Source organism: Larus michahellis, chromosome W, assembly GCF_964199755.1.
Source record: "Larus michahellis chromosome W, bLarMic1.1, whole genome shotgun sequence".
Lineage (NCBI taxonomy): Eukaryota > Metazoa > Chordata > Aves > Charadriiformes > Laridae > Larus > Larus michahellis.
In genome coordinates this window covers 10,029,348-10,100,154 of record NC_133929.1, presented here as the reverse complement: position 1 = coordinate 10,100,154, position 70,807 = coordinate 10,029,348, and the positions used below count along the sequence as shown (strand labels likewise).

General features: G+C 48.3%; 2 protein-coding genes and 1 long non-coding RNA gene across 3 annotated transcripts; all 3 read left to right on the top strand.

Annotated features, from left to right (window-relative positions):
- Positions 1-11,547: 11,547 nt before the first annotated feature.
- Positions 11,548-13,969, top strand: LOC141735534 (adenosine 5'-monophosphoramidase HINT1-like). Its single transcript, XM_074568492.1, has 3 exons — positions 11,548-11,644; positions 12,705-12,809; positions 13,631-13,969. Exons 2-3 carry the CDS (start codon positions 12,741-12,743, stop codon positions 13,793-13,795), a joined length of 234 nt encoding a protein of 77 aa, XP_074424593.1. The 5' UTR covers positions 11,548-11,644; positions 12,705-12,740; the 3' UTR covers positions 13,796-13,969.
- Positions 13,970-32,759: 18,790 nt separating this feature from the next.
- Positions 32,760-35,173, top strand: LOC141735529 (adenosine 5'-monophosphoramidase HINT1-like). The gene is made up of 3 exons (XM_074568488.1): positions 32,760-32,856; positions 33,910-34,014; positions 34,835-35,173. The coding sequence occupies exons 2-3, from the start codon at positions 33,946-33,948 to the stop codon at positions 34,997-34,999; spliced, it is 234 nt and encodes a 77-aa protein (XP_074424589.1). The 5' UTR covers positions 32,760-32,856; positions 33,910-33,945; the 3' UTR covers positions 35,000-35,173.
- Positions 35,174-53,606: 18,433 nt separating this feature from the next.
- Positions 53,607-56,377, top strand: LOC141735580 (uncharacterized). Its single transcript, XR_012584789.1, has 3 exons — positions 53,607-54,097; positions 55,114-55,218; positions 56,039-56,377. It is a non-coding gene; the product is annotated as an uncharacterized LOC141735580 (long non-coding RNA).
- Positions 56,378-70,807: the final 14,430 nt, after the last annotated feature.

The window sequence follows — 70,807 nt, the reverse complement described above, 5'->3', positions numbered from 1 at the left end:
GGACAGCCTCATAGGGAGAGATTCACAATTCCTGTCTGTTACTACTGTAACAAGAGGGGACGTGTTCAGAGGAACTGTCGTAAGCGAGAACAAGATGAGAAAATGTTCAAAGAAGAATAGGGGTGTCAGGGGCTATATCTTTTGGGGACTTCAACATCAACAGAGCCCTTGATAAAATTATTAATAGGTCCCCATAAGGAGGAGGTTTTATTTTTAGTGGATACAGGAGCTGAAAAATCAACCATTCAGAAACTTCCAAAAGGAATAGAGATAGGGAAGAATTATATGTCAGTAGTCGGGGCAAAAGGAGAACCTTTTAAAGTCCCTATCTTGAAAGATGTAGAAGTAGAAACAGAAAAGAAAATTTGTCTTAACGACTTACTTTTGCTCCCTGAAGCGGAATACAATTTACTAGGAAGGGATCTGATTTTGAAGTTAAACTTGAGCATTCAGAGTCAGGGGAACAAACTGCAGATCAAATTATATACTTTAACACAGGAGGATGAAGAAGCTATTAACCCCTCGGTGTGGTATAAAGAAGGGGAAACTGGAAAAATAAAAATGAACCCCATAAGCGTTCAAATAATAGATCCACATCGTTCGATTAGAATCAAGCAATACCCTATACCCATGGAGGGTCGAAAAGGATTAAAACCTGTAGTTGACAGACTTTTGGAAAAAGGAACCTTGGAACCATGTATGTCACCTCATAATACACCCATCCTCCCTGTAAAGAAACCGGACGGGTCATACAGAATGGTACAGGATTTAAGAGCTGTAAATCAGCGAACGATTACTAAATTCCCTGTAGTGGCAAATCCCTATACTTTATTAAGTTATATTTCTCCCAGACATACTTGGTATAGTGTGATAGATTTGAAAGACGCTTTTGGGGCCTGTCCTCTGGACGAGGGATCTAGAGATTATTTTGCTTTCGAGTGGGAGGACCCCGAAACGGGACGGAAACAGCAATTAAGATGGACGGTATTACCACAGGGGTTTACGGAGTCACCAAATTTATTTGGGCAAACTTTAGAGAAAATCTTACAGGATTTTGCATTACCCCAGGAGATAAAATTATTGCAATATGTAGATGATTTATTAGTAGCAGGAGAAACTGAAGAGGGGACCCGAGAAGCTACTATTAAATTGTTAAATTTTCTAGGGGAGAAGGGATTGAAGGTGTCCCGATCAAAACCACAGTTTGTAGAACAGGAAGTAAAATACTTAGGACATTGGCTAAGTAAGGGAAAGAAGAAACTAGATTCTGATAGGATATCTGGGATTCTATCTTTAAGACCCCCACAAACTAAAAAGGAGGTTCGGCAAATATTGGGATTATTAGGATATTGTAGATCATGGCTTGAAAATTATAGTGACAAGGTAAAATTTCTATATGAAAAATTAACTAGTAACCAACTTAAGTGGTTTACAGAAGATGACCAGAAATTCGAGGAAATAAAAAAGGCATTAATACAAGCACCTGTATTGAGCCTCCCAGATCTAGAAAAACCTTTCCATCTTTTTGTGAATACATCAAATCAGACAGCATATGGAGTTCTTACTCAAGACTGGGCAGGAATAAAAAAACCTGTGGGGTACTGTTCTAAATTACTTGATCCAGTAAGTAGAGGATGGCCTGCTTGTCTCCAAGCTTTGGTAGCTACCGCATTATTAATAGAGGAAGTTCGGAAAATTACCTTTAGTGCTCCTTTAAAAGTGTATACCCCACACAATGTCAGGAGTGTTTTACAACAAAAGGCAGAAAAATGGTTAACGGACAGCCGGATCTTGGAATATGAAGCAATATTAATAGACTCCCCCGATTTAGAACTGAGGGTGACTTCTGCTCAGAGTCCAGCACAGTTTTTGTTTGGAGAGCCATCAAAGGAAGTACAACATAATTGTTTAGAGGTAATTGAGACCCAGACTAAGGTGAGGCCAGACTTAAGAGATACTGAGTTAGAAAATGCAGAAGTGTTATTTGTAGATGGCTCCTCCCGTGTGGTGGAAGGGAGGAGAAAATCAGGATATGCCATAATTAATAAAAATTTAGAACTTATAGAATCAGGACCTCTGAGTCCATCATGGTCAGCTCAAGCTTGTGAGCTGTATGCCCTTTGTAGAGCCCTGGAATTATTACAAGGAAAAAGCGGGACCATATTTACGGATTCTAAATATGCGTATGGAGTAGTTCACACTTTTGGAAAAATTTGGGAGGAAAGAGGTTTAATTAATACCCAAGGAAGGAATCTAATACATCAAGAACTAATAGTGAAAATTTTAAAGGCGTTAAGAAAACCAAAGGAGATAGCAGTGGTACATGTGAGAGGACACCAAAAGGGATTAGATTATCGAACCAGAGGGAATAACCTAGCCGATAGAGAGGCCCAGGAAGCAGCCCTGAGGACTCAGGTCGCTAAAATTAATGTAGTACAAGTACAAGGAGACATTAGTGAAAAAGAACTAGAGGAGAAAGAGAAGAAATTTACCCCTGAGGAACAGGCAAAATTAGAGAAAATAGGAGCTAAGTTAGAACAGGGAAAATGGATGCTGCCCGACGGGCGAGAGATGTTGCCAAAAGCTTATGCCAGGCAAATGTTAGAACGATTACACACACAAACACATTGGGGTACAAAGGCGATAAGTGATCATTTCCTTAAACAATTTGGCTGTATTGGGATTTTTGAAATAGCAAAGCAAATCACGCGAGGATGTTTAACTTGTCAAAAAGTAAACAAGGAAGTGTTTCGACAAGCAGCCACGGGAGGAAGGAAAACAGCTTATAGACCTTTTGAAAGAATACAAGTCGATTTTACTGAATTGCCTAAGGTAGGGAGAATAAAATATTTACTAGTAATAGTAGATCATTTAACACAATGGGTAGAAGCTTACCCTGTAGCACGAGCTACGGCACAGATGGTAGTAAAAATCTTATTAGAACACTTAATACCTAGATATGGGATAATCCAGTATATTGATTCTGATCAGGGCACACATTTTACTTCTAAAATAATAAAATTATTATGTCAATCATTAGGTATTCAATGGGAATACCACACTCCGTGGCACCCACAAAGCTCAGGGAAAGTAGAAAGAATGAATCAAACAATAAAACAGCAATTGGCTAAATTAATGATTGAGACACAGATGTCCTGGACGAAATGCCTACCATTGGCACTATTAAACATAAGAACTAAGCCACACAGTGAGACTGGATTATCGCCATATGAAATGTTATATGGAATGCCTTACTCCCAAGGGATGCCCCTGGGGAATAATGTAGTTGAAGATTATAGTATCCAAAAATATATAATAACCATTGGAAAAAGGTTAAAAGAACTACGAGAGATTGGGATGATGGCTCAAACACCACCATTAGGATTTGCAATTCATCAATTAAAACCGGGAGATAAGGTTCTGATAAAAACATGGAAAGAAGAAACCCTATCTCCCCTCTGGGAAGGGCCTTTTCTTGTTTTATTAACTACAGAAACGGCTGTGAGAACTGCTGAAAAAGGATGGACACATGTGTCGCGAGTGAAAGGTCCAGTGAAGGAGTGGAGAGTCACATCTGAGCCCGGAGAAGCCAAGCTAACCATCAGACAAACTTAAAGAGACCTTCATCAAGAAGCATAAGCTAAGTTGCTGTGGGAATTTCATTGTAACTACTCCTGTAGAATTAGTGGACAGGGATAAATACCTATTAGGAAAGGTAATTTAGTCCATTGTGTAAACGGTGTTGTTTATTTTTAAGGGCAAAGTGTTCTACATGTTTTAAAATATATCATTTTCCAAAAAAGAAGTCAAGGATCTAGGAAACAGTTTAGAATTTTTGTGCATTCGCTGTGGGGCCACCACTCCCCTATATAACCTACCATGGGTTAGGCTTTATTGTTGTCAATTTAATCAAAGAGTGTTTCTTGATTAAAGGTTACCCCTTAAAAGATTAAGGAAGAGGGCAAGACCGGAGGGGAACGAGTGGTGCGGCTTGAAAGGTCTGCCAAGGGCTGCAACCCCTTCGGGCTGTGACCGCCGATCACTATGGCCCTGACCGGACCTCTTCTGGTCCTATTTGGGGTAAGCTCCTTGACTCTGGTTATGGCAAACAACTGCAGCCAGTGCGTAGTAACTACTAGGAGGGGACGGGTAAGTTCCCAGACTTTGGTTTATCATACTATTTATGACTGTAAAGGCCAGAAAATAGGAAGCTGCATTTATAATCTAACCCAATATACTTTATGCAAAGACGAAGAGAGGATTGTGTGCTATGATCCAAAGGAACTCCCCTATCAATATTGGGTAGAAATGAAGACAAATTCGGAAGTAGGAAGACTAATAGGAACAAGTGAGGTTATAACCAATTTAAGTACATCGGTGTCGGTAATTTTTGATGCGTGCGACATTATAGATGATGATCTAGACACTAATTGCGGGAGTTTAGAGTGGAGACGGTACTATAGTAATCAACCAAAATATATTTGCCCAGGGGGACACCAATGTGACATAAATCCTGATTATACACCTAGTCAAACAGTGAGATATCAATCAGCACACCTGTGTGGAAGAAGAGGGTGGTCTTGTGTATGTTGGGACACTGCAGGCTGGGGATATGATAGACAGTGTGGGAATTTACAAGCTTCAATCACAAAGATACAAACAGATAGTAATTGTACAACCCGTACCTGCAATCTAATAAATTTAACCCTAATAAATTTAGAAATTTGGAAGCAAAAGAAAGTAAATAAAATTGGACTTAAGATATATGGACCCGGAGAAGATCCGGGTGTAATTATTAATATCGAAATAAAAGAAAGAATAAGGGAATCGGTACAGCACAGACTACTATTTAACTCATTTTATCATGAAATAGAAACAGGAGTGGAATATGAAATTCCCACAGTTGCTAAAAATCTATTTGTAAATCTTGCTGAAAACATTGCTAAGTCATTAAATGTAACTAATTGTTATGTTTGTGGTGGAACAAACCAAGGTGAACGATGGCCATGGGAGGCCATGGAGAGCAACATTAGTAATCCTCAAATATGGAAAGCAATGGGAAAGGGTAACAGGAAACAACAGTGGGTACTTCAAACGAGTATAATTGGAAGGAGTTGTTGGCAAAATTTAAAAGAGAATGGAAAACAAGTAGGTAATCTAGAGTGTGAAGGAGGTTACCTATGGAACGAAACTCAGAATAAATGGGATAAGTGGGGGAGTCCATGGGAAATGAGTGATCAGTTTAAAAATTGGACCAATGGAACAAACATACCAAATGGATGGCCCACTCCTGAAGGACATTATTGGATTTGTGGTAAACTAGCTTATGCGTTTTTGCCACAAAATTGGACGGGATCCTGTGTATTGGGAATTATAAGGCCCAGTTTTTTCCTGTTACCTATAAATCGAGGAGAGCGATTGGGAGTCCAAGTGTATGCTGAAGCTGGTGAATTAAGAAAAAGGCACTATAAACGGAGTCTACAAATTGGACATTGGAAAGATAAAGATTGGCCTCCCGAAAGAGTCATTGCCTACTATGGTCCAGCCACATGGGCAGAAGATGGATCCTGGGGCTATAGAACTCCAATATATATGCTAAATAGAATAATTAGATTACAAGCTGTATTAGAAATAATTGTAAATACAACTGGAGATGCCCTTGGACGAATTGCGAGACAAAATACCAAGATGAGAACTGCTTTGTATCAAAATCGCTTAGCCCTGGATTATTTGCTAGCACAAGAGGGAGGTGTTTGTGGGAAGTTTAACCTTAGTAATTGTTGTTTAGAAATTGATGATGAAGGGGAAGCTGTAAATGAACTTGTAAAAGAAATGAAGAAAATTGCACATGTCCCAGTTCAGACTTGGACTGGAGTCGACCTAGAAGGATTCTGGGAAAACTTTACGGGAGGTGATTGGCTTACTAAAATCGGGATTGTTATATTGGGGGCATTTGCAGGATTGTTAATAATTCCATGTTTTATACCTTGTTTTATTAGACTAATACACTCAGTTATACAAGGAATGCAGATAGCTACAGTACCTGTTGATTCAGAACCAGGGAAAGAGAAAACTCTTTCCCTGATGATACTAAAGACAAAAGAAGATTCGAAACTAATACCAATTCGGCAAGTATTAACTCGGTTGGAAAGAAAAACACGAATCAATGCCGTAGAAAAAGAAAATGGGGGATTGTGAAATGTGCTTAACTGATTCGTGTCAGTGTGGAACAGTGTTAGGGCCACAGGGTGAAGTGTGACCTTTGATTGTTTTGTCTGTATGGCCGCAGACGAGACGGTGTGTCTATCGTGTCTGTGTTTTGCAGGAGCCACCTGGCGAACATTCTAGAATACCAACTTAAACCGGTCCTGTTGTTATCTGCATAGTGACCTGTAAGAGGGGGGATACACCCATTTTTGGCAAGGGCCAACCATTTTAGAGACAGTTATGAATATGTATTAGTATAGGAGATATAAACCAAAAATGGGGTCTGTAAGGTGTGTGTCTTGGTTGGGCAGAGACTCCCGGCACACCCAGCGCTGTTTGCTTGCCTTTATTCCTTTAATAAATTATAAATTCTAATTGGAATCCTGTTTGCGATTAAATCATTTATCACAAACACGTATTCTGGGTGGCCGTCAGTTGGGCTGGCCGCCTGGCTGAGATTTTTGCACCGCAAGAGCTGCTGCACGTGTACAAATCGCCGCTGAATGGATTTCGTCTGTTGCCCGTCGATCTAGGCACTGTTGATGTCGAATGTTTTGTGCCGCGTGTCTGTGGAAGGTAATAAAAGCTGTGAGCAGCAGTTGCACAATAAAGATTTAGCATGGGGATCTCACCTCCGTCTTGTGCGTCTTACTGAGGGAAATAGTTCCGCAAGTTAAAACGGCGTCTCCCCGGAGTGTAAGTACGTGGACTGGGTCGGTCTGTTAACAGTGTTCTATAGATAGATAGTGATTTGGCCAGTCATTTGAAGCGTGACGCTGGGACGGCTTAGCAGTCTCCTGCGTCCTGTAGGAAGCAGACTCTTGGCTCTTTGGAAGCGGTACGCAAATGTACGTAAAGCCAGTGTAGGCGGCTGCTGCTGCAACACCTTTAGAAAATACTGTATGCGACGCTACAGGCATGCCATACAAGGGTGCTTTTGTGGGAAAGCCTCCATCCTCTTCTTTGTAGCCGCCCTTTAAGTACTGGCAGACTGCGATGAGGTTCCCTCCCCCGCGAGCCTTCTCTTCTGCAAGGGAGAAGAGACCCAACTCCTTCAGCCTTTCCTCCTAGGGCAGGTTCTCCAGCCCTTTGGTCATCTTTGCGGCCCTCCTTGGGACCTTCCCCAGTCGGTCTGCGTCTCTTTTTTGAATTGTGGGGACCAGAACTGGACACGGCGCTCCAGGTGCGGCCTGCGGGGGTAGCCTGTGTGAGAAGAGGCCAGGGTCTGCCCTGTGCTGGACGCAGCTGGTGCCAGCCAGCTAGGCACTGGACTTGCCGCAGGCCAAAGCTGAGCGGCTCAGCGAAGCCGGGGGCGCCCCTGGGAAAACCTATTGAAGAAAGGGCAAAGCGCTGTCCGGGGCAGGTATTTCCCTGCTGCCTGTGGGTCCGGCCGGTGGATGTTTCCTGAAGGAACTTTTTCATCCTATTTTCTCCCCCTGTCCTGTTGAGGAGGGGCAGTGAGAGAGCGGCTGGGCGGGCCCCTGACAGCCGGCCGAGGTCAATCCATCACAAAGCCTAAAGGGCAGATTCCTCCATGTAGAAGTGTTGAAGGGGGTTGGTGCTTTAAGGAACGATAGTGACTGGGGTTTTGGAGACAGGACGTTTTGGAGACAGGAAAGTCGGGAAATCGCTGGGGATCCAGTTGCTTCGAGGGGGGGAAATTCCAAGAGACAAAGCCTTCTTTCTGAGCAATAAGAGGCTCTTGTGAGCAGAGGGCTCTAGTCTCCCTTTGTTCTCACTTGGTAATGAAAGAGACAAGGCACCGGAACTCCTGCGTGCGAAGGGATGAAAATGTGCGGAGCCTGTTGGATGCTCTTTGTGTGCGCGTGTTGGAAACCCAGGAACAGCTATAAGGAGGTGGGTGTGAGCTTGGTTAACTTGGCCAAGCCAACCACGCAAAGCTGACCCAACCTCCCGCCCGCATCAGAACCAGTGCCACCAGAAAAGCACGTAAGGTGTTAGCAATTGGAGATCCCCTACTGAGAGGCACCGACGCACCCGTTTGCCGTCCAGGCGATTTCTCTCGAGAAGTCTGCTGCCTACCAGGGGCTCGCATCCGTGGCGTCGCCGAGAGGCTGCCGAGCCTGGTGATCCCTGCAGGTTATCATGCGCTCCTACTATTCCGCGTAGGGTCTGACGAGGCAACTTAGAACCCTCCAAAGAGACTTTATGTCCCTCGGAGCAATGTTAAAAGGATCAGGAGCACAGGTGGTGGTCTCCTCTCTCCTCCCAGTCAGAGGGAGGGGTCCAGGAAGGAGGAGACGAATTGAACAGGTGAATGCCTGGCTGCGTAGCTGGTGCCATACGCGAGGTTTTGGCTTCTGTGATCACGGGTGTACCTTTGAGAAGCCGGGTCTGTTGGGAGCTGATGGGATTCGCCTGACCAAGCGGGGCAAGAGGGTCTTTGCCAACAAGCTGGCCGGACTTACAAGGAGGGCTTTAAACTAGGCTCAGCGGGGGAAGGGGATGGAGTTCTGAGCAACAGAGAAGAGCCAGGGGCTGCTGATGCGTTAGGAACCAACAGGGGAACCCCTGAGAAATGCCGCAAAGGACTTGGGGCTTGATCCTCCAGAAAGGCGACACGGTCGGCAGCCCAACTGAAGTGCCTCTATACCACTGCGCGCAGCACAGGTAACAAACAGGAGGAGTTGGAAGCCCCTGTGCAGAAGGAGCAGAAGGGAGCTGGCAGCTCTTTCAGGACGTTTTTTCTTCGAGCACAAGAGCTCTCGATTCCCACGCGTAAGAAATGGGAAAATAGAAATTCGTCTACCTAGACTTTAGTAAAGCCTTTGACACCGTTTCCCACAGCGTTCTCCTGGAGAAACTGGCTGCTCGTGGCTTGGACGGGCGTACTCTTTGCTGGGTAAAGAACTGGCTGGAGGGCCGGGCCCAGAGAGTTGTGGTGAATGGAGTTAAATCCAGTTGGCGGCCGGTCACAAGTGGTGTTCCCCAGGGCTCAGTACCGGGGCCGGTTCTGTTTAATATCTTTCTCAACGACCTGGACGAGGGGATCGAGTGCACCCTCACTCAGTAAGTTTGCAGCCGACACCAAGTTGGGCGGGAGCGTCGATCTGCTTGAGGGTAGGATGGCTCTACAGAGGGATCTGGACAGGCTGGATCGATGGGCCGAGGCCGATGGTATGAGGTTCAACAAGGCCAAGTGCCGGGTCCTGCACTTGGGTCACAACAACCCCGTGCAACGCTACAGGCTTGGGGAAGAGTGGCTGGAAAGCTGCCCGGCAGAAAAGAGCCTGGGGGTATTGGTAGACAGCCGTCTGAATGTGAGCCAGCAGTGTGCCCAGGTGGCCAAGGCGGCCAACAGCATCCTGGCCTGTATCAGGAATAGCGTGGCGAGCAGGACTGGGGAAGCGACTGTCCCCCTGTACTCAGCACCGCTGAGGCCGCACCTCGAATACTGTGTTCAGTTTTGGGCCTCTCACTACAAGAAAGACACGGAGGTGCTGGAGCGTGTCCGGAGAAGGGCAACGGAGCTGGTGAGGGGTCTGGAGCACAAGGCTTATGAGGAGCGGCTGAGGGAACTGGGGTGGCTTAGCCTGGAGTAAAGGAGGCTGAGGGGAGACCTTATCGCTCTCTACAACTACCGGAAAGGAGGTTGTAGCGAGGCGGGGGTTGGTCTCTTCTCCCAAGTAACAGGCGATAGGACGAGAGGAAACGGCCTCGAGTTGCGCCAGGGGAGGTTTAGGACGGATATTAGGAAAAATTTCTTCGCGGAAAGGGTTATCGAACGTTGGACCAGGCTGCCCAGGGAAGTGGTTGAATCACCATCCCTGGAGGTATTTAAAAGACGGGTAGACGCGGCGCTTAGGGACGTGGTTTGGTGGTGGTTTTGGCAGCGTTAGGTTAATGGTTGGACTCGATGATCTTAAAGGTCCCTTCCGACCTAGACGATTCTATGAAATCAGGCAAGGAAGGCAGGAGCCCAGCATGGCTGAGTAAGGACCTTCTGGTCGAGCTGAAGCGCAAGGAGGAAATGCGTAGGCGGTGGAAGCAGAGACACGCATCCTGGGAAGAATATAGGGATGGGGTCGGGAAAGCTAAGGCACAGCTGGAGCTGAATTTGGCAAGGGATGTGAAGAAGAATCATAAGAAGGGCTTCTACAGGTGCGTTGGTCAGAAAAGGAAGACTAAAGAAAACGCACACCACCCCCACCCCCACCCCCCTCCGATAGGTAAGACAGGAGAGCTAGCGCCAACCGACATGGAGAAGGCCGAGGCACTCAAGGATTTTTCTCCTCCGTTGTCGCCGGCAATCACTGTTCCCGCATCTCTCAAGTCCCTGAACCTCAAGGCAGGGACTGGGGGAACAAAGTCCCTCCCATCGTAGGAAAGGATCCGGTTCGAGACCACCTGAGGAACCTGAACATACGCAAGTCCTGCACTGGGGAGGAACAACCCCATGCACCAGTAGATGCTGGAGGCCGACTGGCTGGAGAGCAGCTTTGCTGACGTGGGGGGCTCCTGGTGGACATCAAGTTGAACGTGAGCCGACAACGTGCCCTTGCCGCAAAGGCGGCTAAGGATATCCTTAGCCCGCTACAGAGGAAAGCAGGGTTTATACATGTTACAATACAGTTGTGTAGACCAATCAAATTGCTCACTATCCCCGGGGGTGCAGGGCACCAGAGACCACCCTTGGGCAGCTTTGGGGGCACTGCCTGTTTTTCTACGAGCCTCCTACCCAGCTTAGCGCAAATCCTATCTCGATCTGCGCCCCCCACACACACCCACACCCACAGCCCTCGAGCCACCAGTGCTGAAGACACGCTTTGTATTGTATTTTCTCCCAGGAGGCGCGCAGCTTAGAAACGTCTGCAATCCAAGCGGGGCTTGCAGGGAACAATTGAGAGCAACTTCTGTCGGTTCTGGGGAGTGTTCTGAAAAGTTAAGGCCTGCCCTGCCCTGGCAAAAGCAGTCCTTTGACTGGAGGGAGCAGCACCAAAAAGCCACAAGCACGTTTGGGGTGGAGTTGACGCGGTAATAAATAACAGTCAATAGTACTTGTAGCTACAACAGCCTCTTCTGAGACCTCGTCGCCCGCCCACAGGGTCGCAGCACTACACGGCACGGATCCCTCCGCGGACTGGCCCAACGTCTTCTCCCTCCGCCCCCAGGTCGGATCCCTCCGCGCCCCCAGGGCACGCAAACTCCCTGAGCCCCGCTAAGCACCAGGTCGACGAGGGCGGACCCGCCGGGGGGCCGGGGACAAGCGAAAACGACAGACGAGACAGCCAATCGAGACGCGGGATCGGCCGGCGGCCATCTGGCGGCCCAATGGGCGCCGCGGAGGGCCTGGCCGAGTGGAGGAAGCGCGGGGGCGACAAGGGGCGTTGTCGTGGCCGACGAGCTTATTGGGGCGCGGGCCGCCCGGCCTAGTGCCGCCGCCACCCGCAGTGTTTTCGGGAAGATCATCGGCAAGGTGCTTCCCCGCCAACGTCGCCTACGAGGACGAGGAGGTAGCCGCGGCTTTGCTCTGAGCGCGGTTCCTCCTCCCTCCCCCCGTCCCCCCCTCCCCCCGCGCTCGCAGGCACCCTGAGCCGAGGACCCGTTGCGCGGTGCCCGGGAGCGCGGCAGGGCGGGTGGCGGCCTTGCTGCGGGCGGGCGGTGGAGGGACGGGGCCTCTCTGGGTTGTGGCGCTCTCTACTGCGCGATCCCTATAACATCGCGCTTCTTCGGTGCGGCCCCCCCGCCCCCGGCTGCCGCGGCGCGTACTGGGTTGCTGGTGCTGGCCGGCTCGCCTCGGTTCCCAGCCCCGCCGTGTCGCGTGCGTGCGTGCGTAGAGGAGGGCCTCTGACGGTAAGGCACTTGGTGGCAGCCGCAGACGTTTGCCGCGTGATATCCCTTTGGCACTGCAAGTCGTGCAAAGTTTGCTGCCGAGGGATGCGAGTGGTCCTACCTCGTGTAGGACGACAGTCTTGAAACCTTAGATTAAGCGCACGCAGTCAGTCTCCTCGGGGATTCCAGGCGTATGTATGTAAACGGTGAACGTCTGAGTGGTGACCGTAATGAGTTAGTTCTGCGTAGGAGAAACGCAGGTCTTGATGTGCCTCCTAATAGCACTGTAGAGATTTCGCAGCTCTGCTGTGCTAGGCTTTGGTTCTGCGCCCCCAAACTGGATTGTTACAGCTTTTCTTATTTTTCTTTACCAAAAAAGTAAATCCAGAAACTCGTCATCCTTAGGAAACGATCGACCCGAATTAAAACGTACTGGAGGTCGCTAGTCTGAAGTACTGGCCCGCCTCCTTGCCCCCATCACCTTGCATGCTGAATCCCACTTCTGGAGGGGGCTCTGTAAAGACGTTGTATTTTTTTGTACAGAAAGCATTAATATCGCGTAAGAAAAATCAACGTTTCGGCTTGCGTTTGGGGTATCCGGTAGTCTGCTTCTGTAGGAGTTCAGTGGGGCATATTGATTTGCTTAAGCTATTATTACCTTTCTCTGAAGCCAATGACGTTTTAACTGTTTACTCTTCCTCCAGCGCCTTGCGTTCCGTGATCTTTCACCCCAAGCTCCGATGCTTTTCCTAGCCATGCCTAAGGAGGCAATTATGAGGTTATGCGAAGCAGAAGATCCTGGTGAATGTGTAAGTACTGTGGAAGCTTTCTGTACGCTAAACTGTACCTGTCGTTAGTTCCTAATTTAGTAGACTCTTTCCCATCCCCCCTTTTCCTCTTGATAGGGCACGGTAGGCTGGTTTGGGTTTTCTGGCGCTATAATCTTTTCTCTCTGGCTTGTAATGGAGCTGAGCTTTTTGACCGAAAGTAGCGATATAAAGCAATGCTCATCCCTGGGTACGTACTCCTGGTGCAAAATGCAGTGTTGTTTTGGAGCGCAGGGTGATGCCTACTGTCACGGTTTAGAGCAAGAGGAGGAGTAGTACTTCTTCTAATACGGAGAAGAGGGCTTGGGGTTTTTGGCAGGTCGGGGGTGAGGAAGGGCAAAGCTGGTCGAGAGGTGCTGGATGCTTCGCTTTTGGCTATAAAAGTCAAGTTCAGAGACTTTGTAAACCCACGCAAAAGGCAGCCTGAAGCTTATTTTCCACCCGAGTTGCGTATGTTGCCTGAAGAGATAACGGGGGGCTTTAACCCGGAGACAAACTTAGCTTCTGTGGCTGTTTTGTAGTCTGTTACTGTCTAGCTTGAAAACAATTGCGTAGCCCTCTTTCTTCCCCCCCCCCCCCCCCCCCCTACAGTGTGCGTAATCGGTCTTTGTAGCTTTGCTTGGGAAATGCCGGTTGCAGGCGGACAGACAGTAATTTGAAGCGCAGTGGTTGAATTGCTAGGAGTTGGCTAACTGGTTTCTCTGGGTGCTTCTCTGCTCTCATTCCTCCCCTCCCTGCCCTCTCCCCTTCTTGTGTGTGGCTTTTTATTTTACTTATTTATGGTTTTGTACTTCCTTCTCCAGCTTCTTGGGCATTTAATGATTGTTGGCAAGCAGCGTGCTGCTCACCTGGGCCTGACCGATGGATTCCGGATGGTTGCGGATGAAGGGCCCGAGGGTGGGCAGCCTGTCTGTCACGTACATCTACGTATTCTGGGTGGCCGTCGGTTGGGCTGGCCGCCTGGCTGAGATTTTTGCACCGCAAGAGCTGCTGCACGTGTACAAATCGCCGCTGAATGGATTTCGTCTGTTGCCCGTCGATCTAGGCACTGTTGATGTCGAATGTTTTGTGCCGCGTGTCTGTGGAAGGTAATAAAAGCTGTGAGCAGCAGTTGCACAATAAAGATTTAGCATGGGGATCTCACCTCTGTCTTGTGCGTCTTACTGAGGGAAATAGTTCCGCAAGTTAAAACGGCGTCTCCCCGGAGTGTAAGTACGTGGACTGTGTCGGTCTGTTAACAGTGTTCTATAGATAGATAGTGATTTGGCCAGTCATTTGAAGCGTGACGCTGGGACGGCTTAGCAGTCTCCTGCGTCCTGTAGGAAGCAGACTCTTGGCTCTTTGGAAGCGGTACGCAAATGTACGTAAAGCCAGTGTAGGCGGTTGCTGCTGCAACACCTTTAGAAAATACTGTATGCGACGCTACAGGCATGCCATACAAGGGTGCTTTCGGCACAGTGCAATGCGTTGGAAGCATCCAACTCCTGTTGGAGCACTTCATCAAGGGCTGCGTGATAAGGCCCCGTTGATAATCCCTTTTCTGCTGAGGAGGGACGTGGTAGGAGAAAACAATTGGTCTGAATGGCAGCTGTGGTGCTTCCATAGCACGGTGGAATATCTCTCTTGGTCCATTTGGGTCAGCTGTCCTGGCTGTGTCCCCTGCCAGCCTCTTGCCCACCCCCAGCTTACTGGACTGTGGGGGTGGGGGTGGCTGGAGAGACAGCCTCCGTGCTGTGGGAGCACTGCTCGGCAGTAGCCAGAACACTGGTGTGTTATCAACACCCTTCCAGCTACAGCTACGAAGCACAGCACTATGAGGGCTGCTGTGGGGAAAGTTACCTTCCATCCCAGCCAGACCCAAACCAAAGCTACGTCGCAGGGAGACAGCCAACTTCATCTTTCTTTAACAGCTATTAAAAAAGGGAGACGGGCATGGGAAAGCAGGGCCATCCTTCGTTGCCCTTGAACGCTGCGTCCGACCTTTTGTGGGAAAGCCTCCGTCCTCTTCTTTGTAGCCGCCCTTTAAGTACTGGCAGACTGCGATGAGGTTCCCTCCCCCGCGAGCCTTCTCTTCTGCAAGGGAGAAGAGACCCAACTCCTTCAGCCTTTCCTCCTAGGGCAGGTTCTCCAGCCCTTTGGTCATCTTTGCGGCCCTCCTTGGGACCTTCCCCAGTCGGTCTGCGTCTCTTTTTTGAATTGTGGGGACCAGAACTGGACACGGCGCTCCAGGTGCGGCCTACGGGGGTAGCCTGTGTGAGAAGAGGCCAGGGTCTGCCCTGTGCTGGACGCAGCTGGTGCCAGCCAGCTAGGCACTGGACTTGCCGCAGGCCAAAGCTGAGCGGCTCAGCGAAGCCGGGGGCGCCCCTGGGAAAACCTATTGAAGAAAGGGCAAAGCGCTGTCCGGGGCAGGTATTTCCCTGCTGCCTGTGGGTCCGGCCGGTGGATGTTTCCTGAAGGAACTTTTTCATCCTATTTTCTCCCCCTGTCCTGTTGAGGAGGGGCAGTGAGAGAGCGGCTGGGCGGGCCCCTGACAGCCGGCCGAGGTCAATCCATCACAAAGCCTAAAGGGCAGATTCCTCCATGTAGAAGTGTTGAAGGGGGTTGGTGCTTTAAGGAACGATAGTGACTGGGGTTTTGGAGACAGGACGTTTTGGAGACAGGAAAGTCGGGAAATCGCTGGGGATCCAGTTGCTTCGAGGGGGGGAAATTTCAAGAGACAAAGCCTTCTTTCTGAGCAATAAGAGGCTCTTGTGAGCAGAGGGCTCTAGTCTCCCTTTGTTCTCACTTGGTAATGAAAGAGACAAGGCACCGGAACTCCTGCGTGCGAAGGGATGAAAATGTGCGGAGCCTGTTGGATGCTCTTTGTGTGCGCGTGTTGGAAACCCAGGAACAGCTATAAGGAGGTGGGTGTGAGCTTGGTTAACTTGGCCAAGCCAACCACGCAAAGCTGACCCAACCTCCCGCCCGCATCAGAACCAGTGCCACCAGAAAAGCACGTAAGGTGTTAGCAATTGGAGATCCCCTACTGAGAGGCACCGACGCACCCGTTTGCCGTCCAGGCGATTTCTCTCGAGAAGTCTGCTGCCTACCAGGGGCTCGCATCCGTGGCGTCGCCGAGAGGCTGCCGAGCCTGGTGATCCCTGCAGGTTATCATGCGCTCCTACTATTCCGCGTAGGGTCTGACGAGGCAACTTAGAACCCTCCAAAGAGACTTTATGTCCCTCGGAGCAATGTTAAAAGGATCAGGAGCACAGGTGGTGGTCTCCTCTCTCCTCCCAGTCAGAGGGAGGGGTCCAGGAAGGAGGAGACGAATTGAACAGGTGAATGCCTGGCTGCGTAGCTGGTGCCATACGCGAGGTTTTGGCTTCTGTGATCACGGGTGTACCTTTGAGAAGCCGGGTCTGTTGGGAGCTGATGGGATTCGCCTGACCAAGCGGGGCAAGAGGGTCTTTGCCAACAAGCTGGCCGGACTTACAAGGAGGGCTTTAAACTAGGCTCAGCGGGGGAAGGGGATGGAGTTCTGAGCAACGGAGAAGAGCCAGGGGCTGCTGATGCGTTAGGAACCAACAGGGGAACCCCTGAGAAATGCCGCAAAGGACTTGGGGCTTGATCCTTCAGAAAGGCGACACGGTCGGCAGCCCAACTGAAGTGCCTCTATACCACTGCGCGCAGCACAGGTAACAAACAGGAGGAGTTGGAAGCCCCTGTGCAGAAGGAGCAGAAGGGAGCTGGCAGCTCTTTCAGGACATTTTTTCTTCGAGCACAAGAGCTCTCGATTCCCACGTGTAAGAAATGGGAAAATAGAAATTCGTCTACCTAGACTTTAGTAAAGCCTTTGACACCGTTTCCCACAGCGTTCTCCTGGAGAAACTGGCTGCTCATGGCTTGGACGGGCGTACTCTTTGCTGGGTAAAGAACTGGCTGGAGGGCCGGGCCCAGAGAGTTGTGGTGAACGGAGTTAAATCCAGTTGGCGGCCGGTCACAAGTGGTGTTCCCCAGGGCTCAGTACCGGGGCCGGTTCTGTTTAATATCTTTCTCAACGACCTGGACGAGGGGATCGAGTGCACCCTCACTCAGTAAGTTTGCAGCCGACACCAAGTTGGGCGGGAGCGTCGATCTGCTTGAGGGTAGGATGGCTCTACAGAGGGATCTGGACAGGCTGGATCGATGGGCCGAGGCCGATGGTATGAGGTTCAACAAGGCCAAGTGCCGGGTCCTGCACTTGGGTCACAACAACCCCGTGCAACGCTACAGGCTTGGGGAAGAGTGGCTGGAAAGCTGCCCGGCAGAAAAGAGCCTGGGGGTATTGGTAGACAGCCGTCTGAATGTGAGCCAGCAGTGTGCCCAGGTGGCCAAGGCGGCCAACAGCATCCTGGCCTGTATCAGGAATAGCGTGGCGAGCAGGACTGGGGAAGCGACTGTCCCCCTGTACTCAGCACCGCTGAGGCCGCACCTCGAATACTGTGTTCAGTTTTGGGCCTCTCACTACAAGAAAGACACGGAGGTGCTGGAGCGTGTCCGGAGAAGGGCAACGGAGCTGGTGAGGGGTCTGGAGCACAAGGCTTATGAGGAGCGGCTGAGGGAACTGGGGTGGCTTAGCCTGGAGTAAAGGAGGCTGAGGGGAGACCTTATCGCTCTCTACAACTACCGGAAAGGAGGCTGTAGCGAGGCGGGGGTTGGTCTCTTCTCCCAAGTAACAGGCGATAGGACGAGAGGAAATGGCCTCGAGTTGCGCCAGGGGAGGTTTAGGACGGATATTAGGAAAAATTTCTTCGCGGAAAGGGTTATCGAACGTTGGACCAGGCTGCCCAGGGAAGTGGTTGAATCACCATCCCTGGAGGTATTTAAAAGACGGGTAGACGCGGCGCTTAGGGACGTGGTTTGGTGGTGGTTTTGGCAGCGTTAGGTTAATGGTTGGACTCGATGATCTTAAAGGTCCCTTCCGACCTAGACGATTCTATGAAATCAGGCAAGGAAGGCAGGAGCCCAGCATGGCTGAGTAAGGACCTTCTGGTCGAGCTGAAGCGCAAGGAGGAAATGCGTAGGCGGTGGAAGCAGAGACACGCATCCTGGGAAGAATATAGGGATGGGGTCGGGAAAGCTAAGGCACAGCTGGAGCTGAATTTGGCAAGGGATGTGAAGAAGAATCATAAGAAGGGCTTCTACAGGTGCGTTGGTCAGAAAAGGAAGACTAAAGAAAACGCACACCACCCCCACCCCCCTCCGATAGGTAAGACAGGAGAGCTAGCGCCAACCGACATGGAGAAGGCCGAGGCACTCAAGGATTTTTCTCCTCCGTTGTCGCCGGCAATCACTGTTCCCGCATCTCTCAAGTCCCTGAACCTCAAGGCAGGGACTGGGGGAACAAAGTCCCTCCCATCGTAGGAAAGGATCCGGTTCGAGACCACCTGAGGAACCTGAACATACGCAAGTCCTGCACTGGGGAGGAACAACCCCATGCACCAGTAGATGCTGGAGGCCGACTGGCTGGAGAGCAGCTTTGCTGACGTGGGGGGCTCCTGGTGGACATCAAGTTGAACGTGAGCCGACAACGTGCCCTTGCCGCAAAGGCGGCTAAGGATATCCTTAGCCCGCTACAGAGGAAAGCAGGGTTTATACATGTTACAATACAGTTGTGTAGACCAATCAAATTGCTCACTATCCCCGGGGGTGCAGGGCACCAGAGACCACCCTTGGGCAGCTTTGGGGGCACTGCCTGTTTTTCTACGAGCCTCCTACCCAGCTTAGCGCAAATCCTATCTCGATCTGTGCCCCCCCACTGTTGCGTGAAAAGGGGCAAAGCGGTTTTGGCAGAAAATAAACCCCCTTGCGTTCTAACACTCCTCACCGAGGTGGGAGGCTAGGTGCGGCTAGGTTTAAATTCTGAGTGATGCCCAATTCAGCACTATCAGTCCAATCGCGTTTAATATGTATTAAACTGTTACGATTTGGATACACTAATAGTGGACTGCACCTTCAGTCTAGTCGTGCTCATGAACTAGCACGGCCACTCTCGAGTCTTTGGTCGCGTTCAGTGAGAAACCAAAACGACTAGCTACTTAAAAAAGTGCAGTTTATTTAAACAACATGTGAATTGTGCTTAACTGATTCGTGTCAGTGTGGAACAGTGTTAGGGCCACAGGGTGAAGTGTGACCTTTGATTGTTTTGTCTGTATGGCCGCAGACGAGACGGTGTGTCTATCGTGTCTGTGTTTTGCAGGAGCCACCTGGCGAACATTCTAGAATACCAACTTAAACCGGTCCTGTTGTTATCTGCATAGTGACCTGTAAGAGGGGGGATACACCCATTTTTGGCAAGGGCCAACCATTTTAGAGACAGTTATGAATATGTATTAGTATAGGAGATATAAACCAAAAATGGGGTCTGTAAGGTGTGTGTCTTGGTTGGGCAGAGACTCCCGGCACACCCAGCGCTGTTTGCTTGCCTTTATTCCTTTAATAAATTATAAATTCTAATTGGAATCCTGTTTGCGATTAAATCATTTATCACAATTTGGGGGCTCGTCCGGGATGGTCTTAGTTCCTGAATTCTGACTTGATCTAGGAGGGGCGCCCCACCATTAGGTGGCTCCTGATCAGGTCAGGTCGGGACTAACGCCATCCTGAACCTGAGTAAAGGCAAGCAAAGAAAAGATTTTGATTTTTATTTTTATGAGCTCCCTTGCCGGCTGCAGCAGTTTATTTTACCCGTAATTCTGCGCGCGAAGATCCGAACGAAGATGACGGAGTCGTAAGTATTTAAAGTGTATACCGTTCGATTGGGTGGGATTCGGTTGCCTGTGTGTAAGAGTGTGATTGAGACGGAACCTGGTTCCGAAGTGATTGTGGAGGTCTTCTAACCGCGGTTCCAATCTCCCGCGAGGGACTTGGCCGGTGAAGGACCGAAGCGATTCCTATAGGATTCGTGGGTGGGTGATAGGTCCTAAACCCCCTGCAAGACACTCTTACTGGTAACCAAGGGCTGTAGGAATTGCCACAGTAAAATTCCTAGATGGGTCAGACAAAATCGAAGACCCAGGACCAGAGGAAAGGGAGCAAATTACCAGATATACCACTGGAAAGTCCATTAGGAATAATGATTAGGAATTGGAATGAAAGGGGCCCCAGAAAAGGAAAAAGTAAATTAAAATTAGTTCACTATTGTATGATTGAATGGCCGAAGAAACCTTTAAAACCACATGTCTTTTGGCCTGTTTTTGGATCCTTTGAAGACTGGATTTGCCAGGCCTTAAATCTATATGTTAATTCAAAGGAACCTTTTAGTCAGGAGGAAAGTGATTATGCAGGATTATGGATCAGGACTTCACGTCCTTTTCCGGCTTCAATACTTACATTAAAAACGGATGAAAAGTCTGAGAAAGAAGAAGGAAACAAAGACGAAAAAGGGAAGGAAAAAGATGATAAAGGGGAACCACTGGATAACTTACCACCTCCATATCCTAACAATCCTCCTCCGACGGCGGCTCTCCCTCCAGGGGCCGTAGTACCCCCACCAGTGCCACCGTTACCCCTGCCTCCACCACCGACAGCACCGGAATTAGATCGACCTCCAGCTGCATGTACGAGAAGTAGAACTGCCACATCTGGGGGAGCTTCTCTATATCCCTTACGAGAAGTACCCCTCGGAGGCAATCAGGGAGGCATCGGGTTTGTGGCAGTTCCATTAAATACCACAGATGTAAGGAATTTCAAGAAAGAAATGGGGACCCTATTAGATGATCCCCTTGGAGTAGCAGAAAAACTAGGCCAATTTTTAGGACCTAATACTTATACCTGGGAAGAAATACAATCCATTTTAGGGATCTTATTTACTGCTGAGGAAAAGGGAATGATTAGACAAGCTGGAATGAGAATTTGGGAAAGACAGAATCAGGCAGGACCCCCCAGGAGATCAGAAATGGCCAAATGTGGATCCCCATTGGGATCATCAACAACCCCAAGGGAGACAGAACATGAGGGATTTGAGAACATTAATAATACAGGGAATAAGGGAAGCGGTTCCCCGAGGGCAAAACATTAATAAAGCGTCTAATGAACAACAAGGAAAAGACGAATCTCCTACAGAATGGTTGGAGAGGTTGAGGAAAAGCCTGCAAATGTATTCTGGAATTGATCCGAATACAGTGGCTGGGACTGCACTCCTTAGAACACAATTTGTAGCCAAATCCTGGGGGGGATATAAGAAAGAAATTAGAAAAACTTGAGGACTGGCAAGAAAGAGGATTAGAGGAGTTACTTAGAGAAGCCCAGAAGGTATATGTTAGAAGGGACGAAGAAAAACAGAAAGTAAAGGCAAAAATTTTTGTAGCAGCAGTAAAAGAAAGTCAGAAAAATCAGAATCCGTTTAGAGAGAAAAGGGAAAAAAGAATAGAGCAGACACCCAGAGGACAGCCTCATAGGGAGAGATTCACAATTCCTGTCTGTTACTACTGTAACAAGAGGGGACGTGTTCAGAGGAACTGTCGTAAGCGAGAACAAGATGAGAAAATGTTCAAAGAAGAATAGGGGTGTCAGGGGCTATATCTTTTGGGGACTTCAACATCAACAGAGCCCTTGATAAAATTATTAATAGGTCCCCATAAGGAGGAGGTTTTATTTTTAGTGGATACAGGAGCTGAAAAATCAACCATTCAGAAACTTCCAAAAGGAATAGAGATAGGGAAGAATTATATGTCAGTAGTCGGGGCAAAAGGAGAACCTTTTAAAGTCCCTATCTTGAAAGATGTAGAAGTAGAAACAGAAAAGAAAATTTGTCTTAACGACTTACTTTTGCTCCCTGAAGCGGAATACAATTTACTAGGAAGGGATCTGATTTTGAAGTTAAACTTGAGCATTCAGAGTCAGGGGAACAAACTGCAGATCAAATTATATACTTTAACACAGGAGGATGAAGAAGCTATTAACCCCTCGGTGTGGTATAAAGAAGGGGAAACTGGAAAAATAAAAATGAACCCCATAAGCGTTCAAATAATAGATCCACATCGTTCGATTAGAATCAAGCAATACCCTATACCCATGGAGGGTCGAAAAGGATTAAAACCTGTAGTTGACAGACTTTTGGAAAAAGGAACCTTGGAACCATGTATGTCACCTCATAATACACCCATCCTCCCTGTAAAGAAACCGGACGGGTCATACAGAATGGTACAGGATTTAAGAGCTGTAAATCAGCGAACGATTACTAAATTCCCTGTAGTGGCAAATCCCTATACTTTATTAAGTTATATTTCTCCCAGACATACTTGGTATAGTGTGATAGATTTGAAAGACGCTTTTGGGGCCTGTCCTCTGGACGAGGGATCTAGAGATTATTTTGCTTTCGAGTGGGAGGACCCCGAAACGGGACGGAAACAGCAATTAAGATGGACGGTATTACCACAGGGGTTTACGGAGTCACCAAATTTATTTGGGCAAACTTTAGAGAAAATCTTACAGGATTTTGCATTACCCCAGGAGATAAAATTATTGCAATATGTAGATGATTTATTAGTAGCAGGAGAAACTGAAGAGGGGACCCGAGAAGCTACTATTAAATTGTTAAATTTTCTAGGGGAGAAGGGATTGAAGGTGTCCCGATCAAAACTACAGTTTGTAGAACAGGAAGTAAAATACTTAGGACATTGGCTAAGTAAGGGAAAGAAGAAACTAGATTCTGATAGGATATCTGGGATTCTATCTTTAAGACCCCCGCAAACTAAAAAGGAGGTTCGGCAAATATTGGGATTATTAGGATATTGTAGATCATGGCTTGAAAATTATAGTGACAAGGTAAAATTTCTATATGAAAAATTAACTAGTAACCAACTTAAGTGGTTTACAGAAGATGACCAGAAATTCGAGGAAATAAAAAAGGCATTAATACAAGCACCTGTATTGAGCCTCCCAGATCTAGAAAAACCTTTCCATCTTTTTGTGAATACATCAAATCAGACAGCATATGGAGTTCTTACTCAAGACTGGGCAGGAATAAAAATACCTGTGGGGTACTGTTCTAAATTACTTGATCCAGTAAGTAGAGGATGGCCTGCTTGTCTCCAAGCTTTGGTAGCTACCGCATTATTAATAGAGGAAGTTCGGAAAATTACCTTTAGTGCTCCTTTAAAAGTGTATACCCCACACAATGTCAGGAGTGTTTTACAACAAAAGGCAGAAAAATGGTTAACGGACAGCCGGATCTTGGAATATGAAGCAATATTAATAGACTCCCCCGATTTAGAACTGAGGGTGACTTCTGCTCAGAGTCCAGCACAGTTTTTGTTTGGAGAGCCATCAAAGGAAGTACAACATAATTGTTTAGAGGTAATTGAGACCCAGACTAAGGTGAGGCCAGACTTAAGAGATACTGAGTTAGAAAATGCAGAAGTGTTATTTGTAGATGGCTCCTCCCGTGTGGTGGAAGGGAGGAGAAAATCAGGATATGCCATAATTAATAAAAATTTAGAACTTATAGAATCAGGACCTCTGAGTCCATCATGGTCAGCTCAAGCTTGTGAGCTGTATGCCCTTTGTAGAGCCCTGGAATTATTACAAGGAAAAAGCGGGACCATATTTACGGATTCTAAATATGCGTATGGAGTAGTTCACACTTTTGGAAAAATTTGGGAGGAAAGAGGTTTAATTAATACCCAAGGAAGGAATCTAATACATCAAGAACTAATAGTGAAAATTTTAAAGGCGTTAAGAAAACCAAAGGAGATAGCAGTGGTACATGTGAGAGGACACCAAAAGGGATTAGATTATCGAACCAGAGGGAATAACCTAGCCGATAGAGAGGCCCAGGAAGCAGCCCTGAGGACTCAGGTCGCTAAAATTAATGTAGTACAAGTACAAGGAGACATTAGTGAAAAAGAACTAGAGGAGAAAGAGAAGAAATTTACCCCTGAGGAACAGGCAAAATTAGAGAAAATAGGAGCTAAGTTAGAACAGGGAAAATGGATGCTGCCCGACGGGCGAGAGATGTTGCCAAAAGCTTATGCCAGGCAAATGTTAGAACGATTACACACACAAACACATTGGGGTACAAAGGCGATAAGTGATCATTTCCTTAAACAATTTGGCTGTATTGGGATTTTTGAAATAGCAAAGCAAATCACGCGAGGATGTTTAACTTGTCAAAAAGTAAACAAGGAAGTGTTTCGACAAGCAGCCACGGGAGGAAGGAAAACAGCTTATAGACCTTTTGAAAGAATACAAGTCGATTTTACTGAATTGCCTAAGGTAGGGAGAATAAAATATTTACTAGTAATAGTAGATCATTTAACACAATGGGTAGAAGCTTACCCTGTAGCACGAGCTACGGCACAGATGGTAGTAAAAATCTTATTAGAACACTTAATACCTAGATATGGGATAATCCAGTATATTGATTCTGATCAGGGCACACATTTTACTTCTAAAATAATAAAATTATTATGTCAATCATTAGGTATTCAATGGGAATACCACACTCCGTGGCACCCACAAAGCTCAGGGAAAGTAGAAAGAATGAATCAAACAATAAAACAGCAATTGGCTAAATTAATGATTGAGACACAGATGTCCTGGACGAAATGCCTACCATTGGCACTATTAAACATAAGAACTAAGCCACACAGTGAGACTGGATTATCGCCATATGAAATGTTATATGGAATGCCTTACTCCCAAGGGATGCCCCTGGGGAATAATGTAGTTGAAGATTATAGTATCCAAAAATATATAATAACCATTGGAAAAAGGTTAAAAGAACTACGAGAGATTGGGATGATGGCTCAAACACCACCATTAGGATTTGCAATTCATCAATTAAAACCGGGAGATAAGGTTCTGATAAAAACATGGAAAGAAGAAACCCTATCTCCCCTCTGGGAAGGGCCTTTTCTTGTTTTATTAACTACAGAAACGGCTGTGAGAACTGCTGAAAAAGGATGGACACATGTGTCGCGAGTGAAAGGTCCAGTGAAGGAGTGGAGAGTCACATCTGAGCCCGGAGAAGCCAAGCTAACCATCAGACAAACTTAAAGAGACCTTCATCAAGAAGCATAAGCTAAGTTGCTGTGGGAATTTCATTGTAACTACTCCTGTAGAATTAGTGGACAGGGATAAATACCTATTAGGAAAGGTAATTTAGTCCATTGTGTAAACGGTGTTGTTTATTTTTAAGGGCAAAGTGTTCTACATGTTTTAAAATATATCATTTTCCAAAAAAGAAGTCAAGGATCTAGGAAACAGTTTAGAATTTTTGTGCATTCGCTGTGGGGCCACCACTCCCCTATATAACCTACCATGGGTTAGGCTTTATTGTTGTCAATTTAATCAAAGAGTGTTTCTTGATTAAAGGTTACCCCTTAAAAGATTAAGGAAGAGGGCAAGACCGGAGGGGAACGAGTGGTGCGGCTTGAAAGGTCTGCCAAGGGCTGCAACCCCTTCGGGCTGTGACCGCCGATCACTATGGCCCTGACCGGACCTCTTCTGGTCCTATTTGGGGTAAGCTCCTTGACTCTGGTTATGGCAAACAACTGCAGCCAGTGCGTAGTAACTACTAGGAGGGGACGGGTAAGTTCCCAGACTTTGGTTTATCATACTATTTATGACTGTAAAGGCCAGAAAATAGGAAGCTGCATTTATAATCTAACCCAATATACTTTATGCAAAGACGAAGAGAGGATTGTGTGCTATGATCCAAAGGAACTCCCCTATCAATATTGGGTAGAAATGAAGACAAATTCGGAAGTAGGAAGACTAATAGGAACAAGTGAGGTTATAACCAATTTAAGTACATCGGTGTCGGTAATTTTTGATGCGTGCGACATTATAGATGATGATCTAGACACTAATTGCGGGAGTTTAGAGTGGAGACGGTACTATAGTAATCAACCAAAATATATTTGCCCAGGGGGACACCAATGTGACATAAATCCTGATTATACACCTAGTCAAACAGTGAGATATCAATCAGCACACCTGTGTGGAAGAAGAGGGTGGTCTTGTGTATGTTGGGACACTGCAGGCTGGGGATATGATAGACAGTGTGGGAATTTACAAGCTTCAATCACAAAGATACAAACAGATAGTAATTGTACAACCCGTACCTGCAATCTAATAAATTTAACCCTAATAAATTTAGAAATTTGGAAGCAAAAGAAAGTAAATAAAATTGGACTTAAGATATATGGACCTGGAGAAGATCCGGGTGTAATTATTAATATCGAAATAAAAGAAAGAATAAGGGAATCGGTACAGCACAGACTACTATTTAACTCATTTTATCATGAAATAGAAACAGGAGTGGAATATGAAATTCCCACAGTTGCTAAAAATCTATTTGTAAATCTTGCTGAAAACATTGCTAAGTCATTAAATGTAACTAATTGTTATGTTTGTGGTGGAACAAACCAAGGTGAACGATGGCCATGGGAGGCCATGGAGAGCAACATTAGTAATCCTCAAATATGGAAAGCAATGGGAAAGGGTAACAGGAAACAACAGTGGGTACTTCAAACGAGTATAATTGGAAGGAGTTGTTGGCAAAATTTAAAAGAGAATGGAAAACAAGTAGGTAATCTAGAGTGTGAAGGAGGTTACCTATGGAACGAAACTCAGAATAAATGGGATAAGTGGGGGAGTCCATGGGAAATGAGTGATCAGTTTAAAAATTGGACCAATGGAACAAACATACCAAATGGATGGCCCACTCCTGAAGGACATTATTGGATTTGTGGTAAACTAGCTTATGCGTTTTTGCCACAAAATTGGACGGGATCCTGTGTATTGGGAATTATAAGGCCCAGTTTTTTCCTGTTACCTATAAATCGAGGAGAGCGATTGGGAGTCCAAGTGTATGCTGAAGCTGGTGAATTAAGAAAAAGGCACTATAAACGGAGTCTACAAATTGGACATTGGAAAGATAAAGATTGGCCTCCCGAAAGAGTCATTGCCTACTATGGTCCAGCCACATGGGCAGAAGATGGATCCTGGGGCTATAGAACTCCAATATATATGCTAAATAGAATAATTAGATTACAAGCTGTATTAGAAATAATTGTAAATACAACTGGAGATGCCCTTGGACGAATTGCGAGACAAAATACCAAGATGAGAACTGCTTTGTATCAAAATCGCTTAGCCCTGGATTATTTGCTAGCACAAGAGGGAGGTGTTTGTGGGAAGTTTAACCTTAGTAATTGTTGTTTAGAAATTGATGATGAAGGGGAAGCTGTAAATGAACTTGTAAAAGAAATGAAGAAAATTGCACATGTCCCAGTTCAGACTTGGACTGGAGTCGACCTAGAAGGATTCTGGGAAAACTTTACGGGAGGTGATTGGCTTACTAAAATCGGGATTGTTATATTGGGGGCATTTGCAGGATTGTTAATAATTCCATGTTTTATACCTTGTTTTATTAGACTAATACACTCAGTTATACAAGGAATGCAGATAGCTACAGTACCTGTTGATTCAGAACCAGGGAAAGAGAAAACTCTTTCCCTGATGATACTAAAGACAAAAGAAGATTCGAAACTAATACCAATTCGGCAAGTATTAACTCGGTTGGAAACAAAAACACGAATCAATGCCGTAGAAAAAGAAAATGGGGGATTGTGAAATGTGCTTAACTGATTCGTGTCAGTGTGGAACAGTGTTAGGGCCACAGGGTGAAGTGTGACCTTTGATTGTTTTGTCTGTATGGCCGCAGACGAGACGGTGTGTCTATCGTGTCTGTGTTTTGCAGGAGCCACCTGGCGAACATTCTAGAATACCAACTTAAACCGGTCCTGTTGTTATCTGCATAGTGACCTGTAAGAGGGGGGATACACCCATTTTTGGCAAGGGCCAACCATTTTAGAGACAGTTATGAATATGTATTAGTATAGGAGATATAAACCAAAAATGGGGTCTGTAAGGTGTGTGTCTTGGTTGGGCAGAGACTCCCGGCACACCCAGCGCTGTTTGCTTGCCTTTATTCCTTTAATAAATTATAAATTCTAATTGGAATCCTGTTTGCGATTAAATCATTTATCACAAACACGTATTCTGGGTGGCCGTCAGTTGGGCTGGCCGCCTGGCTGAGATTTTTGCACCGCAAGAGCTGCTGCACGTGTACAAATCGCCGCTGAATGGATTTCGTCTGTTGCCCGTCGATCTAGGCACTGTTGATGTCGAATGTTTTGTGCCGCGTGTCTGTGGAAGGTAATAAAAGCTGTGAGCAGCAGTTGCACAATAAAGATTTAGCATGGGGATCTCACCTCCGTCTTGTGCGTCTTACTGAGGGAAATAGTTCCGCAAGTTAAAACGGCGTCTCCCCGGAGTGTAAGTACGTGGACTGGGTCGGTCTGTTAACAGTGTTCTATAGATAGATAGTGATTTGGCCAGTCATTTGAAGCGTGACGCTGGGACGGCTTAGCAGTCTCCTGCGTCCTGTAGGAAGCAGACTCTTGGCTCTTTGGAAGCGGTACGCAAATGTACGTAAAGCCAGTGTAGGCGGCTGCTGCTGCAACACCTTTAGAAAATACTGTATGCGACGCTACAGGCATGCCATACAAGGGTGCTTTTGTGGGAAAGCCTCCGTCCTCTTCTTTGTAGCCGCCCTTTAAGTACTGGCAGACTGCGATGAGGTTCCCTCCCCCGCGAGCCTTCTCTTCTGCAAGGGAGAAGAGACCCAACTCCTTCAGCCTTTCCTCCTAGGGCAGGTTCTCCAGCCCTTTGGTCATCTTTGCGGCCCTCCTTGGGACCTTCCCCAGTCGGTCTGCGTCTCTTTTTTGAATTGTGGGGACCAGAACTGGACACGGCGCTCCAGGTGCGGCCTGCGGGGGTAGCCTGTGTGAGAAGAGGCCAGGGTCTGCCCTGTGCTGGACGCAGCTGGTGCCAGCCAGCTAGGCACTGGACTTGCCGCAGGCCAAAGCTGAGCGGCTCAGCGAAGCCGGGGGCGCCCCTGGGAAAACCTATTGAAGAAAGGGCAAAGCGCTGTCCGGGGCAGGTATTTCCCTGCTGCCTGTGGGTCCGGCCGGTGGATGTTTCCTGAAGGAACTTTTTCATCCTATTTTCTCCCCCTGTCCTGTTGAGGAGGGGCAGTGAGAGAGCGGCTGGGCGGGCCCCTGACAGCCGGCCGAGGTCAATCCATCACAAAGCCTAAAGGGCAGATTCCTCCATGTAGAAGTGTTGAAGGGGGTTGGTGCTTTAAGGAACGATAGTGACTGGGGTTTTGGAGACAGGAAAGTCGGGAAATCGCTGGGGATCCAGTTGCTTCGAGGGGGGGGAAATTTCAAGAGAAAAAGCCTTCTTTCTGAGCAATAAGAGGCTCTTGTGAGCAGAGGGCTCTAGTCTCCCTTTGTTCTCACTTGGTAATGAAAGAGACAAGGCACCGGAACTCCTGCGTGCGAAGGGATGAAAATGTGCGGAGCCTGTTGGATGCTCTTTGTGTGCGCGTGTTGGGAACCCAGGAACAGCTATAAGGAGGTGGGTGTGAGCTTGGTTAACTTGGCCAAGCCAACCACGCAAAGCTGACCCAACCTCCCGCCCGCATCAGAACCAGTGCCACCAGAAAAGCACGTAAGGTGTTAGCAATTGGAGATCCCCTACTGAGAGGCACCGACGCACCCGTTTGCCGTCCAGGCGATTTCTCTCGAGAAGTCTGCTGCCTACCAGGGGCTCGCATCCGTGGCATCGCCGAGAGGCTGCCGAGCCTGTTGATCCCTGCAGGTTATCATGCGCTCCTACTATTCCGCGTAGGGTCTGACGAGGCAACTTAGAACCCTCCAAAGAGACTTTATGTCCCTCGGAGCAATGTTAAAAGGATCAGGAGCACAGGTGGTGGTCTCCTCTCTCCTCCCAGTCAGAGGGAGGGGTCAAGGAAGGAGGAGACGAATTGAACAGGTGAATGCCTGGCTGCGTAGCTGGTGCCATACGCGAGGTTTTGGCTTCTGTGATCACGGGTGTACCTTTGAGAAGCCGGGTCTGTTGGGAGCTGATGGGATTCGCCTGACCAAGCGGGGCAAGAGGGTCTTTGCCAACAAGCTGGCCGGACTTACAAGGAGGGCTTTAAACTAGGCTCAGCGGGGGAAGGGGATGGAGTTCTGAGCAACAGAGAAGAGCCAGGGGCTGCTGATGCGTTAGGAACCAACAGGGGAACCCCTGAGAAATGCCGCAAAGGACTTGGGGCTTGATCCTCCAGAAAGGCGACACGGTCGGCAGCCCAACTGAAGTGCCTCTATACCACTGCGCGCAGCACAGGTAACAAACAGGAGGAGTTGGAAGCCCCTGTGCAGAAGGAGCAGAAGGGAGCTGGCAGCTCTTTCAGGACGTTTTTTCTTCGAGCACAAGAGCTCTCGATTCCCACGTGTAAGAAATGGGAAAATAGAAATTCGTCTACCTAGACTTTAGTAAAGCCTTTGACACCGTTTCCCACAGCGTTCTCCTGGAGAAACTGGCTGCTCATGGCTTGGACGGGCGTACTCTTTGCTGGGTAAAGAACTGGCTGGAGGGCCGGGCCCAGAGAGTTGTGGTGAACGGAGTTAAATCCAGTTGGCGGCCGGTCACAAGTGGTGTTCCCCAGGGCTCAGTACCGGGGCCGGTTCTGTTTAATATCTTTCTCAACGACCTGGACGAGGGGATCGAGTGCACCCTCACTCAGTAAGTTTGCAGCCGACACCAAGTTGGGCGGGAGCGTCGATCTGCTTGAGGGTAGGATGGCTCTACAGAGGGATCTGGACAGGCTGGATCGATGGGCCGAGGCCGATGGTATGAGGTTCAACAAGGCCAAGTGCCGGGTCCTGCACTTGGGTCACAACAACCCCGTGCAACGCTACAGGCTTGGGGAAGAGTGGCTGGAAAGCTGCCCGGCAGAAAAGAGCCTGGGGGTATTGGTAGACAGCCGTCTGAATGTGAGCCAGCAGTGTGCCCAGGTGGCCAAGGCGGCCAACAGCATCCTGGCCTGTATCAGGAATAGCGTGGCGAGCAGGACTGGGGAAGCGACTGTCCCCCTGTACTCAGCACCGCTGAGGCCGCACCTCGAATACTGTGTTCAGTTTTGGGCCTCTCACTACAAGAAAGACACGGAGGTGCTGGAGCGTGTCCGGAGAAGGGCAACGGAGCTGGTGAGGGGTCTGGAGCACAAGGCTTATGAGGAGCGGCTGAGGGAACTGGGGTGGCTTAGCCTGGAGTAAAGGAGGCTGAGGGGAGACCTTATCGCTCTCTACAACTACCGGAAAGGAGGCTGTAGCGAGGCGGGGGTTGGTCTCTTCTCCCAAGTAACAGGCGATAGGACGAGAGGAAACGGCCTCGAGTTGCGCCAGGGGAGGTTTAGGACGGATATTAGGAAAAATTTCTTCGCGGAAAGGGTTATCGAACGTTGGACCAGGCTGCCCAGGGAAGTGGTTGAATCACCATCCCTGGAGGTATTTAAAAGACGGGTAGACGCGGCGCTTAGGGACGTGGTTTGGTGGTGGTTTTGGCAGCGTTAGGTTAATGGTTGGACTCGATGATCTTAAAGGTCCCTTCCGACCTAGACGATTCTATGAAATCAGGCAAGGAAGGCAGGAGCCCAGCATGGCTGAGTAAGGACCTTCTGGTCGAGCTGAAGCGCAAGGAGGAAATGCGTAGGCGGTGGAAGCAGAGACACGCATCCTGGGAAGAATATAGGGATGGGGTCGGGAAAGCTAAGGCACAGCTGGAGCTGAATTTGGCAAGGGATGTGAAGAAGAATCATAAGAAGGGCTTCTACAGGTGCGTTGGTCAGAAAAGGAAGACTAAAGAAAACGCACACCACCCCCACCCCCCTCCAATAGGTAAGACAGGAGAGCTAGCGCCAACCGACATGGAGAAGGCCGAGGCACTCAAGGATTTTTCTCCTCCGTTGTCGCCGGCAATCACCGTTCCCGCATCTCTCAAGTCCCTGAACCTCAAGGCAGGGACTGGGGGAACAAAGTCCCTCCCATCGTAGGAAAGGATCCGGTTCGAGACCACCTGAGGAACCTGAACATACGCAAGTCCTGCACTGGGGAGGAACAACCCCATGCACCAGTAGATGCTGGAGGCCGACTGGCTGGAGAGCAGCTTTGCTGACGTGGGGGGCTCCTGGTGGACATCAAGTTGAACGTGAGCCGACAACGTGCCCTTGCCGCAAAGGCGGCTAAGGATATCCTTAGCCCGCTACAGAGGAAAGCAGGGTTTATACATGTTACAATACAGTTGTGTAGACCAATCAAATTGCTCACTATCCCCGGGGGTGCAGGGCACCAGAGACCACCCTTGGGCAGCTTTGGGGGCACTGCCTGTTTTTCTACGAGCCTCCTACCCAGCTTAGCGCAAATCCTATCTCGATCTGCGCCCCCCACACACACCCACACCCACAGCCCTCGAGCCACCAGTGCTGAAGACACGCTTTGTATTGTATTTTCTCCCAGGAGGCGCGCAGCTTAGAAACGTCTGCAATCCAAGCGGGGCTTGCAGGGAACAATTGAGAGCAACTTCTGTCGGTTCTGGGGAGTGTTCTGAAAAGTTAAGGCCTGCCCTGCCCTGGCAAAAGCAGTCCTTTGACTGGAGGGAGCAGCACCAAAAAGCCACAAGCACGTTTGGGGTGGAGTTGACGCGGTAATAAATAACAGTCAATAGTACTTGTAGCTACAACAGCCTCTTCTGAGACCTCGTCGCCCGCCCACAGGGTCGCAGCACTACACGGAACGGATCCCTCCGCGGACTGGCCCAACGTCTTCTCCCTCCGCCCCCAGGTCGGATCCCTCCGCGCCCCCAGGGCACGCAAACTCCCTGAGCCCCGCTAAGCACCAGGTCGACGAGGGCGGACCCGCCGGGGGGCCGGGGACAAGCGAAAACGACAGACGAGACAGCCAATCGAGACGCGGGATCGGCCGGCGGCCATCTGGCGGCCCAATGGGCGCCGCGGAGGGCCTGGCCGAGTGGAGGAAGCGCGGGGGCGACAAGGGGCGTTGTCGTGGCCGACGAGCTTATTGGGGCGCGGGCCGCCCGGCCTAGTGCCGCCGCCACCCGCAGTGTTTTCGGGAAGATCATCGGCAAGGTGCTTCCCCGCCAACGTCGCCTACGAGGACGAGGAGGTAGCCGCGGCTTTGCTCTGAGCGCGGTTCCTCCTCCCTCCCCCCGTCCCCCCCTCCCCCCGCGCTCGCAGGCACCCTGAGCCGAGGACCCGTTGCGCGGTGCCCGGGAGCGCGGCAGGGCGGGTGGCGGCCTTGCTGCGGGCGGGCGGTGGAGGGACGGGGCCTCTCTGGGTTGTGGCGCTCTCTACTGCGCGATCCCTATAACATCGCGCTTCTTCGGTGCGGCCCCCCGGCTGCCGCGGCGCGTACTGGGTTGCTGGTGCTGGCCGGCTCGCCTCGGTTCCCAGCCCCGCCGTGTCGCGTGCGCGCGTGCGTAGAGGAGGGCCTCTGACGGTAAGGCACTTGGTGGCAGCCGCAGACGTTTGCTGCGTGATATCCCTTTGGCACTGCAAGTCGTGCAAAGTTTGCTGCCGAGGGATGCGAGTGGTCCTACCTCGTGTAGGACGACAGTCTTGAAACCTTAGATTAAGCGCACGCAGTCAGTCTCCTCGGGGATTCCAGGCGTATGTATGTAAACGGTGAACGTCTGAGTGGTGACCGTAATGAGTTAGTTCTGCGTAGGAGAAACGCAGGTCTTGATGTGCCTCCTAATAGCACTGTAGAGATTTCACAGCTCTGCTGTGCTAGGCTTTGGTTCTGCGCCCCCAAACTGGATTGTTACAGCTTTTCTTATTTTTCTTTACCAAAAAAGTAAATCCAGAAACTCGTCATCCTTAGGAAACGATCGACCCGAATTAAAACGTACTGGAGGTCGCTAGTCTGAAGTACTGGCCCGCCTCCTTGCCCCCATCACCTTGCATGCTGAATCCCACTTCTGGAGGGGGCTCTGTAAAGACGTTGTATTTTTTTGTACAGAAAGCATTAATATCGCGTAAGAAAAATCAACGTTTCGGCTTGCGTTTGGGGTATCCGGTAGTCTGCTTCTGTAGGAGTTCAGTGGGGCATATTGATTTGCTTAAGCTATTATTACCTTTCTCTGAAGCCAATGACGTTTTAACTGTTTACTCTTCCTCCAGCGCCTTGCGTTCCGTGATCTTTCACCCCAAGCTCCGATGCTTTTCCTAGCCATGCCTAAGGAGGCAATTATGAGGTTATGCGAAGCAGAAGATCCTGGTGAATGTGTAAGTACTGTGGAAGCTTTCTGTACGCTAAACTGTACCTGTCGTTAGTTCCTAATTTAGTAGACTCTTTCCCATCCCCCCTTTTCCTCTTGATAGGGCACGGTAGGCTGGTTTGGGTTTTCTGGCGCTATAATCTTTTCTCTCTGGCTTGTAATGGAGCTGAGCTTTTTGACCGAAAGTAGCGATATAAAGCAATGCTCATCCCTGGGTACGTACTCCTGGTGCAAAATGCAGTGTTGTTTTGGAGCGCAGGGTGATGCCTACTGTCACGGTTTAGAGCAAGAGGAGGAGTAGTACTTCTTCTAATACGGAGAAGAGGGCTTGGGGTTTTTGGCAGGTCGGGGGTGAGGAAGGGCAAAGCTGGTCGAGAGGTGCTGGATGCTTTGCTTTTGGCTATAAAAGTCAAGTTCAGAGACTTTGTAAACCCACGCAAAAGGCAGCCTGAAGCTTATTTTCCACCCGAGTTGCGTATGTTGCCTGAAGAGATAACGGGGGGCTTTAACCCGGAGACAAACTTAGCTTCTGTGGCTGTTTTGTAGTCCGTTACTGTCTAGCTTGAAAACAATTGCGTAGCCCTCTTTCTTCCCCCCCCCCCCCCCCCCCTACAGTGTGCGTAATCGGTCTTTGTAGCTTTGCTTGGGAAATGCCGGTTGCAGGCGGACAGACAGTAATTTGAAGCGCAGTGGTTGAATTGCTAGGAGTTGGCTAACTGGTTTCTCTGGGTGCTTCTCTGCTCTCATTCCTCCCCTCCCTGCCCTCTCCCCTTCTTGTGTGTGGCTTTTTATTTTACTTATTTATGGTTTTGTACTTCCTTCTCCAGCTTCTTGGGCATTTAATGATTGTTGGCAAGCAGCGTGCTGCTCACCTGGGCCTGACCGATGGATTCCGGATGGTTGCGGATGAAGGGCCCGAGGGTGGGCAGCCTGTCTGTCACGTACATCTACGTATTCTGGGTGGCCGTCGGTTGGGCTGGCCGCCTGGCTGAGATTTTTGCACCGCAAGAGCTGCTGCACGTGTACAAATCGCCGCTGAATGGATTTCGTCTGTTGCCCGTCGATCTAGGCACTGTTGATGTCGAATGTTTTGTGCCGCGTGTCTGTGGAAGGTAATAAAAGCTGTGAGCAGCAGTTGCACAATAAAGATTTAGCATGGGGATCTCACCTCTGTCTTGTGCGTCTTACTGAGGGAAATAGTTCCGCAAGTTAAAACGGCGTCTCCCCGGAGTGTAAGTACGTGGACTGTGTCGGTCTGTTAACAGTGTTCTATAGATAGATAGTGATTTGGCCAGTCATTTGAAGCGTGACGCTGGGACGGCTTAGCAGTCTCCTGCGTCCTGTAGGAAGCAGACTCTTGGCTCTTTGGAAGCGGTACGCAAATGTACGTAAAGCCAGTGTAGGCGGTTGCTGCTGCAACACCTTTAGAAAATACTGTATGCGACGCTACAGGCATGCCATACAAGGGTGCTTTCGGCACAGTGCAATGCGTTGGAAGCATCCAACTCCTGTTGGAGCACTTCATCAAGGGCTGCGTGATAAGGCCCCGTTGATAATCCCTTTTCTGCTGAGGAGGGACGTGGTAGGAGAAAACAATTGGTCTGAATGGCAGCTGTGGTGCTTCCATAGCACGGTGGAATATCTCTCTTGGTCCATTTGGGTCAGCTGTCCTGGCTGTGTCCCCTGCCAGCCTCTTGCCCACCCCCAGCTTACTGGACTGTGGGGGTGGGGGTGGCTGGAGAGACAGCCTCCGTGCTGTGGGAGCACTGCTCGGCAGTAGCCAGAACACTGGTGTGTTATCAACACCCTTCCAGCTACAGCTACGAAGCACAGCACTATGAGGGCTGCTGTGGGGAAAGTTACCTTCCATCCCAGCCAGACCCAAACCAAAGCTACGTCACAGGGAGACAGCCAACTTCATCTTTCTTTAACAGCTATTAAAAAAGGGAGACGGGCATGGGAAAGCAGGGCCATCCTTCGTTGCCCTTGAACGCTGCGTCCGACCTTTTGTGGGAAAGCCTCCGTCCTCTTCTTTGTAGCCGCCCTTTAAGTACTGGCAGACTGCGATGAGGTTCCCTCCCCCGCGAGCCTTCTCTTCTGCAAGGGAGAAGAGACCCAACTCCTTCAGCCTTTCCTCCTAGGGCAGGTTCTCCAGCCCTTTGGTCATCTTTGCGGCCCTCCTTGGGACCTTCCCCAGTCGGTCTGCGTCTCTTTTTTGAATTGTGGGGACCAGAACTGGACACGGCGCTCCAGGTGCGGCCTGCGGGGGTAGCCTGTGTGAGAAGAGGCCAGGGTCTGCCCTGTGCTGGACGCAGCTGGTGCCAGCCAGCTAGGCACTGGACTTGCCGCAGGCCAAAGCTGAGCGGCTCAGCGAAGCCGGGGGCGCCCCTGGGAAAACCTATTGAAGAAAGGGCAAAGCGCTGTCCGGGGCAGGTATTTCCCTGCTGCCTGTGGGTCCGGCCGGTGGATGTTTCCTGAAGGAACTTTTTCATCCTATTTTCTCCCCCTGTCCTGTTGAGGAGGGGCAGTGAGAGAGCGGCTGGGCGGGCCCCTGACAGCCGGCCGAGGTCAATCCATCACAAAGCCTAAAGGGCAGATTCCTCCATGTAGAAGTGTTGAAGGGGGTTGGTGCTTTAAGGAACGATAGTGACTGGGGTTTTGGAGACAGGACGTTTTGGAGACAGGAAAGTCGGGAAATCGCTGGGGATCCAGTTGCTTCGAGGGGGGGAAATTCCAAGAGAAAAAGCCTTCTTTCTGAGCAATAAGAGGCTCTTGTGAGCAGAGGGCTCTAGTCTCCCTTTGTTCTCACTTGGTAATGAAAGAGACAAGGCACCGGAACTCCTGCGTGCGAAGGGATGAAAATGTGCGGAGCCTGTTGGATGCTCTTTGTGTGCGCGTGTTGGAAACCCAGGAACAGCTATAAGGAGGTGGGTGTGAGCTTGGTTAACTTGGCCAAGCCAACCACGCAAAGCTGACCCAACCTCCCGCCCGCATCAGAACCAGTGCCACCAGAAAAGCACGTAAGGTGTTAGCAATTGGAGATCCCCTACTGAGAGGCACCGACGCACCCGTTTGCCGTCCAGGCGATTTCTCTCGAGAAGTCTGCTGCCTACCAGGGGCTCGCATCCGTGGCGTCGCCGAGAGGCTGCCGAGCCTGGTGATCCCTGCAGATTATCATGCGCTCCTACTATTCCGCGTAGGGTCTGACGAGGCAACTTAGAACCCTCCAAAGAGACTTTATGTCCCTCGGAGCAATGTTAAAAGGATCAGGAGCACAGGTGGTGGTCTCCTCTCTCCTCCCAGTCAGAGGGAGGGGTCCAGGAAGGAGGAGACGAATTGAACAGGTGAATGCCTGGCTGCGTAGCTGGTGCCATACGCGAGGTTTTGGCTTCTGTGATCACGGGTGTACCTTTGAGAAGCCGGGTCTGTTGGGAGCTGATGGGATTCGCCTGACCAAGCGGGGCAAGAGGGTCTTTGCCAACAAGCTGGCCGGACTTACAAGGAGGGCTTTAAACTAGGCTCAGCGGGGGAAGGGGATGGAGTTCTGAGCAACAGAGAAGAGCCAGGGGCTGCTGATGCGTTAGGAACCAACAGGGGAACCCCTGAGAAATGCCGCAAAGGACTTGGGGCTTGATCCTCCAGAAAGGCGACACGGTCGGCAGCCCAACTGAAGTGCCTCTATACCACTGCGCGCAGCACAGGTAACAAACAGGAGGAGTTGGAAGCCCCTGTGCAGAAGGAGCAGAAGGGAGCTGGCAGCTCTTTCAGGACGTTTTTTCTTCGAGCACAAGAGCTCTCGATTCCCACGCGTAAGAAATGGGAAAATAGAAATTCGTCTACCTAGACTTTAGTAAAGCCTTTGACACCGTTTCCCACAGCGTTCTCCTGGAGAAACTGGCTGCTCGTGGCTTGGACGGGCGTACTCTTTGCTGGGTAAAGAACTGGCTGGAGGGCCGGGCCCAGAGAGTTGTGGTGAATGGAGTTAAATCCAGTTGGCGGCCGGTCACAAGTGGTGTTCCCCAGGGCTCAGTACCGGGGCCGGTTCTGTTTAATATCTTTCTCAACGACCTGGACGAGGGGATCGAGTGCACCCTCACTCAGTAAGTTTGCAGCCGACACCAAGTTGGGCGGGAGCGTCGATCTGCTTGAGGGTAGGATGGCTCTACAGAGGGATCTGGACAGGCTGGATCGATGGGCCGAGGCCGATGGTATGAGGTTCAACAAGGCCAAGTGCCGGGTCCTGCACTTGGGTCACAACAACCCCGTGCAACGCTACAGGCTTGGGGAAGAGTGGCTGGAAAGCTGCCCGGCAGAAAAGAGCCTGGGGGTATTGGTAGACAGCCGTCTGAATGTGAGCCAGCAGTGTGCCCAGGTGGCCAAGGCGGCCAACAGCATCCTGGCCTGTATCAGGAATAGCGTGGCGAGCAGGACTGGGGAAGCGACTGTCCCCCTGTACTCAGCACCGCTGAGGCCGCACCTCGAATACTGTGTTCCGTTTTGGGCCTCTCACTACAAGAAAGACACGGAGGTGCTGGAGCGTGTCCGGAGAAGGGCAACGGAGCTGGTGAGGGGTCTGGAGCACAAGGCTTATGAGGAGCGGCTGAGGGAACTGGGGTGGCTTAGCCTGGAGTAAAGGAGGCTGAGGGGAGACCTTATCGCTCTCTACAACTACCGGAAAGGAGGCTGTAGCGAGGCGGGGGTTGGTCTCTTCTCCCAAGTAACAGGCGATAGGACGAGAGGAAACGGCCTCGAGTTGCGCCAGGGGAGGTTTAGGACGGATATTAGGAAAAATTTCTTCGCGGAAAGGGTTATCGAACGTTGGACCAGGCTGCCCAGGGAAGTGGTTGAATCACCATCCCTGGAGGTATTTAAAAGACGGGTAGACGCGGCGCTTAGGGACGTGGTTTGGTGGTGGTTTTGGCAGCGTTAGGTTAATGGTTGGACTCGATGATCTTAAAGGTCCCTTCCGACCTAGACGATTCTATGAAATCAGGCAAGGAAGGCAGGAGCCCAGCATGGCTGAGTAAGGACCTTCTGGTCGAGCTGAAGCGCAAGGAGGAAATGCGTAGGCGGTGGAAGCAGAGACACGCATCCTGGGAAGAATATAGGGATGGGGTCGGGAAAGCTAAGGCACAGCTGGAGCTGAATTTGGCAAGGGATGTGAAGAAGAATCATAAGAAGGGCTTCTACAGGTGCGTTGGTCAGAAAAGGAAGACTAAAGAAAACGCACACCACCCCCACCCCCCTCCGATAGGTAAGACAGGAGAGCTAGCGCCAACTGACATGGAGAAGGCCGAGGCACTCAAGGATTTTTCTCCTCCGTTGTCGCTGGCAATCACCGTTCCCGCATCTCTCAAGTCCCTGAACCTCAAGGCAGGGACTGGGGGAACAAAGTCCCTCCCATCGTAGGAAAGGATCCGGTTCGAGACCACCTGAGGAACCTGAACATACGCAAGTCCTGCACTGGGGAGGAACAACCCCATGCACCAGTAGATGCTGGAGGCCGACTGGCTGGAGAGCAGCTTTGCTGACGTGGGGGGCTCCTGGTGGACATCAAGTTGAACGTGAGCCGACAACGTGCCCTTGCCGCAAAGGCGGCTAAGGATATCCTTAGCCCGCTACAGAGGAAAGCAGGGTTTATACATGTTACAATACAGTTGTGTAGACCAATCAAATTGCTCACTATCCCCGGGGGTGCAGGGCACCAGAGACCACCCTTGGGCAGCTTTGGGGGCACTGCCTGTTTTTCTACGAGCCTCCTACCCAGCTTAGCGCAAATCCTATCTCGATCTGTGCCCCCCCACTGTTGCGTGAAAAGGGGCAAAGCGGTTTTGGCAGAAAATAAACCCCCTTGCGTTCTAACACTCCTCACCGAGGTGGGAGGCTAGGTGCGGCTAGGTTTAAATTCTGAGTGATGCCCAATTCAGCACTATCAGTCCAATCGCGTTTAATATGTATTAAACTGTTACGATTTGGATACACTAATAGTGGACTGCACCTTCAGTCTAGTCGTGCTCATGAACTAGCACGGCCACTCTCGAGTCTTTGGTCGCGTTCAGTGAGAAACCAAAACGACTAGCTACTTAAAAAAGTGCAGTTTATTTAAACAACATGTGAATTGTGCTTAACTGATTCGTGTCAGTGTGGAACAGTGTTAGGGCCACAGGGTGAAGTGTGACCTTTGATTGTTTTGTCTGTATGGCCGCAGACGAGACGGTGTGTCTATCGTGTCTGTGTTTTGCAGGAGCCACCTGGCGAACATTCTAGAATACCAACTTAAACCGGTCCTGTTGTTATCTGCATAGTGACCTGTAAGAGGGGGGATACACCCATTTTTGGCAAGGGCCAACCATTTTAGAGACAGTTATGAATATGTATTAGTATAGGAGATATAAACCAAAAATGGGGTCTGTAAGGTGTGTGTCTTGGTTGGGCAGAGACTCCCGGCACACCCAGCGCTGTTTGCTTGCCTTTATTCCTTTAATAAATTATAAATTCTAATTGGAATCCTGTTTGCGATTAAATCATTTATCACAATTTGGGGGCTCGTCCGGGATGGTCTTAGTTCCTGAATTCTGACTTGATCTAGGAGGGGCGCCCCACCATTAGGTGGCTCCTGATCAGGTCAGGTCGGGACTAACGCCATCCTGAACCTGAGTAAAGGCAAGCAAAGAAAAGATTTTGATTTTTATTTTTATGAGCTCCCTTGCCGGCTGCAGCAGTTTATTTTACCCGTAATTCTGCGCGCGAAGATCCGAACGAAGATGACGGAGTCGTAAGTATTTAAAGTGTATACCGTTCGATTGGGTGGGATTCGGTTGCCTGTGTGTAAGAGTGTGATTGAGACGGAACCTGGTTCCGAAGTGATTGTGGAGGTCTTCTAACCGCGGTTCCAATCTCCCGCGAGGGACTTGGCCGGTGAAGGACCGAAGCGATTCCTATAGGATTCGTGGGTGGGTGATAGGTCCTAAACCCCCTGCAAGACACTCTTACTGGTAACCAAGGGCTGTAGGAATTGCCACAGTAAAATTCCTAGATGGGTCAGACAAAATCGAAGACCCAGGACCAGAGGAAAGGGAGCAAATTACCAGATATACCACTGGAAAGTCCATTAGGAATAATGATTAGGAATTGGAATGAAAGGGGCCCCAGAAAAGGAAAAAGTAAATTAAAATTAGTTCACTATTGTATGATTGAATGGCCGAAGAAACCTTTAAAACCACATGTCTTTTGGCCTGTTTTTGGATCCTTTGAAGACTGGATTTGCCAGGCCTTAAATCTATATGTTAATTCAAAGGAACCTTTTAGTCAGGAGGAAAGTGATTATGCAGGATTATGGATCAGGACTTCACGTCCTTTTCCGGCTTCAATACTTACATTAAAAACGGATGAAAAGTCTGAGAAAGAAGAAGGAAACAAAGACGAAAAAGGGAAGGAAAAAGATGATAAAGGGGAACCACTGGATAACTTACCACCTCCATATCCTAACAATCCTCCTCCGACGGCGGCTCTCCCTCCAGGGGCCGTAGTACCCCCACCAGTGCCACCGTTACCCCTGCCTCCACCACCGACAGCACCGGAATTAGATCGACCTCCAGCTGCATGTACGAGAAGTAGAACTGCCACATCTGGGGGAGCTTCTCTATATCCCTTACGAGAAGTACCCCTCGGAGGCAATCAGGGAGGCATCGGGTTTGTGGCAGTTCCATTAAATACCACAGATGTAAGGAATTTCAAGAAAGAAATGGGGACCCTATTAGATGATCCCCTTGGAGTAGCAGAAAAACTAGGCCAATTTTTAGGACCTAATACTTATACCTGGGAAGAAATACAATCCATTTTAGGGATCTTATTTACTGCTGAGGAAAAGGGAATGATTAGACAAGCTGGAATGAGAATTTGGGAAAGACAGAATCAGGCAGGACCCCCCAGGAGATCAGAAATGGCCAAATGTGGATCCCCATTGGGATCATCAACAACCCCAAGGGAGACAGAACATGAGGGATTTGAGAACATTAATAATACAGGGAATAAGGGAAGCGGTTCCCCGAGGGCAAAACATTAATAAAGCGTCTAATGAACAACAAGGAAAAGACGAATCTCCTACAGAATGGTTGGAGAGGTTGAGGAAAAGCCTGCAAATGTATTCTGGAATTGATCCGAATACAGTGGCTGGGACTGCACTCCTTAGAACACAATTTGTAGCCAAATCCTGGGGGGGATATAAGAAAGAAATTAGAAAAACTTGAGGACTGGCAAGAAAGAGGATTAGAGGAGTTACTTAGAGAAGCCCAGAAGGTATATGTTAGAAGGGACGAAGAAAAACAGAAAGTAAAGGCAAAAATTTTTGTAGCAGCAGTAAAAGAAAGTCAGAAAAATCAGAATCCGTTTAGAGAGAAAAGGGAAAAAAGAATAGAGCAGACACCCAGAGGACAGCCTCATAGGGAGAGATTCACAATTCCTGTCTGTTACTACTGTAACAAGAGGGGACGTGTTCAGAGGAACTGTCGTAAGCGAGAACAAGATGAGAAAATGTTCAAAGAAGAATAGGGGTGTCAGGGGCTATATCTTTTGGGGACTTCAACATCAACAGAGCCCTTGATAAAATTATTAATAGGTCCCCATAAGGAGGAGGTTTTATTTTTAGTGGATACAGGAGCTGAAAAATCAACCATTCAGAAACTTCCAAAAGGAATAGAGATAGGGAAGAATTATATGTCAGTAGTCGGGGCAAAAGGAGAACCTTTTAAAGTCCCTATCTTGAAAGATGTAGAAGTAGAAACAGAAAAGAAAATTTGTCTTAACGACTTACTTTTGCTCCCTGAAGCGGAATACAATTTACTAGGAAGGGATCTGATTTTGAAGTTAAACTTGAGCATTCAGAGTCAGGGGAACAAACTGCAGATCAAATTATATACTTTAACACAGGAGGATGAAGAAGCTATTAACCCCTCGGTGTGGTATAAAGAAGGGGAAACTGGAAAAATAAAAATGAACCCCATAAGCGTTCAAATAATAGATCCACATCGTTCGATTAGAATCAAGCAATACCCTATACCCATGGAGGGTCGAAAAGGATTAAAACCTGTAGTTGACAGACTTTTGGAAAAAGGAACCTTGGAACCATGTATGTCACCTCATAATACACCCATCCTCCCTGTAAAGAAACCGGACGGGTCATACAGAATGGTACAGGATTTAAGAGCTGTAAATCAGCGAACGATTACTAAATTCCCTGTAGTGGCAAATCCCTATACTTTATTAAGTTATATTTCTCCCAGACATACTTGGTATAGTGTGATAGATTTGAAAGACGCTTTTGGGGCCTGTCCTCTGGACGAGGGATCTAGAGATTATTTTGCTTTCGAGTGGGAGGACCCCGAAACGGGACGGAAACAGCAATTAAGATGGACGGTATTACCACAGGGGTTTACGGAGTCACCAAATTTATTTGGGCAAACTTTAGAGAAAATCTTACAGGATTTTGCATTACCCCAGGAGATAAAATTATTGCAATATGTAGATGATTTATTAGTAGCAGGAGAAACTGAAGAGGGGACCCGAGAAGCTACTATTAAATTGTTAAATTTTCTAGGGGAGAAGGGATTGAAGGTGTCCCGATCAAAACTACAGTTTGTAGAACAGGAAGTAAAATACTTAGGACATTGGCTAAGTAAGGGAAAGAAGAAACTAGATTCTGATAGGATATCTGGGATTCTATCTTTAAGACCCCCGCAAACTAAAAAGGAGGTTCGGCAAATATTGGGATTATTAGGATATTGTAGATCATGGCTTGAAAATTATAGTGACAAGGTAAAATTTCTATATGAAAAATTAACTAGTAACCAACTTAAGTGGTTTACAGAAGATGACCAGAAATTCGAGGAAATAAAAAAGGCATTAATACAAGCACCTGTATTGAGCCTCCCAGATCTAGAAAAACCTTTCCATCTTTTTGTGAATACATCAAATCAGACAGCATATGGAGTTCTTACTCAAGACTGGGCAGGAATAAAAATACCTGTGGGGTACTGTTCTAAATTACTTGATCCAGTAAGTAGAGGATGGCCTGCTTGTCTCCAAGCTTTGGTAGCTACCGCATTATTAATAGAGGAAGTTCGGAAAATTACCTTTAGTGCTCCTTTAAAAGTGTATACCCCACACAATGTCAGGAGTGTTTTACAACAAAAGGCAGAAAAATGGTTAACGGACAGCCGGATCTTGGAATATGAAGCAATATTAATAGACTCCCCCGATTTAGAACTGAGGGTGACTTCTGCTCAGAGTCCAGCACAGTTTTTGTTTGGAGAGCCATCAAAGGAAGTACAACATAATTGTTTAGAGGTAATTGAGACCCAGACTAAGGTGAGGCCAGACTTAAGAGATACTGAGTTAGAAAATGCAGAAGTGTTATTTGTAGATGGCTCCTCCCGTGTGGTGGAAGGGAGGAGAAAATCAGGATATGCCATAATTAATAAAAATTTAGAACTTATAGAATCAGGACCTCTGAGTCCATCATGGTCAGCTCAAGCTTGTGAGCTGTATGCCCTTTGTAGAGCCCTGGAATTATTACAAGGAAAAAGCGGGACCATATTTACGGATTCTAAATATGCGTATGGAGTAGTTCACACTTTTGGAAAAATTTGGGAGGAAAGAGGTTTAATTAATACCCAAGGAAGGAATCTAATACATCAAGAACTAATAGTGAAAATTTTAAAGGCGTTAAGAAAACCAAAGGAGATAGCAGTGGTACATGTGAGAGGACACCAAAAGGGATTAGATTATCGAACCAGAGGGAATAACCTAGCCGATAGAGAGGCCCAGGAAGCAGCCCTGAGGACTCAGGTCGCTAAAATTAATGTAGTACAAGTACAAGGAGACATTAGTGAAAAAGAACTAGAGGAGAAAGAGAAGAAATTTACCCCTGAGGAACAGGCAAAATTAGAGAAAATAGGAGCTAAGTTAGAACAGGGAAAATGGATGCTGCCCGACGGGCGAGAGATGTTGCCAAAAGCTTATGCCAGGCAAATGTTAGAACGATTACACACACAAACACATTGGGGTACAAAGGCGATAAGTGATCATTTCCTTAAACAATTTGGCTGTATTGGGATTTTTGAAATAGCAAAGCAAATCACGCGAGGATGTTTAACTTGTCAAAAAGTAAACAAGGAAGTGTTTCGACAAGCAGCCACGGGAGGAAGGAAAACAGCTTATAGACCTTTTGAAAGAATACAAGTCGATTTTACTGAATTGCCTAAGGTAGGGAGAATAAAATATTTACTAGTAATAGTAGATCATTTAACACAATGGGTAGAAGCTTACCCTGTAGCACGAGCTACGGCACAGATGGTAGTAAAAATCTTATTAGAACACTTAATACCTAGATATGGGATAATCCAGTATATTGATTCTGATCAGGGCACACATTTTACTTCTAAAATAATAAAATTATTATGTCAATCATTAGGTATTCAATGGGAATACCACACTCCGTGGCACCCACAAAGCTCAGGGAAAGTAGAAAGAATGAATCAAACAATAAAACAGCAATTGGCTAAATTAATGATTGAGACACAGATGTCCTGGACGAAATGCCTACCATTGGCACTATTAAACATAAGAACTAAGCCACACAGTGAGACTGGATTATCGCCATATGAAATGTTATATGGAATGCCTTACTCCCAAGGGATGCCCCTGGGGAATAATGTAGTTGAAGATTATAGTATCCAAAAATATATAATAACCATTGGAAAAAGGTTAAAAGAACTACGAGAGATTGGGATGATGGCTCAAACACCACCATTAGGATTTGCAATTCATCAATTAAAACCGGGAGATAAGGTTCTGATAAAAACATGGAAAGAAGAAACCCTATCTCCCCTCTGGGAAGGGCCTTTTCTTGTTTTATTAACTACAGAAACGGCTGTGAGAACTGCTGAAAAAGGATGGACACATGTGTCGCGAGTGAAAGGTCCAGTGAAGGAGTGGAGAGTCACATCTGAGCCCGGAGAAGCCAAGCTAACCATCAGACAAACTTAAAGAGACCTTCATCAAGAAGCATAAGCTAAGTTGCTGTGGGAATTTCATTGTAACTACTCCTGTAGAATTAGTGGACAGGGATAAATACCTATTAGGAAAGGTAATTTAGTCCATTGTGTAAACGGTGTTGTTTATTTTTAAGGGCAAAGTGTTCTACATGTTTTAAAATATATCATTTTCCAAAAAAGAAGTCAAGGATCTAGGAAACAGTTTAGAATTTTTGTGCATTCGCTGTGGGGCCACCACTCCCCTATATAACCTACCATGGGTTAGGCTTTATTGTTGTCAATTTAATCAAAGAGTGTTTCTTGATTAAAGGTTACCCCTTAAAAGATTAAGGAAGAGGGCAAGACCGGAGGGGAACGAGTGGTGCGGCTTGAAAGGTCTGCCAAGGGCTGCAACCCCTTCGGGCTGTGACCGCCGATCACTATGGCCCTGACCGGACCTCTTCTGGTCCTATTTGGGGTAAGCTCCTTGACTCTGGTTATGGCAAACAACTGCAGCCAGTGCGTAGTAACTACTAGGAGGGGACGGGTAAGTTCCCAGACTTTGGTTTATCATACTATTTATGACTGTAAAGGCCAGAAAATAGGAAGCTGCATTTATAATCTAACCCAATATACTTTATGCAAAGACGAAGAGAGGATTGTGTGCTATGATCCAAAGGAACTCCCCTATCAATATTGGGTAGAAATGAAGACAAATTCGGAAGTAGGAAGACTAATAGGAACAAGTGAGGTTATAACCAATTTAAGTACATCGGTGTCGGTAATTTTTGATGCGTGCGACATTATAGATGATGATCTAGACACTAATTGCGGGAGTTTAGAGTGGAGACGGTACTATAGTAATCAACCAAAATATATTTGCCCAGGGGGACACCAATGTGACATAAATCCTGATTATACACCTAGTCAAACAGTGAGATATCAATCAGCACACCTGTGTGGAAGAAGAGGGTGGTCTTGTGTATGTTGGGACACTGCAGGCTGGGGATATGATAGACAGTGTGGGAATTTACAAGCTTCAATCACAAAGATACAAACAGATAGTAATTGTACAACCCGTACCTGCAATCTAATAAATTTAACCCTAATAAATTTAGAAATTTGGAAGCAAAAGAAAGTAAATAAAATTGGACTTAAGATATATGGACCTGGAGAAGATCCGGGTGTAATTATTAATATCGAAATAAAAGAAAGAATAAGGGAATCGGTACAGCACAGACTACTATTTAACTCATTTTATCATGAAATAGAAACAGGAGTGGAATATGAAATTCCCACAGTTGCTAAAAATCTATTTGTAAATCTTGCTGAAAACATTGCTAAGTCATTAAATGTAACTAATTGTTATGTTTGTGGTGGAACAAACCAAGGTGAACGATGGCCATGGGAGGCCATGGAGAGCAACATTAGTAATCCTCAAATATGGAAAGCAATGGGAAAGGGTAACAGGAAACAACAGTGGGTACTTCAAACGAGTATAATTGGAAGGAGTTGTTGGCAAAATTTAAAAGAGAATGGAAAACAAGTAGGTAATCTAGAGTGTGAAGGAGGTTACCTATGGAACGAAACTCAGAATAAATGGGATAAGTGGGGGAGTCCATGGGAAATGAGTGATCAGTTTAAAAATTGGACCAATGGAACAAACATACCAAATGGATGGCCCACTCCTGAAGGACATTATTGGATTTGTGGTAAACTAGCTTATGCGTTTTTGCCACAAAATTGGACGGGATCCTGTGTATTGGGAATTATAAGGCCCAGTTTTTTCCTGTTACCTATAAATCGAGGAGAGCGATTGGGAGTCCAAGTGTATGCTGAAGCTGGTGAATTAAGAAAAAGGCACTATAAACGGAGTCTACAAATTGGACATTGGAAAGATAAAGATTGGCCTCCCGAAAGAGTCATTGCCTACTATGGTCCAGCCACATGGGCAGAAGATGGATCCTGGGGCTATAGAACTCCAATATATATGCTAAATAGAATAATTAGATTACAAGCTGTATTAGAAATAATTGTAAATACAACTGGAGATGCCCTTGGACGAATTGCGAGACAAAATACCAAGATGAGAACTGCTTTGTATCAAAATCGCTTAGCCCTGGATTATTTGCTAGCACAAGAGGGAGGTGTTTGTGGGAAGTTTAACCTTAGTAATTGTTGTTTAGAAATTGATGATGAAGGGGAAGCTGTAAATGAACTTGTAAAAGAAATGAAGAAAATTGCACATGTCCCAGTTCAGACTTGGACTGGAGTCGACCTAGAAGGATTCTGGGAAAACTTTACGGGAGGTGATTGGCTTACTAAAATCGGGATTGTTATATTGGGGGCATTTGCAGGATTGTTAATAATTCCATGTTTTATACCTTGTTTTATTAGACTAATACACTCAGTTATACAAGGAATGCAGATAGCTACAGTACCTGTTGATTCAGAACCAGGGAAAGAGAAAACTCTTTCCCTGATGATACTAAAGACAAAAGAAGATTCGAAACTAATACCAATTCGGCAAGTATTAACTCGGTTGGAAACAAAAACACGAATCAATGCCGTAGAAAAAGAAAATGGGGGATTGTGAAATGTGCTTAACTGATTCGTGTCAGTGTGGAACAGTGTTAGGGCCACAGGGTGAAGTGTGACCTTTGATTGTTTTGTCTGTATGGCCGCAGACGAGACGGTGTGTCTATCGTGTCTGTGTTTTGCAGGAGCCACCTGGCGAACATTCTAGAATACCAACTTAAACCGGTCCTGTTGTTATCTGCATAGTGACCTGTAAGAGGGGGGATACACCCATTTTTGGCAAGGGCCAACCATTTTAGAGACAGTTATGAATATGTATTAGTATAGGAGATATAAACCAAAAATGGGGTCTGTAAGGTGTGTGTCTTGGTTGGGCAGAGACTCCCGGCACACCCAGCGCTGTTTGCTTGCCTTTATTCCTTTAATAAATTATAAATTCTAATTGGAATCCTGTTTGCGATTAAATCATTTATCACAAACACGTATTCTGGGTGGCCGTCAGTTGGGCTGGCCGCCTGGCTGAGATTTTTGCACCGCAAGAGCTGCTGCACGTGTACAAATCGCCGCTGAATGGATTTCGTCTGTTGCCCGTCGATCTAGGCACTGTTGATGTCGAATGTTTTGTGCCGCGTGTCTGTGGAAGGTAATAAAAGCTGTGAGCAGCAGTTGCACAATAAAGATTTAGCATGGGGATCTCACCTCCGTCTTGTGCGTCTTACTGAGGGAAATAGTTCCGCAAGTTAAAACGGCGTCTCCCCGGAGTGTAAGTACGTGGACTGGGTCGGTCTGTTAACAGTGTTCTATAGATAGATAGTGATTTGGCCAGTCATTTGAAGCGTGACGCTGGGACGGCTTAGCAGTCTCCTGCGTCCTGTAGGAAGCAGACTCTTGGCTCTTTGGAAGCGGTACGCAAATGTACGTAAAGCCAGTGTAGGCGGCTGCTGCTGCAACACCTTTAGAAAATACTGTATGCGACGCTACAGGCATGCCATACAAGGGTGCTTTTGTGGGAAAGCCTCCGTCCTCTTCTTTGTAGCCGCCCTTTAAGTACTGGCAGACTGCGATGAGGTTCCCTCCCCCGCGAGCCTTCTCTTCTGCAAGGGAGAAGAGACCCAACTCCTTCAGCCTTTCCTCCTAGGGCAGGTTCTCCAGCCCTTTGGTCATCTTTGCGGCCCTCCTTGGGACCTTCCCCAGTCGGTCTGCGTCTCTTTTTTGAATTGTGGGGACCAGAACTGGACACGGCGCTCCAGGTGCGGCCTGCGGGGGTAGCCTGTGTGAGAAGAGGCCAGGGTCTGCCCTGTGCTGGACGCAGCTGGTGCCAGCCAGCTAGGCACTGGACTTGCCGCAGGCCAAAGCTGAGCGGCTCAGCGAAGCCGGGGGCGCCCCTGGGAAAACCTATTGAAGAAAGGGCAAAGCGCTGTCCGGGGCAGGTATTTCCCTGCTGCCTGTGGGTCCGGCCGGTGGATGTTTCCTGAAGGAACTTTTTCATCCTATTTTCTCCCCCTGTCCTGTTGAGGAGGGGCAGTGAGAGAGCGGCTGGGCGGGCCCCTGACAGCCGGCCGAGGTCAATCCATCACAAAGCCTAAAGGGCAGATTCCTCCATGTAGAAGTGTTGAAGGGGGTTGGTGCTTTAAGGAACGATAGTGACTGGGGTTTTGGAGACAGGAAAGTCGGGAAATCGCTGGGGATCCAGTTGCTTCGAGGGGGGGGAAATTTCAAGAGAAAAAGCCTTCTTTCTGAGCAATAAGAGGCTCTTGTGAGCAGAGGGCTCTAGTCTCCCTTTGTTCTCACTTGGTAATGAAAGAGACAAGGCACCGGAACTCCTGCGTGCGAAGGGATGAAAATGTGCGGAGCCTGTTGGATGCTCTTTGTGTGCGCGTGTTGGGAACCCAGGAACAGCTATAAGGAGGTGGGTGTGAGCTTGGTTAACTTGGCCAAGCCAACCACGCAAAGCTGACCCAACCTCCCGCCCGCATCAGAACCAGTGCCACCAGAAAAGCACGTAAGGTGTTAGCAATTGGAGATCCCCTACTGAGAGGCACCGACGCACCCGTTTGCCGTCCAGGCGATTTCTCTCGAGAAGTCTGCTGCCTACCAGGGGCTCGCATCCGTGGCATCGCCGAGAGGCTGCCGAGCCTGGTGATCCCTGCAGGTTATCATGCGCTCCTACTATTCCGCGTAGGGTCTGACGAGGCAACTTAGAACCCTCCAAAGAGACTTTATGTCCCTCGGAGCAATGTTAAAAGGATCAGGAGCACAGGTGGTGGTCTCCTCTCTCCTCCCAGTCAGAGGGAGGGGTCAAGGAAGGAGGAGACGAATTGAACAGGTGAATGCCTGGCTGCGTAGCTGGTGCCATACGCGAGGTTTTGGCTTCTGTGATCACGGGTGTACCTTTGAGAAGCCGGGTCTGTTGGGAGCTGATGGGATTCGCCTGACCAAGCGGGGCAAGAGGGTCTTTGCCAACAAGCTGGCCGGACTTACAAGGAGGGCTTTAAACTAGGCTCAGCGGGGGAAGGGGATGGAGTTCTGAGCAACAGAGAAGAGCCAGGGGCTGCTGATGCGTTAGGAACCAACAGGGGAACCCCTGAGAAATGCCGCAAAGGACTTGGGGCTTGATCCTCCAGAAAGGCGACACGGTCGGCAGCCCAACTGAAGTGCCTCTATACCACTGCGCGCAGCACAGGTAACAAACAGGAGGAGTTGGAAGCCCCTGTGCAGAAGGAGCAGAAGGGAGCTGGCAGCTCTTTCAGGACGTTTTTTCTTCGAGCACAAGAGCTCTCGATTCCCACGTGTAAGAAATGGGAAAATAGAAATTCGTCTACCTAGACTTTAGTAAAGCCTTTGACACCGTTTCCCACAGCGTTCTCCTGGAGAAACTGGCTGCTCATGGCTTGGACGGGCGTACTCTTTGCTGGGTAAAGAACTGGCTGGAGGGCCGGGCCCAGAGAGTTGTGGTGAACGGAGTTAAATCCAGTTGGCGGCCGGTCACAAGTGGTGTTCCCCAGGGCTCAGTACCGGGGCCGGTTCTGTTTAATATCTTTCTCAACGACCTGGACGAGGGGATCGAGTGCACCCTCACTCAGTAAGTTTGCAGCCGACACCAAGTTGGGCGGGAGCGTCGATCTGCTTGAGGGTAGGATGGCTCTACAGAGGGATCTGGACAGGCTGGATCGATGGGCCGAGGCCGATGGTATGAGGTTCAACAAGGCCAAGTGCCGGGTCCTGCACTTGGGTCACAACAACCCCGTGCAACGCTACAGGCTTGGGGAAGAGTGGCTGGAAAGCTGCCCGGCAGAAAAGAGCCTGGGGGTATTGGTAGACAGCCGTCTGAATGTGAGCCAGCAGTGTGCCCAGGTGGCCAAGGCGGCCAACAGCATCCTGGCCTGTATCAGGAATAGCGTGGCGAGCAGGACTGGGGAAGCGACTGTCCCCCTGTACTCAGCACCGCTGAGGCCGCACCTCGAATACTGTGTTCAGTTTTGGGCCTCTCACTACAAGAAAGACACGGAGGTGCTGGAGCGTGTCCGGAGAAGGGCAACGGAGCTGGTGAGGGGTCTGGAGCACAAGGCTTATGAGGAGCGGCTGAGGGAACTGGGGTGGCTTAGCCTGGAGTAAAGGAGGCTGAGGGGAGACCTTATCGCTCTCTACAACTACCGGAAAGGAGGCTGTAGCGAGGCGGGGGTTGGTCTCTTCTCCCAAGTAACAGGCGATAGGACGAGAGGAAACGGCCTCGAGTTGCGCCAGGGGAGGTTTAGGACGGATATTAGGAAAAATTTCTTCGCGGAAAGGGTTATCGAACGTTGGACCAGGCTGCCCAGGGAAGTGGTTGAATCACCATCCCTGGAGGTATTTAAAAGACGGGTAGACGCGGCGCTTAGGGACGTGGTTTGGTGGTGGTTTTGGCAGCGTTAGGTTAATGGTTGGACTCGATGATCTTAAAGGTCCCTTCCGACCTAGACGATTCTATGAAATCAGGCAAGGAAGGCAGGAGCCCAGCATGGCTGAGTAAGGACCTTCTGGTCGAGCTGAAGCGCAAGGAGGAAATGCGTAGGCGGTGGAAGCAGAGACACGCATCCTGGGAAGAATATAGGGATGGGGTCGGGAAAGCTAAGGCACAGCTGGAGCTGAATTTGGCAAGGGATGTGAAGAAGAATCATAAGAAGGGCTTCTACAGGTGCGTTGGTCAGAAAAGGAAGACTAAAGAAAACGCACACCACCCCCACCCCCCTCCAATAGGTAAGACAGGAGAGCTAGCGCCAACCGACATGGAGAAGGCCGAGGCACTCAAGGATTTTTCTCCTCCGTTGTCGCCGGCAATCACCGTTCCCGCATCTCTCAAGTCCCTGAACCTCAAGGCAGGGACTGGGGGAACAAAGTCCCTCCCATCGTAGGAAAGGATCCGGTTCGAGACCACCTGAGGAACCTGAACATACGCAAGTCCTGCACTGGGGAGGAACAACCCCATGCACCAGTAGATGCTGGAGGCCGACTGGCTGGAGAGCAGCTTTGCTGACGTGGGGGGCTCCTGGTGGACATCAAGTTGAACGTGAGCCGACAACGTGCCCTTGCCGCAAAGGCGGCTAAGGATATCCTTAGCCCGCTACAGAGGAAAGCAGGGTTTATACATGTTACAATACAGTTGTGTAGACCAATCAAATTGCTCACTATCCCCGGGGGTGCAGGGCACCAGAGACCACCCTTGGGCAGCTTTGGGGGCACTGCCTGTTTTTCTACGAGCCTCCTACCCAGCTTAGCGCAAATCCTATCTCGATCTGCGCCCCCCACACACACCCACACCCACAGCCCTCGAGCCACCAGTGCTGAAGACACGCTTTGTATTGTATTTTCTCCCAGGAGGCGCGCAGCTTAGAAACGTCTGCAATCCAAGCGGGGCTTGCAGGGAACAATTGAGAGCAACTTCTGTCGGTTCTGGGGAGTGTTCTGAAAAGTTAAGGCCTGCCCTGCCCTGGCAAAAGCAGTCCTTTGACTGGAGGGAGCAGCACCAAAAAGCCACAAGCACGTTTGGGGTGGAGTTGACGCGGTAATAAATAACAGTCAATAGTACTTGTAGCTACAACAGCCTCTTCTGAGACCTCGTCGCCCGCCCACAGGGTCGCAGCACTACACGGCACGGATCCCTCCGCGGACTGGCCCAACGTCTTCTCCCTCCGCCCCCAGGTCGGATCCCTCCGCGCCCCCAGGGCACGCAAACTCCCTGAGCCCCGCTAAGCACCAGGTCGACGAGGGCGGACCCGCCGGGGGGCCGGGGACAAGCGAAAACGACAGACGAGACAGCCAATCGAGACGCGGGATCGGCCGGCGGCCATCTGGCGGCCCAATGGGCGCCGCGGAGGGCCTGGCCGAGTGGAGGAAGCGCGGGGGCGACAAGGGGCGTTGTCGTGGCCGACGAGCTTATTGGGGCGCGGGCCGCCCGGCCTAGTGCCGCCGCCACCCGCAGTGTTTTCGGGAAGATCATCGGCAAGGTGCTTCCCCGCCAACGTCGCCTACGAGGACGAGGAGGTAGCCGCGGCTTTGCTCTGAGCGCGGTTCCTCCTCCCTCCCCCCGTCCCCCCCTCCCCCCGCGCTCGCAGGCACCCTGAGCCGAGGACCCGTTGCGCGGTGCCCGGGAGCGCGGCAGGGCGGGTGGCGGCCTTGCTGCGGGCGGGCGGTGGAGGGACGGGGCCTCTCTGGGTTGTGGCGCTCTCTACTGCGCGATCCCTATAACATCGCGCTTCTTCGGTGCGGCCCCCCGGCTGCCGCGGCGCGTACTGGGTTGCTGGTGCTGGCCGGCTCGCCTCGGTTCCCAGCCCCGCCGTGTCGCGTGCGCGCGTGCGTAGAGGAGGGCCTCTGACGGTAAGGCACTTGGTGGCAGCCGCAGACGTTTGCTGCGTGATATCCCTTTGGCACTGCAAGTCGTGCAAAGTTTGCTGCCGAGGGATGCGAGTGGTCCTACCTCGTGTAGGACGACAGTCTTGAAACCTTAGATTAAGCGCACGCAGTCAGTCTCCTCGGGGATTCCAGGCGTATGTATGTAAACGGTGAACGTCTGAGTGGTGACCGTAATGAGTTAGTTCTGCGTAGGAGAAACGCAGGTCTTGATGTGCCTCCTAATAGCACTGTAGAGATTTCACAGCTCTGCTGTGCTAGGCTTTGGTTCTGCGCCCCCAAACTGGATTGTTACAGCTTTTCTTATTTTTCTTTACCAAAAAAGTAAATCCAGAAACTCGTCATCCTTAGGAAACGATCGACCCGAATTAAAACGTACTGGAGGTCGCTAGTCTGAAGTACTGGCCCGCCTCCTTGCCCCCATCACCTTGCATGCTGAATCCCACTTCTGGAGGGGGCTCTGTAAAGACGTTGTATTTTTTTGTACAGAAAGCATTAATATCGCGTAAGAAAAATCAACGTTTCGGCTTGCGTTTGGGGTATCCGGTAGTCTGCTTCTGTAGGAGTTCAGTGGGGCATATTGATTTGCTTAAGCTATTATTACCTTTCTCTGAAGCCAATGACGTTTTAACTGTTTACTCTTCCTCCAGCGCCTTGCGTTCCGTGATCTTTCACCCCAAGCTCCGATGCTTTTCCTAGCCATGCCTAAGGAGGCAATTATGAGCTTATGCGAAGCAGAAGATCCTGGTGAATGTGTAAGTACTGTGGAAGCTTTCTGTACGCTAAACTGTACCTGTCGTTAGTTCCTAATTTAGTAGACTCTTTCCCATCCCCCCTTTTCCTCTTGATAGGGCACGGTAGGCTGGTTTGGGTTTTCTGGCGCTATAATCTTTTCTCTCTGGCTTGTAATGGAGCTGAGCTTTTTGACCGAAAGTAGCGATATAAAGCAATGCTCATCCCTGGGTACGTACTCCTGGTGCAAAATGCAGTGTTGTTTTGGAGCGCAGGGTGATGCCTACTGTCACGGTTTAGAGCAAGAGGAGGAGTAGTACTTCTTCTAATACGGAGAAGAGGGCTTGGGGTTTTTGGCAGGTCGGGGGTGAGGAAGGGCAAAGCTGGTCGAGAGGTGCTGGATGCTTTGCTTTTGGCTATAAAAGTCAAGTTCAGAGACTTTGTAAACCCACGCAAAAGGCAGCCTGAAGCTTATTTTCCACCCGAGTTGCGTATGTTGCCTGAAGAGATAACGGGGGGCTTTAACCCGGAGACAAACTTAGCTTCTGTGGCTGTTTTGTAGTCCGTTACTGTCTAGCTTGAAAACAATTGCGTAGCCCTCTTTCTTCCCCCCCCCCCCCCCCCCCTACAGTGTGCGTAATCGGTCTTTGTAGCTTTGCTTGGGAAATGCCGGTTGCAGGCGGACAGACAGTAATTTGAAGCGCAGTGGTTGAATTGCTAGGAGTTGGCTAACTGGTTTCTCTGGGTGCTTCTCTGCTCTCATTCCTCCCCTCCCTGCCCTCTCCCCTTCTTGTGTGTGGCTTTTTATTTTACTTATTTATGGTTTTGTACTTCCTTCTCCAGCTTCTTGGGCATTTAATGATTGTTGGCAAGCAGCGTGCTGCTCACCTGGGCCTGACCGATGGATTCCGGATGGTTGCGGATGAAGGGCCCGAGGGTGGGCAGCCTGTCTGTCACGTACATCTACGTATTCTGGGTGGCCGTCGGTTGGGCTGGCCGCCTGGCTGAGATTTTTGCACCGCAAGAGCTGCTGCACGTGTACAAATCGCCGCTGAATGGATTTCGTCTGTTGCCCGTCGATCTAGGCACTGTTGATGTCGAATGTTTTGTGCCGCGTGTCTGTGGAAGGTAATAAAAGCTGTGAGCAGCAGTTGCACAATAAAGATTTAGCATGGGGATCTCACCTCTGTCTTGTGCGTCTTACTGAGGGAAATAGTTCCGCAAGTTAAAACGGCGTCTCCCCGGAGTGTAAGTACGTGGACTGTGTCGGTCTGTTAACAGTGTTCTATAGATAGATAGTGATTTGGCCAGTCATTTGAAGCGTGACGCTGGGACGGCTTAGCAGTCTCCTGCGTCCTGTAGGAAGCAGACTCTTGGCTCTTTGGAAGCGGTACGCAAATGTACGTAAAGCCAGTGTAGGCGGTTGCTGCTGCAACACCTTTAGAAAATACTGTATGCGACGCTACAGGCATGCCATACAAGGGTGCTTTCGGCACAGTGCAATGCGTTGGAAGCATCCAACTCCTGTTGGAGCACTTCATCAAGGGCTGCGTGATAAGGCCCCGTTGATAATCCCTTTTCTGCTGAGGAGGGACGTGGTAGGAGAAAACAATTGGTCTGAATGGCAGCTGTGGTGCTTCCATAGCACGGTGGAATATCTCTCTTGGTCCATTTGGGTCAGCTGTCCTGGCTGTGTCCCCTGCCAGCCTCTTGCCCACCCCCAGCTTACTGGACTGTGGGGGTGGGGGTGGCTGGAGAGACAGCCTCCGTGCTGTGGGAGCACTGCTCGGCAGTAGCCAGAACACTGGTGTGTTATCAACACCCTTCCAGCTACAGCTACGAAGCACAGCACTATGAGGGCTGCTGTGGGGAAAGTTACCTTCCATCCCAGCCAGACCCAAACCAAAGCTACGTCGCAGGGAGACAGCCAACTTCATCTTTCTTTAACAGCTATTAAAAAAGGGAGACGGGCATGGGAAAGCAGGGCCATCCTTCGTTGCCCTTGAACGCTGCGTCCGACCTTTTGTGGGAAAGCCTCCGTCCTCTTCTTTGTAGCCGCCCTTTAAGTACTGGCAGACTGCGATGAGGTTCCCTCCCCCGCGAGCCTTCTCTTCTGCAAGGGAGAAGAGACCCAACTCCTTCAGCCTTTCCTCCTAGGGCAGGTTCTCCAGCCCTTTGGTCATCTTTGCGGCCCTCCTTGGGACCTTCCCCAGTCGGTCTGCGTCTCTTTTTTGAATTGTGGGGACCAGAACTGGACACGGCGCTCCAGGTGCGGCCTGCGGGGGTAGCCTGTGTGAGAAGAGGCCAGGGTCTGCCCTGTGCTGGACGCAGCTGGTGCCAGCCAGCTAGGCACTGGACTTGCCGCAGGCCAAAGCTGAGCGGCTCAGCGAAGCCGGGGGCGCCCCTGGGAAAACCTATTGAAGAAAGGGCAAAGCGCTGTCCGGGGCAGGTATTTCCCTGCTGCCTGTGGGTCCGGCCGGTGGATGTTTCCTGAAGGAACTTTTTCATCCTATTTTCTCCCCCTGTCCTGTTGAGGAGGGGCAGTGAGAGAGCGGCTGGGCGGGCCCCTGACAGCCGGCCGAGGTCAATCCATCACAAAGCCTAAAGGGCAGATTCCTCCATGTAGAAGTGTTGAAGGGGGTTGGTGCTTTAAGGAACGATAGTGACTGGGGTTTTGGAGACAGGACGTTTTGGAGACAGGAAAGTCGGGAAATCGCTGGGGATCCAGTTGCTTCGAGGGGGGGAAATTTCAAGAGACAAAGCCTTCTTTCTGATCAATAAGAGGCTCTTGTGAGCAGAGGGCTCTAGTCTCCCTTTGTTCTCACTTGGTAATGAAAGAGACAAGGCACCGGAACTCCTGCGTGCGAAGGGATGAAAATGTGCGGAGCCTGTTGGATGCTCTTTGTGTGCGCGTGTTGGAAACCCAGGAACAGCTATAAGGAGGTGGGTGTGAGCTTGGTTAACTTCGTCAAGCCAACCACGCAAAGCTGACCCAACCTCCCGCCTGCATCAGAACCAGTGCCACCAGAAAAGCACGTAAGGTGTTAGCAATTGGAGATCCCCTACTGAGAGGCACCGACGCACCCGTTTGCCGTCCAGGCGATTTCTCTCGAGAAGTCTGCTGCCTACCAGGGGCTCGCATCCGTGGCGTCGCCGAGAGGCTGCCGAGCCTGGTGATCCCTGCAGGTTATCATGCGCTCCTACTATTCCGCGTAGGGTCTGACGAGGCAACTTAGAACCCTCCAAAGAGACTTTATGTCCCTCGGAGCAATGTTAAAAGGATCAGGAGCACAGGTGGTGGTCTCCTCTCTCCTCCCAGTCAGAGGGAGGGGTCCAGGAAGGAGGAGACGAATTGAACAGGTGAATGCCTGGCTGCGTAGCTGGTGCCATACGCGAGGTTTTGGCTTCTGTGATCACGGGTGTACCTTTGAGAAGCCGGGTCTGTTGGGAGCTGATGGGATTCGCCTGACCAAGCGGGGCAAGAGGGTCTTTGCCAACAAGCTGGCCGGACTTACAAGGAGGGCTTTAAACTAGGCTCAGCGGGGGAAGGGGATGGAGTTCTGAGCAACGGAGAAGAGCCAGGGGCTGCTGATGCGTTAGGAACCAACAGGGGAACCCCTGAGAAATGCCGCAAAGGACTTGGGGCTTGATCCTTCAGAAAGGCGACACGGTCGGCAGCCCAACTGAAGTGCCTCTATACCACTGCGCGCAGCACAGGTAACAAACAGGAGGAGTTGGAAGCCCCTGTGCAGAAGGAGCAGAAGGGAGCTGGCAGCTCTTTCAGGACATTTTTTCTTCGAGCACAAGAGCTCTCGATTCCCACGTGTAAGAAATGGGAAAATAGAAATTCGTCTACCTAGACTTTAGTAAAGCCTTTGACACCGTTTCCCACAGCGTTCTCCTGGAGAAACTGGCTGCTCATGGCTTGGACGGGCGTACTCTTTGCTGGGTAAAGAACTGGCTGGAGGGCCGGGCCCAGAGAGTTGTGGTGAACGGAGTTAAATCCAGTTGGCGGCCGGTCACAAGTGGTGTTCCCCAGGGCTCAGTACCGGGGCCGGTTCTGTTTAATATCTTTCTCAACGACCTGGACGAGGGGATCGAGTGCACCCTCACTCAGTAAGTTTGCAGCCGACACCAAGTTGGGCGGGAGCGTCGATCTGCTTGAGGGTAGGATGGCTCTACAGAGGGATCTGGACAGGCTGGATCGATGGGCCGAGGCCGATGGTATGAGGTTCAACAAGGCCAAGTGCCGGGTCCTGCACTTGGGTCACAACAACCCCGTGCAACGCTACAGGCTTGGGGAAGAGTGGCTGGAAAGCTGCCCGGCAGAAAAGAGCCTGGGGGTATTGGTAGACAGCCGTCTGAATGTGAGCCAGCAGTGTGCCCAGGTGGCCAAGGCGGCCAACAGCATCCTGGCCTGTATCAGGAATAGCGTGGCGAGCAGGACTGGGGAAGCGACTGTCCCCCTGTACTCAGCACCGCTGAGGCCGCACCTCGAATACTGTGTTCAGTTTTGGGCCTCTCACTACAAGAAAGACACGGAGGTGCTGGAGCGTGTCCGGAGAAGGGCAACGGAGCTGGTGAGGGGTCTGGAGCACAAGGCTTATGAGGAGCGGCTGAGGGAACTGGGGTGGCTTAGCCTGGAGTAAAGGAGGCTGAGGGGAGACCTTATCGCTCTCTACAACTACCGGAAAGGAGGTTGTAGCGAGGCGGGGGTTGGTCTCTTCTCCCAAGTAACAGGCGATAGGACGAGAGGAAATGGCCTCGAGTTGCGCCAGGGGAGGTTTAGGACGGATATTAGGAAAAATTTCTTCGCGGAAAGGGTTATCGAACGTTGGACCAGGCTGCCCAGGGAAGTGGTTGAATCACCATCCCTGGAGGTATTTAAAAGACGGGTAGACGCGGCGCTTAGGGACGTGGTTTGGTGGTGGTTTTGGCAGCGTTAGGTTAATGGTTGGACTCGATGATCTTAAAGGTCCCTTCCGACCTAGACGATTCTATGAAATCAGGCAAGGAAGGCAGGAGCCCAGCATGGCTGAGTAAGGACCTTCTGGTCGAGCTGAAGCGCAAGGAGGAAATGCGTAGGCGGTGGAAGCAGAGACACGCATCCTGGGAAGAATATAGGGATGGGGTCGGGAAAGCTAAGGCACAGCTGGAGCTGAATTTGGCAAGGGATGTGAAGAAGAATCATAAGAAGGGCTTCTACAGGTGCGTTGGTCAGAAAAGGAAGACTAAAGAAAACGCACACCACCCCCACCCCCACCCCCCTCCGATAGGTAAGACAGGAGAGCTAGCGCCAACCGACATGGAGAAGGCCGAGGCACTCAAGGATTTTTCTCCTCCGTTGTCGCCGGCAATCACTGTTCCCGCATCTCTCAAGTCCCTGAACCTCAAGGCAGGGACTGGGGGAACAAAGTCCCTCCCATCGTAGGAAAGGATCCGGTTCGAGACCACCTGAGGAACCTGAACATACGCAAGTCCTGCACTGGGGAGGAACAACCCCATGCACCAGTAGATGCTGGAGGCCGACTGGCTGGAGAGCAGCTTTGCTGACGTGGGGGGCTCCTGGTGGACATCAAGTTGAACGTGAGCCGACAACGTGCCCTTGCCGCAAAGGCGGCTAAGGATATCCTTAGCCCGCTACAGAGGAAAGCAGGGTTTATACATGTTACAATACAGTTGTGTAGACCAATCAAATTGCTCACTATCCCCGGGGGTGCAGGGCACCAGAGACCACCCTTGGGCAGCTTTGGGGGCACTGCCTGTTTTTCTACGAGCCTCCTACCCAGCTTAGCGCAAATCCTATCTCGATCTGTGCCCCCCCACTGTTGCGTGAAAAGGGGCAAAGCGGTTTTGGCAGAAAATAAACCCCCTTGCGTTCTAACACTCCTCACCGAGGTGGGAGGCTAGGTGCGGCTAGGTTTAAATTCTGAGTGATGCCCAATTCAGCACTATCAGTCCAATCGCGTTTAATATGTATTAAACTGTTACGATTTGGATACACTAATAGTGGACTGCACCTTCAGTCTAGTCGTGCTCATGAACTAGCACGGCCACTCTCGAGTCTTTGGTCGCGTTCAGTGAGAAACCAAAACGACTAGCTACTTAAAAAAGTGCAGTTTATTTAAACAACATGTGAATTGTGCTTAACTGATTCGTGTCAGTGTGGAACAGTGTTAGGGCCACAGGGTGAAGTGTGACCTTTGATTGTTTTGTCTGTATGGCCGCAGACGAGACGGTGTGTCTATCGTGTCTGTGTTTTGCAGGAGCCACCTGGCGAACATTCTAGAATACCAACTTAAACCGGTCCTGTTGTTATCTGCATAGTGACCTGTAAGAGGGGGGATACACCCATTTTTGGCAAGGGCCAACCATTTTAGAGACAGTTATGAATATGTATTAGTATAGGAGATATAAACCAAAAATGGGGTCTGTAAGGTGTGTGTCTTGGTTGGGCAGAGACTCCCGGCACACCCAGCGCTGTTTGCTTGCCTTTATTCCTTTAATAAATTATAAATTCTAATTGGAATCCTGTTTGCGATTAAATCATTTATCACAATTTGGGGGCTCGTCCGGGATGGTCTTAGTTCCTGAATTCTGACTTGATCTAGGAGGGGCGCCCCACCATTAGGTGGCTCCTGATCAGGTCAGGTCGGGACTAACGCCATCCTGAACCTGAGTAAAGGCAAGCAAAGAAAAGATTTTGATTTTTATTTTTATGAGCTCCCTTGCCGGCTGCAGCAGTTTATTTTACCCGTAATTCTGCGCGCGAAGATCCGAACGAAGATGACGGAGTCGTAAGTATTTAAAGTGTATACCGTTCGATTGGGTGGGATTCGGTTGCCTGTGTGTAAGAGTGTGATTGAGACGGAACCTGGTTCCGAAGTGATTGTGGAGGTCTTCTAACCGCGGTTCCAATCTCCCGCGAGGGACTTGGCCGGTGAAGGACCGAAGCGATTCCTATAGGATTCGTGGGTGGGTGATAGGTCCTAAACCCCCTGCAAGACACTCTTACTGGTAACCAAGGGCTGTAGGAATTGCCACAGTAAAATTCCTAGATGGGTCAGACAAAATCGAAGACCCAGGACCAGAGGAAAGGGAGCAAATTACCAGATATACCACTGGAAAGTCCATTAGGAATAATGATTAGGAATTGGAATGAAAGGGGCCCCAGAAAAGGAAAAAGTAAATTAAAATTAGTTCACTATTGTATGATTGAATGGCCGAAGAAACCTTTAAAACCACATGTCTTTTGGCCTGTTTTTGGATCCTTTGAAGACTGGATTTGCCAGGCCTTAAATCTATATGTTAATTCAAAGGAACCTTTTAGTCAGGAGGAAAGTGATTATGCAGGATTATGGATCAGGACTTCACGTCCTTTTCCGGCTTCAATACTTACATTAAAAACGGATGAAAAGTCTGAGAAAGAAGAAGGAAACAAAGACGAAAAAGGGAAGGAAAAAGATGATAAAGGGGAACCACTGGATAACTTACCACCTCCATATCCTAACAATCCTCCTCCGACGGCGGCTCTCCCTCCAGGGGCCGTAGTACCCCCACCAGTGCCACCGTTACCCCTGCCTCCACCACCGACAGCACCGGAATTAGATCGACCTCCAGCTGCATGTACGAGAAGTAGAACTGCCACATCTGGGGGAGCTTCTCTATATCCCTTACGAGAAGTACCCCTCGGAGGCAATCAGGGAGGCATCGGGTTTGTGGCAGTTCCATTAAATACCACAGATGTAAGGAATTTCAAGAAAGAAATGGGGACCCTATTAGATGATCCCCTTGGAGTAGCAGAAAAACTAGGCCAATTTTTAGGACCTAATACTTATACCTGGGAAGAAATACAATCCATTTTAGGGATCTTATTTACTGCTGAGGAAAAGGGAATGATTAGACAAGCTGGAATGAGAATTTGGGAAAGACAGAATCAGGCAGGACCCCCCAGGAGATCAGAAATGGCCAAATGTGGATCCCCATTGGGATCATCAACAACCCCAAGGGAGACAGAACATGAGGGATTTGAGAACATTAATAATACAGGGAATAAGGGAAGCGGTTCCCCGAGGGCAAAACATTAATAAAGCGTCTAATGAACAACAAGGAAAAGACGAATCTCCTACAGAATGGTTGGAGAGGTTGAGGAAAAGCCTGCAAATGTATTCTGGAATTGATCCGAATACAGTGGCTGGGACTGCACTCCTTAGAACACAATTTGTAGCCAAATCCTGGGGGGGATATAAGAAAGAAATTAGAAAAACTTGAGGACTGGCAAGAAAGAGGATTAGAGGAGTTACTTAGAGAAGCCCAGAAGGTATATGTTAGAAGGGACGAAGAAAAACAGAAAGTAAAGGCAAAAATTTTTGTAGCAGCAGTAAAAGAAAGTCAGAAAAATCAGAATCCGTTTAGAGAGAAAAGGGAAAAAAGAATAGAGCAGACACCCAGAGGACAGCCTCATAGGGAGAGATTCACAATTCCTGTCTGTTACTACTGTAACAAGAGGGGACGTGTTCAGAGGAACTGTCGTAAGCGAGAACAAGATGAGAAAATGTTCAAAGAAGAATAGGGGTGTCAGGGGCTATATCTTTTGGGGACTTCAACATCAACAGAGCCCTTGATAAAATTATTAATAGGTCCCCATAAGGAGGAGGTTTTATTTTTAGTGGATACAGGAGCTGAAAAATCAACCATTCAGAAACTTCCAAAAGGAATAGAGATAGGGAAGAATTATATGTCAGTAGTCGGGGCAAAAGGAGAACCTTTTAAAGTCCCTATCTTGAAAGATGTAGAAGTAGAAACAGAAAAGAAAATTTGTCTTAACGACTTACTTTTGCTCCCTGAAGCGGAATACAATTTACTAGGAAGGGATCTGATTTTGAAGTTAAACTTGAGCATTCAGAGTCAGGGGAACAAACTGCAGATCAAATTATATACTTTAACACAGGAGGATGAAGAAGCTATTAACCCCTCGGTGTGGTATAAAGAAGGGGAAACTGGAAAAATAAAAATGAACCCCATAAGCGTTCAAATAATAGATCCACATCGTTCGATTAGAATCAAGCAATACCCTATACCCATGGAGGGTCGAAAAGGATTAAAACCTGTAGTTGACAGACTTTTGGAAAAAGGAACCTTGGAACCATGTATGTCACCTCATAATACACCCATCCTCCCTGTAAAGAAACCGGACGGGTCATACAGAATGGTACAGGATTTAAGAGCTGTAAATCAGCGAACGATTACTAAATTCCCTGTAGTGGCAAATCCCTATACTTTATTAAGTTATATTTCTCCCAGACATACTTGGTATAGTGTGATAGATTTGAAAGACGCTTTTGGGGCCTGTCCTCTGGACGAGGGATCTAGAGATTATTTTGCTTTCGAGTGGGAGGACCCCGAAACGGGACGGAAACAGCAATTAAGATGGACGGTATTACCACAGGGGTTTACGGAGTCACCAAATTTATTTGGGCAAACTTTAGAGAAAATCTTACAGGATTTTGCATTACCCCAGGAGATAAAATTATTGCAATATGTAGATGATTTATTAGTAGCAGGAGAAACTGAAGAGGGGACCCGAGAAGCTACTATTAAATTGTTAAATTTTCTAGGGGAGAAGGGATTGAAGGTGTCCCGATCAAAACTACAGTTTGTAGAACAGGAAGTAAAATACTTAGGACATTGGCTAAGTAAGGGAAAGAAGAAACTAGATTCTGATAGGATATCTGGGATTCTATCTTTAAGACCCCCACAAACTAAAAAGGAGGTTCGGCAAATATTGGGATTATTAGGATATTGTAGATCATGGCTTGAAAATTATAGTGACAAGGTAAAATTTCTATATGAAAAATTAACTAGTAACCAACTTAAGTGGTTTACAGAAGATGACCAGAAATTCGAGGAAATAAAAAAGGCATTAATACAAGCACCTGTATTGAGCCTCCCAGATCTAGAAAAACCTTTCCATCTTTTTGTGAATACATCAAATCAGACAGCATATGGAGTTCTTACTCAAGACTGGGCAGGAATAAAAATACCTGTGGGGTACTGTTCTAAATTACTTGATCCAGTAAGTAGAGGATGGCCTGCTTGTCTCCAAGCTTTGGTAGCTACCGCATTATTAATAGAGGAAGTTCGGAAAATTACCTTTAGTGCTCCTTTAAAAGTGTATACCCCACACAATGTCAGGAGTGTTTTACAACAAAAGGCAGAAAAATGGTTAACGGACAGCCGGATCTTGGAATATGAAGCAATATTAATAGACTCCCCCGATTTAGAACTGAGGGTGACTTCTGCTCAGAGTCCAGCACAGTTTTTGTTTGGAGAGCCATCAAAGGAAGTACAACATAATTGTTTAGAGGTAATTGAGACCCAGACTAAGGTGAGGCCAGACTTAAGAGATACTGAGTTAGAAAATGCAGAAGTGTTATTTGTAGATGGCTCCTCCCGTGTGGTGGAAGGGAGGAGAAAATCAGGATATGCCATAATTAATAAAAATTTAGAACTTATAGAATCAGGACCTCTGAGTCCATCATGGTCAGCTCAAGCTTGTGAGCTGTATGCCCTTTGTAGAGCCCTGGAATTATTACAAGGAAAAAGCGGGACCATATTTACGGATTCTAAATATGCGTATGGAGTAGTTCACACTTTTGGAAAAATTTGGGAGGAAAGAGGTTTAATTAATACCCAAGGAAGGAATCTAATACATCAAGAACTAATAGTGAAAATTTTAAAGGCGTTAAGAAAACCAAAGGAGATAGCAGTGGTACATGTGAGAGGACACCAAAAGGGATTAGATTATCGAACCAGAGGGAATAACCTAGCCGATAGAGAGGCCCAGGAAGCAGCCCTGAGGACTCAGGTCGCTAAAATTAATGTAGTACAAGTACAAGGAGACATTAGTGAAAAAGAACTAGAGGAGAAAGAGAAGAAATTTACCCCTGAGGAACAGGCAAAATTAGAGAAAATAGGAGCTAAGTTAGAACAGGGAAAATGGATGCTGCCCGACGGGCGAGAGATGTTGCCAAAAGCTTATGCCAGGCAAATGTTAGAACGATTACACACACAAACACATTGGGGTACAAAGGCGATAAGTGATCATTTCCTTAAACAATTTGGCTGTATTGGGATTTTTGAAATAGCAAAGCAAATCACGCGAGGATGTTTAACTTGTCAAAAAGTAAACAAGGAAGTGTTTCGACAAGCAGCCACGGGAGGAAGGAAAACAGCTTATAGACCTTTTGAAAGAATACAAGTCGATTTTACTGAATTGCCTAAGGTAGGGAGAATAAAATATTTACTAGTAATAGTAGATCATTTAACACAATGGGTAGAAGCTTACCCTGTAGCACGAGCTACGGCACAGATGGTAGTAAAAATCTTATTAGAACACTTAATACCTAGATATGGGATAATCCAGTATATTGATTCTGATCAGGGCACACATTTTACTTCTAAAATAATAAAATTATTATGTCAATCATTAGGTATTCAATGGGAATACCACACTCCGTGGCACCCACAAAGCTCAGGGAAAGTAGAAAGAATGAATCAAACAATAAAACAGCAATTGGCTAAATTAATGATTGAGACACAGATGTCCTGGACGAAATGCCTACCATTGGCACTATTAAACATAAGAACTAAGCCACACAGTGAGACTGGATTATCGCCATATGAAATGTTATATGGAATGCCTTACTCCCAAGGGATGCCCCTGGGGAATAATGTAGTTGAAGATTATAGTATCCAAAAATATATAATAACCATTGGAAAAAGGTTAAAAGAACTACGAGAGATTGGGATGATGGCTCAAACACCACCATTAGGATTTGCAATTCATCAATTAAAACCGGGAGATAAGGTTCTGATAAAAACATGGAAAGAAGAAACCCTATCTCCCCTCTGGGAAGGGCCTTTTCTTGTTTTATTAACTACAGAAACGGCTGTGAGAACTGCTGAAAAAGGATGGACACATGTGTCGCGAGTGAAAGGTCCAGTGAAGGAGTGGAGAGTCACATCTGAGCCCGGAGAAGCCAAGCTAACCATCAGACAAACTTAAAGAGACCTTCATCAAGAAGCATAAGCTAAGTTGCTGTGGGAATTTCATTGTAACTACTCCTGTAGAATTAGTGGACAGGGATAAATACCTATTAGGAAAGGTAATTTAGTCCATTGTGTAAACGGTGTTGTTTATTTTTAAGGGCAAAGTGTTCTACATGTTTTAAAATATATCATTTTCCAAAAAAGAAGTCAAGGATCTAGGAAACAGTTTAGAATTTTTGTGCATTCGCTGTGGGGCCACCACTCCCCTATATAACCTACCATGGGTTAGGCTTTATTGTTGTCAATTTAATCAAAGAGTGTTTCTTGATTAAAGGTTACCCCTTAAAAGATTAAGGAAGAGGGCAAGACCGGAGGGGAACGAGTGGTGCGGCTTGAAAGGTCTGCCAAGGGCTGCAACCCCTTCGGGCTGTGACCGCCGATCACTATGGCCCTGACCGGACCTCTTCTGGTCCTATTTGGGGTAAGCTCCTTGACTCTGGTTATGGCAAACAACTGCAGCCAGTGCGTAGTAACTACTAGGAGGGGACGGGTAAGTTCCCAGACTTTGGTTTATCATACTATTTATGACTGTAAAGGCCAGAAAATAGGAAGCTGCATTTATAATCTAACCCAATATACTTTATGCAAAGACGAAGAGAGGATTGTGTGCTATGATCCAAAGGAACTCCCCTATCAATATTGGGTAGAAATGAAGACAAATTCGGAAGTAGGAAGACTAATAGGAACAAGTGAGGTTATAACCAATTTAAGTACATCGGTGTCGGTAATTTTTGATGCGTGCGACATTATAGATGATGATCTAGACACTAATTGCGGGAGTTTAGAGTGGAGACGGTACTATAGTAATCAACCAAAATATATTTGCCCAGGGGGACACCAATGTGACATAAATCCTGATTATACACCTAGTCAAACAGTGAGATATCAATCAGCACACCTGTGTGGAAGAAGAGGGTGGTCTTGTGTATGTTGGGACACTGCAGGCTGGGGATATGATAGACAGTGTGGGAATTTACAAGCTTCAATCACAAAGATACAAACAGATAGTAATTGTACAACCCGTACCTGCAATCTAATAAATTTAACCCTAATAAATTTAGAAATTTGGAAGCAAAAGAAAGTAAATAAAATTGGACTTAAGATATATGGACCTGGAGAAGATCCGGGTGTAATTATTAATATCGAAATAAAAGAAAGAATAAGGGAATCGGTACAGCACAGACTACTATTTAACTCATTTTATCATGAAATAGAAACAGGAGTGGAATATGAAATTCCCACAGTTGCTAAAAATCTATTTGTAAATCTTGCTGAAAACATTGCTAAGTCATTAAATGTAACTAATTGTTATGTTTGTGGTGGAACAAACCAAGGTGAACGATGGCCATGGGAGGCCATGGAGAGCAACATTAGTAATCCTCAAATATGGAAAGCAATGGGAAAGGGTAACAGGAAACAACAGTGGGTACTTCAAACGAGTATAATTGGAAGGAGTTGTTGGCAAAATTTAAAAGAGAATGGAAAACAAGTAGGTAATCTAGAGTGTGAAGGAGGTTACCTATGGAACGAAACTCAGAATAAATGGGATAAGTGGGGGAGTCCATGGGAAATGAGTGATCAGTTTAAAAATTGGACCAATGGAACAAACATACCAAATGGATGGCCCACTCCTGAAGGACATTATTGGATTTGTGGTAAACTAGCTTATGCGTTTTTGCCACAAAATTGGACGGGATCCTGTGTATTGGGAATTATAAGGCCCAGTTTTTTCCTGTTACCTATAAATCGAGGAGAGCGATTGGGAGTCCAAGTGTATGCTGAAGCTGGTGAATTAAGAAAAAGGCACTATAAACGGAGTCTACAAATTGGACATTGGAAAGATAAAGATTGGCCTCCCGAAAGAGTCATTGCCTACTATGGTCCAGCCACATGGGCAGAAGATGGATCCTGGGGCTATAGAACTCCAATATATATGCTAAATAGAATAATTAGATTACAAGCTGTATTAGAAATAATTGTAAATACAACTGGAGATGCCCTTGGACGAATTGCGAGACAAAATACCAAGATGAGAACTGCTTTGTATCAAAATCGCTTAGCCCTGGATTATTTGCTAGCACAAGAGGGAGGTGTTTGTGGGAAGTTTAACCTTAGTAATTGTTGTTTAGAAATTGATGATGAAGGGGAAGCTGTAAATGAACTTGTAAAAGAAATGAAGAAAATTGCACATGTCCCAGTTCAGACTTGGACTGGAGTCGACCTAGAAGGATTCTGGGAAAACTTTACGGGAGGTGATTGGCTTACTAAAATCGGGATTGTTATATTGGGGGCATTTGCAGGATTGTTAATAATTCCATGTTTTATACCTTGTTTTATTAGACTAATACACTCAGTTATACAAGGAATGCAGATAGCTACAGTACCTGTTGATTCAGAACCAGGGAAAGAGAAAACTCTTTCCCTGATGATACTAAAGACAAAAGAAGATTCGAAACTAATACCAATTCGGCAAGTATTAACTCGGTTGGAAACAAAAACACGAATCAATGCCGTAGAAAAAGAAAATGGGGGATTGTGAAATGTGCTTAACTGATTCGTGTCAGTGTGGAACAGTGTTAGGGCCACAGGGTGAAGTGTGACCTTTGATTGTTTTGTCTGTATGGCCGCAGACGAGACGGTGTGTCTATCGTGTCTGTGTTTTGCAGGAGCCACCTGGCGAACATTCTAGAATACCAACTTAAACCGGTCCTGTTGTTATCTGCATAGTGACCTGTAAGAGGGGGGATACACCCATTTTTGGCAAGGGCCAACCATTTTAGAGACAGTTATGAATATGTATTAGTATAGGAGATATAAACCAAAAATGGGGTCTGTAAGGTGTGTGTCTTGGTTGGGCAGAGACTCCCGGCACACCCAGCGCTGTTTGCTTGCCTTTATTCCTTTAATAAATTATAAATTCTAATTGGAATCCTGTTTGCGATTAAATCATTTATCACAAACACGTATTCTGGGTGGCCGTCAGTTGGGCTGGCCGCCTGGCTGAGATTTTTGCACCGCAAGAGCTGCTGCACGTGTACAAATCGCCGCTGAATGGATTTCGTCTGTTGCCCGTCGATCTAGGCACTGTTGATGTCGAATGTTTTGTGCCGCGTGTCTGTGGAAGGTAATAAAAGCTGTGAGCAGCAGTTGCACAATAAAGATTTAGCATGGGGATCTCACCTCCGTCTTGTGCGTCTTACTGAGGGAAATAGTTCCGCAAGTTAAAACGGCGTCTCCCCGGAGTGTAAGTACGTGGACTGGGTCGGTCTGTTAACAGTGTTCTATAGATAGATAGTGATTTGGCCAGTCATTTGAAGCGTGACGCTGGGACGGCTTAGCAGTCTCCTGCGTCCTGTAGGAAGCAGACTCTTGGCTCTTTGGAAGCGGTACGCAAATGTACGTAAAGCCAGTGTAGGCGGCTGCTGCTGCAACACCTTTAGAAAATACTGTATGCGACGCTACAGGCATGCCATACAAGGGTGCTTTTGTGGGAAAGCCTCC

Bases quoted from the DNA above. Each gene is read 5' to 3' on its own strand.
- LOC141735534 (XM_074568492.1), top strand. From the start codon at position 12,741: ATGCTTTTCCTAGCCATGCCTAAGGAGGCAATTATGAGGTTATGCGAA. The intron at 12,810-13,630 runs GTAAGTACTGTG...TTCCTTCTCCAG, and splicing joins CAGAAGATCCTGGTGAATGT to CTTCTTGGGCATTTAATGAT.
- LOC141735529 (XM_074568488.1), top strand. From the start codon at position 33,946: ATGCTTTTCCTAGCCATGCCTAAGGAGGCAATTATGAGGTTATGCGAA. The intron at 34,015-34,834 runs GTAAGTACTGTG...TTCCTTCTCCAG, and splicing joins CAGAAGATCCTGGTGAATGT to CTTCTTGGGCATTTAATGAT.